At 37.6% G+C, this 72,089-nt stretch overlaps 1 protein-coding gene across 1 annotated transcript; it reads right to left on the bottom strand.

Annotated features, from left to right (window-relative positions):
- Window positions 1–39,027: 39,027 nt before the first annotated feature.
- GABRA6 (gamma-aminobutyric acid type A receptor subunit alpha6) lies at window positions 39,028–64,071 on the bottom strand. Its single transcript, XM_075057059.1, has 10 exons — window positions 64,034–64,071; window positions 63,600–63,718; window positions 63,193–63,260; window positions 61,643–61,863; window positions 61,454–61,536; window positions 60,702–60,845; window positions 60,118–60,270; window positions 55,449–55,708; window positions 43,987–44,247; window positions 39,028–39,078 (listed from the first exon to the last, which is right to left on the bottom strand). The coding sequence occupies exons 1-10, from the start codon at window positions 64,069–64,071 to the stop codon at window positions 39,028–39,030; spliced, it is 1,398 nt and encodes a 465-aa protein (XP_074913160.1).
- Between the last annotated feature and the right edge of the window lie 8,018 nt (window positions 64,072–72,089).

Genomic DNA, 72,089 nt, shown 5'->3' with positions numbered 1-72,089 from the left:
GCAGGTCTAGGTGTGATTGTGTAAACTGAATACCAAAAGTTGCTTATGGTCACGCTTTAAACAGGCTATAAAGATTGTTTCCTTATTTAGCCTGTGTGCCACGTTAGACATGGCAAACTCGAATAAGATTTGAATGCATATTTTTGATAGAGTAAACCTTTAAATGTGTCACGTTTTCCATTATTGTTAAAGTTACATTTAGCATAATAAAACGGCAATCTTGCATGTATCCTTATAGAGTACAAGCCCTGCTCTTTTTTTTTTTTTAAACTTATAATTGAATGTTCTTTTACATAAACGTGTCTTTACAGCACAAGAGCGTAACAACATTAAGTGGAAAAACACCCTCTAAGATAGTCAAACCCACACATTTGCTAATGTATTCTCTTTGTAGGAAAAATTGGCTAAGTTAAGATTTGCTTCTGAGACGTTTTAACAACACTTGGCATTTAGCTTAAAACAATTCTCCATTATCTCTGAATTACCTTAATTAACCTTTTCTCAGAATTAGTAAAATGTCATTATATTATATGTTAACTACCCAACTCTTTATGTAATATTCCTCATGTTAAAAATTACGAGCGGGGATTCTGACATCAAAGTGATTTCTAGCTCTCTATATCTTACAAGGACTTGCAGGTTTCATGGCAGGCTATTTACTCCAGGGATGGTGGCATAATAGATTCACTGGAGTCCCAGGTAAGAGTTCATGGGTTGTAGTAGAAATATGTACTTTTTTAAATCACAATGAGGGACAGTCAAGGAAGGAAATATTTTATCTTTCTTGGATTTTTACTTAAATTTGTGTACTGAAAACATTCTTAAAATACAGTAAAGTGTGAATAAGTATTTTCAGAACGGCTCTGTTCTGGTACCAGAGTAATGTTATTCAAAATAAAAGAAACAGTCTTTCCAATATTAGTGTCATTGGTCTAATCACACAATTAAAGATGCTGAAATGCATATGTATTTTTCAGGATGAGATGCAAATGACATAATAAGTAGATTGAAATTGGGCTGTCTATAATTAAAATAAAACAGAAGTCTTTAAGTGCTTCCCAATTTTAGTCAATGGCCAGGTAGAAGTGTTCAATTTGGATATGAAATGCTTATTGCTTGATTCTGTGATTATAGAGTATGATAATTAAAGGCTGATGAATGATTTATTAGTCCTCTTAAAATATATACCATCAGTTTCATTTCAGCTTCTACTCCTGTTCACTTGCTGAGCTAACTATAGATTTGAAGGTTTGGCGGCTTTGCCAGAGATTGTATTGTCTATATTTATAACACTTTAAAAAAGGAGATCAGTCAGTACTTTAAAAGGTAGTTTTCATTAAGCTTCTATTCTTTGCTAGTCTCATTCCCATTCTGTGCTCAGCATAATCAAGTATAAGCCCCTATGAGTAGTGAGGTAGGAGACACCTACGGTGTCTCGATGTTTTCTGTCTGCTGCTCCTGTAACTCAAGCTGTGCTGGCTGGGACAGCTAAGCAGGGCCTGGAGGGGGGCAAAACCTTGTTCTGCTCCTGTGCTTCTCGGTGGCCGAGTTGCATTCATGTCTGTGCAGTCACCTTGGAGATCCACATCCTCTGGGCTTACGAAGCCCACTCACCTACCTCAAGCCTGAGCTGGGGCCAAAAGCGGGCATGCAAGCGAAGTCTCTCCAAACTAATCATCAGCGTGGCCATGTTCTTCTGTGGCCTTCGGCCTGAAGCATGTAACTTATTTAAAGTATATAAATAGTTCCAGTGTACGCAAAGGAGCTGACGCTTAAGTATTTTACTAAACTGAAGTGTCAACCTGGATATTCTTTCTCTTTGCTTGTGTTCTGTTGTTTCTGTTTAGGTAATGTATTTTTTTTAATTGGTTAGATCCTCTGTGCAATGTGAATGTGAGAGATAAATGGCAAGTATAAAACGCGTAGAAATTGTGTAAAGGATTTTAAATATTTCAGGTTGTAGTTAAGATCTAACAGTATATAATCCATACCATATGACAATGTGAGAAACGGTTATTTCTGCTGGGATGAAATTTTAGTAGCTCAAATCCAGTTGCATCATTAAATGAAATTGTAGATTCTGTTGTACCATTGTGCATAAAAGAAATTATATTCAGGATAGTCTTGGTCAGTATCTGTTCTTTGAAGTAGATGTGGACTTGCAGGATGTGTGTACACATGCGTCTATGTATGTATATTTAGTGACATATATGCATATATGTTGGTCTCGTTTTATATCTTTGATTAATTCAAAGCAAACTGATATAACTGACCTGTAGCCATGAATACCGAATAATAATTATTATTATAAATTTATATTATTTAATATTCATAGCTACAGGTCAGAGTGGTTTATTTATCTTTAACCACAAGGAAAGCCTTGGCTGCGGAGCCTTTGGTCCTAATTGTAAAGAAAGTCTCTTAGTGCAAGAAAGGGGAGCCACTATAATAACCTTTGATATGTTAGTAAAGTGAGCTGTGGTTTTGTACCCTTCCAGAAACCATAGTTTGTATGGAGAAATCTGAAAGGATTTGGCAAATTATTTTGGCACGTTAACATTGCTAATTAGCAGGTAAAACTAAACAGAGCCAATAGGTTTCCTCCCACTGTTTCTTCCAAGTAAAATGTAACATGCGACAGGAATACCAAAGCCTAATCCAATGTCATGTGTAACCATCAGATCACCGATATCTTCTGTACTGATTTTGAAATAATGGCATCCATCTGCTTCCCAAGATTTACCTTTGCCTACAGAGTACAGAGCCCATCTGAAGTGGAGGGAGCTAGTTCTGCAGCGATGCACTGCTAGCGCATCAGCAAAGTGCAGGCAGAGGGAAGTCACCTTAGGCTGTAATAAGATCTTCCCTCCATAAAAAGATGGAGGGGCTGGGTGCAAACTCACAGGAGTTAATGGAGAGGGTCTAAAAATGCCCTGGCTCTGAATACATTCCACAGGGAAAGGAATAACAGGGAATCTATTTTGCTGAGAACTGCTTTATTTTAAGCATATCTTAAGGAGAAGGCAAAGCCACTTAGCAGACAAACTTGCACGGAGTGCCCTTGCTGGAAATGTTTATGCTTTTTCATAAAGGGATGCTGTGCATGCTAATATGCCGGTGCAGTGCTCAGCTGGTGGAGCTGGGTAAAGCAAAAGAGTAAAGACCTTGTAGGGAGGTTATCCTCCTTTGGGAACATCTCCTTTGAAAATACCTGCCATTTTGGGCAGCCTCATACATTCTGAAAGCAAAAGATTTTCTCTTCAGAAGTCTCTCCATAAGCCCCAGGGAGAAGTTATTTCTGGCAGGGATGATTAAGCAGTATCCAGAAAGGGGTACGCTCCATCAGAGACAGGGAAAACAATCCTACCTTCAGTTTGGTGGTGGTATTTTAACAAAGGGCTTGTAAGAGCCCCTGCGAGAGCCCTCTGGCAGAGGCAGTGTTCATGCGCAGTGTCTGTAAGGGCTGGACTAGAGGATACTCATGTAGCTACTGCCTGCTCACACCAGTACAGGAAATTTCTGTTTCTCTCACTGTTAGGAAGGTATTTAAATTCACTTGACAGTCTAAGCATATGAGTTCTTTCTGAAAGAGGTTTACTGCTGAAGGTTATGCTGTGCTTTTCATTAAGTCATAGTGTTTTAAGTGTTAAAGAATTCTGGATAATAAAACTACAAGTAATTTCTACTGACCATGGCCCACTAGAAAATGTAAACTGGATTCTTCTCTTTAGACAAGGATAGCTTACAGCAATTCTGTTAATCTGTTCTGGAGGGGGCAAAATACTGCAGCGCTCTAATTTCTTTGCTACGTATCAAATATTTTCTACCTCACCTATTCTTTTTTTTTTTTTCTTTAATACTAGAATGGAAGCAAAACCTTTACTCTCCAATCTCAGTTCTCAAATATTTCTGCATAGTATAAGAGACAGTAGAGGAAACTATGAATGGCATTATGGCAAATGGTTTGCTATGGGTATCGTTTTAAGATGGAAGCCATTTTGACAAGTAAGAATATATGTTTGTACAGTGTTTATAATTAATGAATTTCATCCATTTCTGAACAGTATTAATCCTGTACAGTAACAGCTTAATCTCTCTTGAAATACATAAAGCAAGGGAAGCAACAAATAATCTGCACATTAACCTCTGGAAAGCAAGTGTTATTGTTAAAATGCATTTGGGTTTTATTTGAGAGTTATGAATTTTGGGGAAGAACTTTTCTGTTTGCTCTGAAAGGATATTAAAGCAAATAAGGAAGACAGAATCTTGAATTGGAAAATTAGTCACCTCTAAGAATAAAACTTCCTTTTGAAAATGGGAATGTTAATTATTAATCACCTCCAGACACTGTCTCCCGGAGTTTCTACGAGTTTTTCTTTATTTGATTATATACATTTTTGACTGATTAACCAATTCTTTGTATTCTTCTCAGTCATAAATAGAGAGAGACACCTGCTGATTAAAGTGGAATTTATCAAGTGTAGGACAACCTCTTTTGACAAAGCAGTTTAAAGAGCAGAGAAATAACAGGAACTTGCATTTAAAGATGTTCAAAACATAGTTCAGGGGATTTTTTTTTTCCTCAGTCTCTCACGTGCACATTCATTAAAGCCTGAAAATTTCCAGGCAGAGTCAGATTCCCTTTTCTCAGTTTTCCTGGTTTTGTGTAAAGAAACTGAAGATAAATAAAGGGAAGAATTCTTTACACTCCATCCCAAGTTGTTTGAGGGACTCTTATTTTTATATTTGATAACATTGTCCTGCCCAGCAAGCAATACCCTTCCTTCCAGCCCAAAATGACAGAACTGTTTTTTTCATTGCTGCACTAAGCACCACAATGGGCTATGTATGACCATGCGAGCTGTCTCCAGGTAACTAAAGCTAGTGCCGGAGGAATGCTGATGAAAATGGACTCACTCAGCTCCCTCTTTCCTTTGTATATCAAGCTTCTATGGCTTATGCTCTAAGTCTGGCTCACAACTTAAGCAATAGGGTTGTCAAATACTGAAAATATTAAGTGCACTGATCTGTGGGCTGGTGCTTGACCAGTCTTTGAGGGTTTTTCAGTAGGAACCCAATAGAGCCCGTATAGCAGAAGACCTACATGTTTTTATTTCTATTTCTTACATTTTCACATATAATATGATTTAGTCTTGGTGTGAGAGGGGAGATTTCTTCAGGTCTGTTGTTAATTCAGTAGCTGATGGCTGTCAAGGAAGAGTGCTTGTAAAAAAGGAAAAGATATGAGATTGCTTTTGGAAGCAATCACCCTCCATTAATTACTCTGTGCCTTCAGTTTGTGAAATTCTGTCTTAGGACTGTTGGTTTATTCCACTATGATTTTCAGGGTCAACTGGCTGGCCCTGTCATTTCCAGAAAGGATCGCTGTTAAGAGATTTGGTGAAAGATTTAGTTGTTACTTGGTTTATAACAGCTATCAGGACCATATCAGTCAAGGTTGCCTCAAATACACTGTGGAAGCTGGAGTAAGGTCTGACACTACAGTGTCCCAAACTTACCTTATGGATTTGGAAATCATAAGGAAAGGATTCTCACTAAAGACAGATTCTTAGAAAAGAATAGCTTTTAACTGGGAAATGTATTTACCTCCTTAATTGGACATAGGATTTTGGCTTTTTATTGTGTTATGAGTCTAAGGTCAGATAAATTGATCTGACTTCTACAAAAAAGCTAGGAAATGAGACATTAAAAATACCACAACTCTGTTAGTTATATCAGCGTTACAAGCAGTAGCGGTCAGCACTAAACATATTAGAAAAATGACTACTGTTGCAATCATTCTTGATATAATTCTGTTATACTGTCTGCTCTGTATTTATTACATGCAGTGGCTCAGAGTGGCACAGCAAGAAGTTGCCTTTTTACTGCAGCAGACCTTCATTTGCTTTGAATGTTAAATCATTTCAGAATAAACAGCAACTGAAATGACTGAAGTGAATGTAGTCTGCTAAAGAATTTTGCACTAATGATTTCTACAAAGGGAATTCAGCCTTGTTAAAAAGTATGTAAACAGTAAGAAGCAATTCTAAAGCCCTCTGATGTCAATTGAAGCCTTTCTATCTCAGAAACTCATATATGTTTGCTTTAGAAAAGCAGCTTCTCTACAGTGGAATGCTCACAGCAATTTCAAAAACAGCAAAGCAATTAGTTTTCCTAGTCTGGGTTGCTGAGGCTGTGTAAGAAGAAAAAATACAAGACATACCTAAGCAATGGGTTGGGAGTAGGAATGAATAAGCGTCTTTCACATCAGAAAATCAGCTTTAGCTTTCAAATCTCTCAATGGATGTTAGTAACCTATAGTCTAACAGCAAAGTCATAAAAAGAATACTAAATTTGCCATGTCATCACAATGATCTATATAGTCTTTTATCTAACTCATCATAATAGTTCACTTTAATTGCTACAAGAAATGAAAAATGAACAAATATTTACATAAATATAGCCTATCATGCTGAACCTTTTGTGTGAAGATAGGGTTATCTTTCCTCACTCTTGCAAGGGACCATTTTATAACTTTATGCGTAGACTTGTAGGATTTTCATGATTTTTATATTCTGTTTCTAGGAATGATACTGAAGATAAAATTGGGTATCCATAGTGTACAATGCACAATATAAAAGACCTGAGGCCAGTACTTTAATAGCCAAACTCATTTAGTTCTTTCTAACTGCCCTAGATGAGCACAGTGTTGCCCAGGCAGGGAACAGGTACTCTTCTGAAAGGAACAGGGAGTAATTTTCTTTACTCTTCACTCGGAGAACACTATTAATTCTTTAAGTGGAAGGGGACTCTTTGGTTATAAGACTCCATACAACAGGATATTCCTTCCCTTCCCTTTTTGTTTGGTGACCCATCTGATGGACCCATTAGTGAAAGGCCCTATTTTGTGACGGACTTTGAAGCATGTCATACCTAAAAGGCACAAAAAGGCTTCAGAGCACTGTGCTTATTCCTGGGAGAAACAAATTATCAGAAATATATTAATGGTGTAAGCTATAATGGAAGAGGCAATTCTTGAGGCAGAACGAAGCCTTCTTCACTGATATTGGGAATAAACAGAGGAAGAATGAAGGAAGCTGTCTGGTAAGCCTCAGTCTTCAAATATAGTTATTAAAAAAGTCATTCTCCATCTGTCTGATAACTTTCTGCATAGGCTGTGGCTGCAGATATGCACAAGACTAAGACTGAAGACTGGATGGTTGGGGTTTTTTCCTCATCTAACTTTAACTCCCTACCAAACATCTGAGCTGGTCAGCTAGACTCCTTCACAGACTCATTTCTAGGATGTGATTTTTGTCCACTACTTCAGACATCTGCCCTGGAATGGGACTAGCTGTACCTAGAACAAACCTGCTTCTGCCCAGTGTCTTTAAAAGGAGTCTAAACTCCCGGTTGAGATAGAGCTGGTTACAGCACGTCTAACATGAGGTGACATGAACCTTGCAAAAAAGAGCAGACATGCCAAGTAAGAGTGTTCACCCCAAGTGCAGTACTGCAGCTCTTCTGCCATAGGAACAAATGTTCTTGTGAATAAAGTTGGATGAAGATTTTTGTAATGCCCAGAGATGATGGAAATAGAAATAGAATTTCTTAAATAAAAGAAGTTGTTGCCCAAGGCAAGCTTCTATTAGCATTGTGTCTCCTCTTAGTTCAGTTCAGTGAGTAAATTCATTGCTAATGGTTCACAAAGAAGTTACTGCAATACATGTTACCCCACTCCCTAAGCTACCTATACAAAAGGCTTGTATGGTGCTCATTGTCATGTCTTTCAAAACACCCACCTTCCATAGTTGAGACAGAAGAAGGTTAAGTTAGTGCGCAGTACATTTGCTAAACCATAGTGGCTTAGAGCAGTTGAGGATGGGAGTATCTGAATTGTGAATTTGTTTCCATTGTATGCTACCTAACATAATAATTGAAATCTAGATTATCCTCTTCACAACAAATGTCACTTTTCTGCTGATACACCATTTTTAGTTGGAGAGTCTAGAAGGTCCCAAATGTTATGCTTTCCACTTTAATGTAAGATATTACATAATGTATTTGCCTGTCACGCCCTTGGAAGAGGACTTCTTGTTCATTGATTGTTTACACAAAACAGAAATGCACAATTCTCTGACAATGAGAATCTGACTAATCAGTATGACATTTGCAAAAGTAATCACTGATTACAGAAGGGCATGCAGAGATTGAGCTCAAACTCCACAGTTGTTATACAATATCAACACACCCAGCAGAAGCATAGAACTATAATTTGTAGGGAGATTTTCCAAATAGTCCAGCTTCTTTTTAGTCTCTGAAGATCTCTATGGACTTGTGACTCTTCAGCCCATAGTTAACTTTGACAGGGTTAGCTTTTTTCCTTAGTTTTTCTTCACCTCAGTCATTTTAGTCATTTCTCTGGATGTGACCTGGAGTTGCCACTGAGTCCAGCTGAAAACTAAAGATTTCCCCTAAGCTGATCAGTGCTGTAGCAATATGCAAAATGTAACCACCTGCAGTGAGACCAGCAGTTCTCACATCTGCTCATGTGTTGCACAGGTTTAAGAGTTATCAGTCGGTCATTGGTGATTATTTCCCCCACCCCCCTTTAAGTAAAATGAGCGAAAGGATAAATTTACTTATGTTTGTCATACAAAACTTCTCAGGGAGCTGAAAGTTTGGCTTTAAATAATGCTTTTTCTGGATTAAGGGAAGGTTGTTCAGATTTGCAGCTCTAGAAACGTGCTTATGGATATGATCTCAAACTATCAGTGGCCTATTTTCTTGCTCCAGACTGAACACAAAATCTCTCAGTAGAGTAATTAATCTTTATGCACTTGTATTAACTTCATGGGATTTTTTGGAAGCAGAAAGAAAAGTCCTGACTGAGTATCCAACTATAGGTCTGACTTACTGAGAAGCTCAAACACTGAAATCTTGCTTAAACTAGACTGAAATATGATCAGAACTCAACCAATATCTACTTCTAAATGGCAGTGATAGCATGAGGTTAGTTCCCCAACTGCCACTCTTGGCAGAACCAGATGGGTTATATAATATGCTTTTGCATAAAAGCATAGTAGCAGATAATGGAAATTCAACACCTTCAGGAGGTGACCTGGGAAAGACGATCAGTACAATATATTTCATTATTACAGAAAGCATTGAGTGTTGGAAATTTGGGAGTTCAGGATTATTTTATTCCTAGTTCTCCTGTGCAATTCTAACACAGTTAATTTAACCGAGTCATGGCTTGATTTATCTATCTGTACAATGAATGCAAAATTGACCCAAACTTCACAAAGATATTAACAGACTTAATGCTAGATGGGAGTTCTGCTTTTTCCTCATTTTTCCCTCAAGAGTCTGGCACTGCCACTAGACAGGAATAGCATTTTTCCCTTTACAAAGGACTGAGCCCTCTGCAGTAATGAAAGTGTAGAGAAAAGGACAATTTCAACTCTGTTTGGTTGCTCTCTTGTGCAATACTGGGAATATTAGAAACCCTAATTTTTCTGTGTGTTATTAAGAAAGTATTAAGAATTCACTGCTGAAGAGCAGTAGGGAAGGGCAAGTGATTCTGTTGATATAGCTGTCAACTTTCAACACATTAAAAGGTTAAGAACTTGAGGTGTTTTACAGCAAAGATTTTTAAGACTCTGATATCCCAAATCTCTATCCAGCATCAATTGCAGCAGAAACTCTCTCTCTGAATAATTTGCATAGCAACTGTTGCTAAGAAAAAAACCTGCAGCCTAAACCAAAATTCTGATAAATTCAAATCCTATCAGCATTTCCAGCAGCTGGAGAAGACTAAATATACATAGTTCAAATGGCTGGCTTCCTCCAGCAATGGTATTTTTAGATGTTTCAAAGAAAAATAATGATTCAGAACACACAAATATTCTTGCTATATATAAGCTGGGGCGGGGTGTGGGGGGGTAATGGCCATATCAAGGCAACAGAGCATCTAGGTTTCAGATGTGTTATCTGACCATGGGCATAATTCATGTCTGAAATCAGATGCACCTGCTGAAACTGATGCTCAGAGGAAGCTTCTGCCTCCCCCAGGCTCAAGCACCCTTCAAAGTGGTGAAATGGGTATTTTCACAAAGGCCTCTGAATCAAAACGTAAACTATCCTGAATTTATGAAGCTTCCCTTGTTAAGAAGTGATCCCAAGTCACAGTGGAAGGCAATGGAGAACCTCAGTTTGCTCCCCACACACCACTCCCAGTTGAGTTTTGTTCACAAGTCCTTGAAGCAGTAGCGTGTCTCCCTAAAGATTTCCTCTGGTGGCATGTTTTTGGGAAAGTGCACCTCCATACCATCTCAAATAAAATAATGAAAGGTTAAAGAGAAATGCAGGGGCTATTTCCTTTAGGAAAAGGAAAAAAACTCCCAAACAACCTATAAATGAACACAGCATACAATACATTGATAAAATCACGTGTTGACTCAAAGAAAAGACTAGAGTGGTGTAACGTGCCAACAACACTACTGAATGAGTCCAAACCAAATAAATCTGAAATTATCATCTATTTCAGCAAAGACTCTCTTAAGTCTCTGGCCCTTTGGTGTGACAAACCAATCATAGGCAAGGTCTAGGATTAGCCTGTAGACTGGACTTGGTAAATTGATGACTGGATTGCCCAGCAGAAGGAACTAAATATCTGCACAGTAAAATAAGGCTGTTCATATTTTGTTCTCTAAAACAAACTCCTGTCAAGCAGACTCCTTCATCTGCTGCTGAAGGAAAGACACGTTCTTTTTGTCAATATCAGGCACAACTATGCTGTTTGCAGAAAACAGGTGAAATAGAAAGAAATGAGTGATAGGTTGTTTTTCTAACAGAAAATAGTAATCTCTCCTAAATGCATGAAATTATATTTTTTGCATAAAGCTAAATCTACATATGTGTATGTATGTGTGAACTCAAAGTGCTTACCAGTACATAATAGACTCATGTGGCTGAAAACTTTCTAATTATTTTTGTAGTTCTTTGGAAGTTATGGTTTCAGTATTATACTTTTTGAATTACGAATAAAAAGTTGTGGGGTGTTTTTTGTTTTTTTAAAAAAGTTCCCGGGCTTTGCCTGGAACATTACTAAACCAAGCATGCTAGCCATACCTGCTAACCAAACACAAACTGCTTCAGGGCATATCTGCCCTCATAGCCCATCTAGTTTGTCCCATTTTCATGTGAAGTGGGGATAATGCTTTCAACAGTGCTGAAGGAAGCGGCAGCCATTACTCCATTTTCGGGTCACTGATAAAAGAGTGTAACACTGCACCCTGCTCAAGGTATCTTTTCAAAGTCAGAGTGTATTTTTCTCTGAAAGTAGCTGCATCAATAGTCTGCAAGACCCCAGAGGCTTTATGAAGTATCCAAATCTTGGAAATTTACTCAGTGAACTTTCTGTAGTTTATCTGCAAATTTTCTAGTTCTCCTTTAAATTATCATTTGGCTAAATTTTCTCTAGTTGCTCCTTTTCAGGTTGAACTGTATTCCTGCATCAAAAATAACAAAAAAGGTCTTGCTGACTCTTATCCTTCAGAGGTTGCAGCAAAAGTCAGAAGCAACATGTGTGTTACTAGTCCCCTTTTCAGTATCACTCTAAATACTGCAGCAGTTGAATCGCATCAGCTTAGATGGGTCAGGCAGACTATGCCTGAACTGCAAGACGCAACACAACTATTTATCTGGGCATAGGTGTCCCCAGGTCATGGCAAAAATTGACATGAGAATCCCTCCTAGCCAACCCTCCAGTCCCTTGTGCCGCAAGGAAGCAGGCTGCACAAGGATGGAGATGAAGCCTGAAGTTTTCCTGAGATGATGGGGGAAGACCAGCACTTTCAGCTATGCACCTCCTGTTCTGTTCAGATACAGCCCGGTGTCTCCAGCATTTGCTTACTCCCTCTATGCAGCCAGCAGTCCTCAAAGGTAGTGTCTGTATGCTGTGAAGTGGTGTGTTTGGGATTTATCACGCTTTTTACGTAACCTCAGATCTGCTGGCACAAGCTGTCAGCCAGTGCAGACAACTTCTGCAAAAATTTCAGAACTTGTCTCTGTGCCCATAAAGAATAGAAAGGATTTTTTTTCCTCTGAATGAAAGCTTAATGTCCTACATGTAACTTATGATTGTGTGGTATTGGCAATGTCTTATAAAAATGAACTCGCTTAAGAATATTTTTTTTTTTTACATTTTGCAGCCAATTATCACATGATGGTGTCTCTAAGGTAAGGATCCGAGGAAATAGTCTAGGCTCTGTACTTCCTCAGAGAAGAGGAAATATCACAGTCAAATAGGTATGACACTTGGCAGTTTGGACAAAGGTCTAAACAGTCTAGAAAGCAGCAAAGGCAAGGAGCACAGGGAAAGAACAACATAGCAGGAATGAAAAGGGAAAGTAACTACAGCAGAAAGTGAGACTGGTGATCTCTGCACTCCCCTGCAGGTCTGTCACCAGCATGACTACAGGGAGGACTCCCGTCCTCCCATCCCATCACCAGACATGTACTGCTTTCTGAGAAGAGCTTTAGGTTTTTCCTCCAATTTCTGTCCTCTGCATTTCTGAATGAAATGCCCATCCCCTTCCCTGAAGACAGCTAATATTTGTTTTACAGATGAAATAATTGCATAGCCAGAGAATCTCATGGGATAGAAGTTGGATACATAACTAAGTTTGACGTCAAATACTGTAGACTCCCTTAGCGTGCCACATGTCTGAACGGCGTGTGAATCCCACTTAGAAGGGCTAGGGCTGAGCCTGCCCCTGGGACTGGGCTATGTGCGCTCATGGGCCTGCCAGGGACTCTGCTTCCCCTTTAATTCAAGGGCTGTGAATGACCCAGCTGATTTGTGGCTACACTTGTCTCTGCTCTCACAGATATACTTCTGGGAATATTTTCATTAAGAGCAGCATGGTAACGTCTTGGAGAGAATACAAGCAAAAGAATAAGTAGAAAAATAAGAACATTATGACCAGCTATTGGAAGATTCTGCATCTCGAAGTTCTTGAAAAGATCAAGCTGTGATTTAATAAGTACCATTTTCCAGCAAACAAGAGTTGCTCTTGGATGCTTTTTGAAAGAGTAGATAGCTCTGTATGAAAATAGGAGTTTTTAGCTGTCGACTGCCATTAGATAATCTTTTTCCTGCCTTAAGGATATTTATGTCCCTTTTTGGAGTACAGTTTGGAGGGCTTAACCTAAGCACAAAAATAGAATTTTTTCTTGGTGTGTTGTGAATGAATGCTTTCCAAACAGCCAGTCTAGAAGCTGGGCATTTAGGGATAATGTGCTGCATCCTGAACCTCATGATGAATTCCCACATGCAGATACCAGCAGTTATATATTCATATGCAATGACATGATTTATAGGGTTGAAGAATTTATGACACTGTTTCAAAACACTTCTGGATCTTAGTTTCCATTAGTAAAAAAAGACCTTGGTGCATCAAAATATCATTTACCCTAAACAGCAAATGTGATTGTGCATCTGCTGTCTCTTTCTTTGCTTTCCCGTTGGCGGTCAGGTTTGTCAGCATCTTATGCAGGATGGGGCGCGCGCTGAACGGATCCATTTGAGAATGTTGTCAGCTGCTGCCATCGTTAGGAGCTGGGAGCAGCTCAGCCTTTTCTTGGCCACAGACTTCTCTCTCACTGCTCTCGATTGAGCACCTCTAGTCCTGATTGCCTTAAGTCAGCAGTCGGGAAGGGGAGGGCAGCAGGACAGCCCAGGCTCTGGTCCTGACCCCTGCAAGCCAAAGCAAGTAGTAGTGAAGGGTTAGAGCTTTGCTCCTAGTTTATTTTTTTCCTTTTAGTTGTCTTTGAGGGTAATAAACTATTACGGCTTACATAAAGCTGTAGGTGCTGAAGATTTTGTGCTGTTGAATGAAAACAAGTGTATTCCTGCCTTATTTCATTACATTAATTCATTAATGAATATAATAACAACAACAATATTCAGCTTTTTATAAAGCAGGAAATGAAGGTAATAATTTTGTCCCGAACAATATAAATTTTTAGAGGAAACGAGAGCGTATTACTCTAAAATGTAGTGCAATATTAACAGGAAGGACTGACAGTAGATTAATACTGTTCTCTTACTACATGTTAACATTGTTCTCCTGGATATTTAAAGAAAACCTACCCATTCTCCCATAATAAGAAATTCTTTTCTTTTATATTACACCCATCTGGAAAATATTGGGGAAGCTGAAATATAACTAATAACCTATTAAGATCTCAGCACTGCATTTCCTGGGTATTCAAAATGTCAGTGTTTTCTAAAAGGAATATTTTAATATTCTGCAATGCAAACAAGGTCATAATGTCATGCAAATTAACTTCCAGATTGGAGAGGTCTCCCATTCACACATTCGTTATGCTCCATTTTCATGGATGCTGATGACATCAAAGCATTTAGTTAAACTCAACGTTTTATTGCAATAGCAATGCAGTGAAATGATAGATGGGTAATATACCCCCATAATAGCATTGCTTGCTGGCACATCAGCAAAATATGTTTCTTAATATAAATTTGATAGCTTATGCTTATTGAAATTAATGGTGAAACTTTTGGTGGCTTCCTAGTCTGCAAGAAGTTTTCAACAGTAGATGTTACACTGACTGAAATGTCTTTCTGAAATTAAACAATGCAGCATTGTTGTAATATTGAGCAATGGAGCAGAAAATGTCTTTAATAGTGAACTTTGTTGATCAAAGCTGCAGGGAAAAAATCGAATACCAAATAAATTATGGGCTTTTTTTTTTTTTTGCATTTTTTCCCCCTAATGCTGTATATGACAGTGACTTCAAGAATAGAAGAGTAGCTGTTGGTGAGGCTTCTTCAGAGGCTTTGGTGAAGAGTTTTGTGATTTCCCCAAATCACCTGTTTACCAGAAGTCATACAAATCACACTGCCACTATGAAGTGTAAATGAAACTTCATATATATATGTGAGATGCCAGTGAGTTTTGCGAATCTGTGTAGGTCTCCTGTAAATGAAGCAGAAAATTGCTTAATGAACAAATAAAAAATGGCGATAATACTCTGTAAAAATTTCTGCTTGGGAAAGTAATTTTAGAACATTCTTCTCACTTGTTACCTGAGCGTCGTGGACTTGGTGTGTAGGGAGGTACTTTAAAAGATGAGTATGTTATTTGAATAGGTCTCATAATTGTTGTGTGCTTCTCTATTCCCTGATTTCTACCCTAACTCTGCCTGCTTAAACACATTTGAATGTGGAAGAGGTACTATTAATTGCTAAAAGAAATGTCATTAGAGCCCTTCTCAGTCAAAGAGCTTATGATAGGTTAAGTCTGATTTAAGTGTTTGAAGAATGTCTGCACAAATGAACAAATCTGGAGTTCTTCATCCTAATTAATGATTTCTGCTCTGTTTTCCCAAACCCTGTAGGTGACCACGTAGATTTCGAGAAAACAGAAGAATAATTGCTTTGGAAAATAATTATTCTTATGGGAAAGCATCCCACAGTTCCAACACTGAATTAAAAAAATAAAATAAAATCAGGTTTATGTACCGCAAGAAGCTGCTGTGTAATTATTTCTTGAAAGGATATTTTTAAACTGATCGAATGCTTTTAATATCAGGATACAATTCCTAAATTTTAGTGACCAAATGCAAATATTGCACAACTACATATATGTACACTTCCTGCTTACTATATTAAAAGTTTGGAAAATCAAATTATTTACACTCAGAGGTGCTATAAGTATTTGTGTAGAACTGGGCATTGATTCTGCTAATTTCATTAGAGAAAAGGTTTCAAAATGGCGTGTTTATTCCTCTGAGTTCCAAGTCTAAGCACTTGTTTAAAAATTCTGACTAGGACTGGACAATACGAGCTTTGGGAAAAAAAGCAGTATGAAGTCCTTACTGTACAGAACAGAATGACTGCCTAATTTCACCACAAAGAGCAAGAACTGTGTTGTTCCAATGAAAGAAATGGAACTTCTGAACAAATTCTTTGTCTGCTAACTTCATCATATAGTGTCATTAAACAAACCCAAACAGTTTATATTTCTGATGGTATGCACAAACTCTCAGGTTTTTCTTAACAAATAAGATCTTCATAGAAATTGTAATTGTCTAGTGTTAGACAAATGCTTTATTCCCTCTGTACTAGATACAGGATGGCAATGAAAGTTTAAAGTAGCTTACTTTAGAAAAGTTATAATGAATGTTTCTGACATCAGGGGAATGAATCACTGATGATTCCACAGCTGACCCAGTGGCAGGATACAAATTTTTTTCAAGCTCCAATCATAGAAGTCTTAAAATTTGGAGGCTAGCAAAATGGCTACCTACTTTGTATGAAATGGAGCTATGAACGCGGAAGATTTTGTAACATCAAAAGAGGGAAAATACGAAGAATGCATAGAATTTATGAAAAGTTACAAGTTTGAAAAAAGCAAAATAAAAGAAAATAAGATTGAATAAACAAAAGAAGGAAGAAAGTAATGCCATTGAACCTCTCTGGTTTTAATATGGAATTATTGCAAGATTTCTCTTTCTTTGCCAATCTCTTTCCTGTTGTTGTCTTGACTCAGACTTTTAAAGGGACAGTTAGGGCATAAACCTATCTGTTCTGATGGAAACAGAAGTTGTGTTAGTCATGCCAGTCCCACGTCTGAGTGGTCCAAAGCCCGGTGGAAAAGAGCTTATAAATTGCCTATTGATGAAGCTTTGGAGCAGATAAAACTATTTTTGAACACAGATGAAAAAGATCTAGAATACAGATGAAATCGTTTTGCAACAGATTACCCTAGTGCTGAAGTTCTGAAGGTGGAAGCGCTGCCTGCACGGTGGCAGCAGGGTCCTTCCACTGCTGGGCGCTGCAGCTGGGGGCGGCGCAGGAGGTGGCTGAGGCCGCTGCGCCGCACAGGGACACCCACGGCGTCCGCAAGGCACAGACCTTGCAGATGGCCTCGAGGGACGGCAGCCTCCCTGGGGAAGCACAATTACACCCCTCTTGTCAGCAGAGGAGCTACCTCCAAGGCAGCACTCTGGGAATCTCTTCAGAGGCGCCAAACTCGAAAATAATTTGCAGGAGAGTGCTCCAGCACCATCCCTTAGGTGCTTCATCTGGTCTGTGAATTAAATGCTTGATGCCAGACTCTCAAGAGCGAAACCTGTTTGTTTTGGTAAGTGGCAGAGATGAGAAGCTGCTGAGCAATACATGCTCCACTCCTTCATTTCCAGCTCCAGCAGGTCACCAAAACCCCTTCAGGGTTTTGCAGGTTATTAATTTCTAGACACTTGTCCCAAGGAGCTTGAGTGGTGGCTTAGGCTCACCACAGCAGTCAGCCACAGGCTCCGAGAGAAGGAAAGTTTCTAAAACTTCTTCGGTGTGACAAATAGAGCACGTTGTACTCTTCACAGCAAGTATGATGAGTCTTTGCCTCCCAAAGTTTCTCTGCCAGCCGTAGTTTGCTCTTCTAGTTTCTAAATCCCGTCCCCTTTTGATATCCTTGTTCCTTCCAAAACTTAATTCAGGATCTAAACAAAGCAGGTGACTCATTTTACACTTACAAGGCAAGAAATTCTTGACATTGAACCTATAACGTGTGTGCTGTGAATAGATCCCCAGCATGTATGCAGTTGCATGGGAATTGTACTTAGTCAGCAGTCTTCAGGGAAGGTTTCTACAGCAGTGAGCACCAAGAAAACAATCAGCAGACCCCGAAACTTGCTGATGGAGTATTATTTCAGAATAAGCAGGGCTGGGTGTGAGATGATAAGGTTAAATGAAGGTGGAGGGGGCAGGGGAGTTGCACTGCAACCTGGTGCTCAGACTGGAGTATTAATGTGAGCCAGCACGGGAGGATGTATTTAACAGAGGGTTCGGAATGTTATGAGTAGTGTATTGTCTTTGGGTCTTACTTTTTGTCCTTCTGGATAACGCAACTCAATTCCCCTTTCCCCAAGTCTCTTTCATTATCTGAATTGAATCCTAAGTGTTATATTCAGAGGCTCTTTGCCTTTACTTAGAATTCCTGAGAGGGAAGCATCTCTTGCCAGGCAATTTTCAACTCCTGCTAGAGTAGGCCGAGTTGTTTATCTGGTTTTTACTTTTCAAATGGTTAATGATAATGAACTGTAATTGAGAATTGCTTTGGGCTCATTAATATGCATGTTGTCATCCATTTATCTCCCTGTTTCCTTTGAAATCACCTTCTCAAGGCTTTGGAATGATGTTTGGTATTCTTTTTTTTTTTTTTCTTCCTGCCTTCCTGTTAATATTTGCAGGTTTTTATTTTTGTCCTTTTTTAGAACTTAATTCTTCTAATGCTTTTTCTGAGTAAGTTTTTGATTCTTTCTTAAAATTTTCCTGGTACTGTAGGCTTCTTGATTTCTCATCACTCTATTCTAGGTTTTTAAATGTATTTCCACTGTATGAATAGGAATAGAAAAAGCTTCTTAACCTAAAACTTTGAATTATAGCTTGCATAGGCTCTTCTTATTAATACATCTACTCTTTCTGTCTTAAGACACTACTGAAAACAAGATGTCATATTTCAAACTTCCATTTTGTCTTGACCAAAAACCTATTATGGAATAATAAAGTATCCGCTGTTTTGGTTTTTGGTTTTGGTTTGGTTTTGAGCAAGAGTACCTTGTTGTTGCTGTGTACAGGTGAACTCCTGTAGACTCTCTCTTGCCCATTCATAGTGTCTCCCTGCTTCTCAGCCTGTTGGAAGTGCTGGGTTCACAGCTGAATTACTTAAGTGTAGCATGGACTGGTATTGCTCATCACCTCCCTGATTCTGTATAAATTAAGGAGTGCTATACACCTTTGAAAAACTAATCATTAGGTACTGCTGGGATGTTGTTGGGTGCAGGTAGCTCAGACTCATTCCACTATCATCCCACCCTAGCCTCCTTGCTTTATGAGGCAGCGGTCCATCCTGAGGATCATCCCTTGGACCTGCCCTGGGTTCATATCTAAAGCATCTTCCTCTTCTCTGCTTCCACAAATAGCAAATCTGCTCTCTGAAGTAATGCTCAAAGAAAGTGGGAAATGGGAGCTCGGCTCTGAAAGCCTCATTAGTGTGTTTCAATTTGAGCGATCCCACATGAAAGAGTAAGAGGACTGTATCATTATTAAGAGAAACAAATTTTGTTCATGATCATTCACAGTTAAATGGAGAGCTGGAAATAATAACTGATGAAAACTAATATGAAATTGTGTTTATTCTAGTTCTATTCATTCTAATTTTAGTCAGCCTTGTGAGGACACTTTTCGAACATCAGTTTTGGAAGAGATATTCCCATCTTTAAGGAAACCAACAAAATAAACATAAAGCAACAACAAAACAATCCTGAATATCTGTAACTATTTTTATATGTTACATTGCTTGTTGTTTCCTGAAAGAAAAGTTTAGTATCGTGGTCTTAATGACAGTGCTTCATTGTCAGCTGTCCTCCCTTGGATATACAGCTCCAAACATCAACAGTGAGAGCCTGAAAATATGCTTCTGAGAGCTTTTGACAAGCTCAGCTCCAAAGATGGATTTGACTGTGGATACCCCCTGATTCAAAGGGGGGGGGAGGTGTCATTCAGAAATATGAAGTCCTTACCTAATGATTTCTATCTCACTTTTTTTAACATGGATCCTTGCACTTTCTGTACATGTGCACATTGCTCAGGCTTTTGACCTACCAGCTATGATCAGGACACTGGCAGAAAGAGCTACGTCCTTTTGTATTTTATTTGTCCAAGTTTCTGTCTCAAAGGTTTTTCTTTCCTTGAAAAGTATCACTTATTAGAACCTGTTTTTTTAAATACTAGCAGGATGAAGGAGGTAATTTGTTATGTGACTGTTCCTAATATGGCATTTTATTTCATATGAAGGCTTTTAGGAATGACCAACTGAAAATTTTAGGACAGTGACTCTGAATGCAGTATTATAATTGAGAAGGCTTGCTGACGTTGCTCAGAATTTGTTGTCACACCTTTCTTCTTTATATTTCATATAGAATAGTTTTTCAGGGTCCAAAACTGCAATAAGGGGTTCTCAATGCCCTATATTTTGGTGGTGAATACCCCTGCTGCAAGGACCAAAACCAGCTGTTACATGTTCTACTTTGAGTACCTATTTGTGTACCTAGCCAGTGTCATCACGCAGAAGTCAACCTGTCAAGGATTTAAGAGTAGAACTGTGCAGAGCACCGTGAAACTTCTATCCAGATTTTTTTGTGGCCAATGAAGGCAACAAACAGGGGTGTACATCCCAGGGCTGCTCTGGTCTACCTCCAATAAATGAATAAATAAATAAATAAAGCTACCATCAGTTCCCTAATTCATGAACTATCACTTCTGTGAAGTGTCTCAAAGACAAATCATGTCACTTCTGACTGCTGTGACTTATAAAAGGAAAAATCTTTATGTATCATAGAGTCTAGCCTTTGGCTTTAAATACTTTTTCATGTCGTCTCTTCTCTGTCACAGCACTATTAAGTTACTTTGCATCAAATTACTAGACATCATAGCTCTTGTCATTACAGTGAGTAGAGGTTGAGAATTGTTTTGACTATTGTTTCTGTTCTGCAATGCAGACTCCAGTTTGATCCATGTGTGCATTAGGGAAGCAAAACTTCTAGTTGTGCCAATTTGCTCTGCTTTCCCAAATGGAAAATAGGCAGGAGAGTGCAATTGCATAATTAGAAAATATACATTTGTATCTTTCCCCCACTGCTCTGAAAGCAGCTTGCCACCATGACTCTTGCAGGTGGAAGAACAGATGTTTCGCAGTTGACATCCATGCTGCCCCTCGGCCAGCTGGCAGGAGAGGTCTGTCATTGCCTCCCACTTGAGTTCACAGATGTCCCTTCTGAGACGTGTCTTTACACAGAGGGTGATCAAACTGTGCCAAACTTGGCACTGCTGTTCAATACAGCGGGGGAGTTACGCATCTGTGAGCTTGTGTTGATAAAAAAAAGCCACAGAGCTGTGTCTGGGGAGTCACATATAATGTGACAGAGACTCAAACAAGCAGTTATATGGATTGTGATTTATGGTGTAATTCCCATGGGGACTGTTTCTCTCTCACAGAACACAGAGAAGACGGTGCTTATGCCAACTCTCGTGCTGCTGCTGCCCGAGTGCTCCTCCTCAGCTTCTAGCAGCCTTGCGCAGGCCAATATCCCGTAGGAAGCGGATCCCTGCCATCTCAACCAACTCAGTTACACACCCTGTCCAGCTTTGGAGGTGGAGTGGAAAGGGAGAGCAAAAGGTTGATGAGAAAGTTCAGGGGCACAAAAGATAATTTGTAAGTACTTGTGATTCGAGGAGGCTGTGCATCCTCCCGCATATATTTTTCAGAAAGAACCAATGTTCAGAAGAGGATCAGGTGGGAAATAGCTGTTCTCAGACATTTACTGCATCACTCTGTGTGAGCTGTAGATCAACAGTGTTGTAAGGAACAATGGTTTCATTTTTCCAAGCATGAACACTTGTAATGCTACTTTTCCTAGACTTCCTATATAATGCTCCGTTTCTTACGATTGCCTAGTCTTCTGCTTGTACAAAAACTGCACTGAATGGGGTTTGTAAATTGATAATACATCAGCCTTCTGCGAAACATGAAATATTTGTAAGCCAAGGAAATTTTCCATGGAAAATATTCTATATGCTTACCTTGCCTATGGGCATACAAACTAGAAAATGCCAGACACTTCCCTTCTGCAGTCCTTGACTGCAAAGCAGTGTGAAATCAGGCTAATTTATCAAGAATTATCATAAAGTGTGAGCTCATTGATTGCCAGAAATACTGGAAGTATTTCAAGGATAGAACTTAAGAAGAAAAGAACTCCATTTAAGAATAGAAATTTTATATATAATCCTGCACTATTTACTCCAACTGACCAAGTGAACAGCAATTCAGGATAGATGTTGCTTACCAAAGACACCCTCCTGACTAAAAGATCCTACTGTAGCCCCTCTTTATCTGCCAGGAAAGCCTACAGCCAGATTCCCCAATCCTCATCTTTCTGATTTGTCTTGCTCTTTTCTCTTATTGCACAGAGGCCACAATGAAGAAAACCTTTCTTGTTTACAGCAAACATGTTGACTTCAAATAGCACAAAGGGACTAGTCTAAAACAACTCCAGGTCATTTTTAAAAATAGCTGGGGAAAATTTTGTTTTCTTTTAGTTATAGAAGGGGGAAGGGCTTCTAATAAAGCCAGATATGGTCAATGTAGAAAAAGAAACATTGCAGTGATCTCTTTCCTCTTTCTCTCTGGAAAAAGGTTTTTAAACAAGCAATTTTTTCAATAGTTTGGACAGTATAACAAAGAGACACTAATTTTAAAACCTCTTGATGTATCAGGTTAATAATCTGTTGTTTATTAGCACTGAGACACTTCAGAGTGTGTGTTAATAAGCTATTGATTTTTTTTTTTTTTTTCAGGTTGTCAAAAGCATTGCCATTCTGGCCTCATCTCCCACCTTAGGTGTACTCCAGTAGTGTACTACAGCAGCCGACCACTTTAGGGCTGAAAGCGGGCTGGCTCGGTATGACTTTGCTTCGTGGGACTTTAAAGGTAATCCTTCCCAGAGTGCTGTTAAAGGAAACCAGCCACCAAATGTTTGGAGGAAATGTGGGTTAATCAAAAATTATACTATCGTATCAAGCAAATCAAGTGGTTCAATAATCACACTTTCCTTTTCAAGATGAAAGGATATTTTTTCTTAATTTTTTTTTTTTATACTAAAGTAAAGGAAAAGTATCTGCCATTCAGCAGAACAGTCAGTTGTCCAATTGAGATAGGGCTGAGAGGAAGGCAGGCAGTCTTGGAAAGATTTCTTCCAGTACAGGGCGTAAAACTTAACACAGCAAGGAAATTATGTCACTTGTATGCCTATTCAAATCTAAAGCAGCCAGGTCATATACACAAAATCTTGCCTTTGAGAACTACTTCCTGTTTTCCACAGTATTGCTGTAAAGAGGCCCAACCCTGATCAGTTGAGGCAGAAAGGGGTGCAAGAGAAAGAGTGAGCCTTTGCTTTGGCTGAGCAGCTATTACATCTCCTGCATTGCCAGGAGCAATACCAAATATTGCACTGTTTCAACATGGCACTGTTCAGTAGTTTCTCATACCTCTTCTAAAACGAAAGCTGCATTTATGTGGCTAGGAACAGAAAGGATTCTAAAAAAATATCCCTTCACCAACTACTACAGGGTGGAGGAATCCCAAAGCAACTCATTCTCCTTTCTTTTATCCACTCCCGAGCTACTAAGCACTGCAATGATGTTTATCTAATAACTCCATTCTCCTTGAGGCATATTTTCTATTAATAGTAATTATCTATGACTTATAATTTGTCTTGAATTCTCCTTACTAGTGCAGCACTTGAACTGATTATGTACTCCCACTATTAGAATAAAAAATGATGTGACTGCATTCTTAATAACAGCTGCATATAAGTGTGTGCATAAAAATATCATATCTTCTGAAAGTGAGAGGTGTTTCTACCCACAGTGAGGTGGATGAATGTTCACCAATTGCAGGATAAGTGGGATGAAGAGGTTCCTGACATTCTCTTTAACGAGATAGAATGTCTCCTGACATTGACTTGCATGGTTTGGAATACTCAAATTATTCTTAGTGTATTTATATATTGTGGAAACTCAGAGAACAATGATGGTTTTAGTACTTAATTGGCAATTTTTGCTGTAATACGCATGTCATAAGGCAGACTGTGATTTGAAGAGTTTACAATATACGTAGAAAAGACAGAAACCATTATTGTGTGGAGTCCCCAGATGTAAATTCCAGAGAGATCACGAACTTCCCAAGGTCATATATAAGACTTTTGACAGCATCAGGAAACAAATCTAAATACCCTCAATCCTAGTTTAGTGCATGTACTATATGTCCTATATCTTACTGGTTTTCTTTTGGTAACCGAAAATTGGGTCCAGAGTGCTATACAGTATCTGCATTGTGGTTGAAAACTGTATGTTAGCTCTTCACTACTTCAAATGTTTGAGCAAATCCTCCTACCGGGAAGGTGAGTGCTATCCTTTGCCTCTTTAAAATAGGAATTCAGGTTTTGCTGAATACACAAAAGTAGGTTGGAAAATTCCAGCTAAAAGAAGAGCAGGTGGACTTTATCCTTCAGCAAAATGTAGTCTTTTGCAATTGTACAGCACTTAAAGTTCCTTGTATGGTTATTGCTAGTCTATCGGTTATTATAAAACATGCCACAGAGGAGGAAACTTATGAATTCTCATTTTTGTTCTGTCTTGACTCATCTGACCTTGGAAAGTTGCATTGAGATCTTTAAAAGTAGTCTGTAATTTTGAATGGCTTATGTCAGCTGAGTTGTACATACAACCTTAATAGAAATTAATGAGAATTAGAATTTTCCAGTGCATCTGGTGCTGAATGTCATATTGAGCTGGTGACCCTGCCATCTTAGGTTTCTCAGCAGTTAAAAAAAAACCCAACAACAAAACAAAAAACCCCAACACATCTGCAGTCACCTCACGGGAATGATGTAAAATTAAGTAGTTTACCTTGAAAAGTCTTCTGAAAAAACTATTACTAAAAAAAATTACTGTTGTAAAAAAGGACACAACCAAAAAGACTTAATGTTTTAAAATGATTGCTCTAATTTTAAGCATTCTTTAAAGATACATATTAGGAAAAAGTGGCAGGCACTTTGGACCTAAATCTTTCAAGTTTTATGTTTCTAAAGCCCCTTGTTTCCAAAATGGATACTAATTTGCATTCCTACATCTGATTTATAGGGATAATCAATGTCATTTTTACAAAAGGCATTGCTTATTCTCATTCATTGCAGCTACAGGTGTGGTAGTGGTTGAAGAAAACTCAATATTTGGATATGCTGAATGGGGTGCTGGGTGAACAATGCAAGCCTATTTGAATATCAATAGGTACAGTATTCCCATGGGGAAAAGAAATCAGTGATGTTGAGCCCACCCAGCAAATTAAACAAGAAACGTGAATTTGCATAAAACTGTCTTGAACAGATGTTCATCAACAGAATGCAGGCATAGCTTTTTTCTTTTAATCAAGAAGTATAGTACAAACATTAGTTTATTGGCTTGGGGGTGGGGGGAAGAGGTGTGTAACTCCATACCAAGACTATACCCACTAAAAAGGTAGAGACAAAAAATCAGAGAACACTTCCATTTTCTTTTGAAACAAGTGACCAGTAGAATCTGGACTGCAAAACAAACAATTACATTTTTATTTTGTAAAAGTAAATAGATTATTCATAACCGAAAATGAACTAGTAATACTACCTAGAACTGCACCATCTGGTGCTACCTGTCATTACAATATGTTCAAATTACTACTATTATATTTAATACATGTATAATCTTGCATAGAACATTGTATTCTCATTGATAGTCTCATCTTAAAAAAGGTTTAACAGAAATGCAAGTTTTCAGAATTACATAAAAGCTACATCAGGTGGAGAAAGAAACAGAAAGACTAGAGCTGATTATGAGATTATAATTACTTAAAAGTAATTCAATAGCATGCTGAATTTATGTTTGAAAACTTTCACAATTTTCTCTGTGCCATTGGAAACAAGATGTTGAACTATACAGCCAGCCTTCTCCAACTCAATATGGAGTTCTCCCACTCTACAGAAATAAGTGAATGGGATATGAGGTTGCTGAAGCCTTTGGAAAATCCCTTGTTTTAAGGATACAGTGAAAGTGGCCTATATTATATTAGAATTTATTGATGAATATACAAAATAAATTTGCTGCTTCTAATCCTTGAAAAATTTGGCAGTTAAATCTCAGAACTGCTGAATGGAACTAGCAGTTAGGTGCTCACCCACCCCTCAGTCTTTGCACCCCTTTACTAGTAATAGTAGTACCTAACATTGTTTTAATAAGGCCACAAAGTAAAAATTTGTCTGAAAGATATGTTTATATATGAGTTTCCATAATTGTCTTCTTGTGTTAACAAGCACCTTTTTTATATTTAGCAAAATGAGTGACACCCCCTGAGCTCTGTGAACATTGTTTTCTGTTAAATTAAAGTAGGACTTTCATACCAGCTTTTAGCTTCTAGTAGGCAACTGCAAATTTTGCACATCTTGCAAGGAAGTAATGGGATAGAAATATAAGACCAACAAGCCTAAAGCAGGAACACTGTTCTCTCCACAAAACTCAGTGTAAAGTTTAGTAACCTGAATTGCTTAAAATGCTTCAGAATTGCTTGAGAATTATTTTCACAAATAGTCTTTGTTTGGCTTGGAAATTTTGAATACAGGCTGATTTGCTTACAATCATAGACTCCTAGAATGGTTTGGGTTGGAAGGGACCTTAAAGCTCATCTAGTTCCAACCCCCCTGCCATGGGCAGGGACACCTTCCACCAGACCAGGTTGCTCAAAGCCCCATCCAACCTGGCCTGCGACACCGCCAGGGACGGGGCATCCACAGCTTCCCTGGGCAACTTGCTCCAGTGCCTCATCACCCTCACAGTAAAGAATTTCTTCCTTACAGCTAATCTAATAGAATCAGAAATACTGGATTTTGTACTCCCTTTCTTTGTCTCGTTCCAAATGGCAGAACAATACTGCCATGGGGGTCTTCACAGTTAGTTTAGGATTATCATACAGCTCATTGCCTGCTCTATTCCTACAACAGTAGGGAAAGTCACCCTTCAGAAGCATTATGTGAGATGGTAAAATAAGAATTTATTCCACAATGGTATTAATCCCCAGATCAGGCTTTTATGAACTTGGTCTGTTTGGTTTTGGTGTTTGGTTGGTTTTGTTTTTGTTTTTTTTTTTTTATTTTGTGTGTATGATATACTCACATCCTCCCCCCATTTCCTGTCATGTTGTTGTCTGTGTCCCCCCTGCTCCCACCTCCATTATACTCAAGTAAGACTTTAGGAATTAACTTGAAAATACTCTATTTTCACTGTCCTTATGTCCCCAAACTGGGAATGAAATGTCCCATGTTTAACTTCTGCTTAAAGACGTAGAAGATGGTGGCTGCAGAAAATTAATTTTCTGCCGGTTTGTTAGCACTATGGAGACATTTTAGGTGTACCTCAACAGAAGCAGGAAAAATGTGTGTCCAGTAAGTTTTGCAGTTCAAGTGAATTGACTATAAATATGCCTAGGTTTAGAAAGTATCCCATCACCACAAAGGCTATAGCAGTTTAACTTAAGTTTAGAAAGGAAAAGAAATACCTGATATTTTTATTAAATTAGACAGGTTTACTTGATAGAACTGGTTTTGGTTAGTAATGAACTGCAGGGTTAAGCTGTTATGGTACTAATAATTTAACTAGGATAATAAGTTCAACTTAAAAAGTGCTGATAAACTGTAGATACAAAAATGCTTTCTCTAGAATGACAATTACACCTAAAGTATCACGCAGTTTGGTTAAGAAATTTGCAGAATGGATGCCAAGCAGATCAAAATAAGGTATAAAAGACACATTTAAGGAAATGTTTCCTTAGGCCTTCCTCAGAGTGACATTTGCAGCCAGTAAGTTACCCAAGGCTCTTTCTGAAGTAAGCCACTTTGCTCTTAGCAACAGAAAATGACAATTCCATTTTGAAATTTTTCTAAATATTTCCAGTGAGAAAATACTGGTCATAAAGAGACCAAGTAGAGTTAATCATGTTATTTAGACCAAATTTATCTCGATCCAATGTGATGACTGACTGGGAGCTCAACAAGACTGAAAATCAGATTATATCTTAGTGCTGAACTTTTGATTCATCAATACTTCATGATGTACTTGAACACACTTTTATATCCTGCATTGTATAACATACAATCACAGTAGTAAAACTAGATAGCCTTGGTATATTTAAAATTTACAAACATGTTTCTGACGATCTTGTAAGCAGTTATTTTTTACAAAAAATATGCATTTAAATTTTTGCTTTTTGTTGAAAAGTACCCTTTTTTCTTTCAGCTCTCTTCTCCTCAACCTGTTCACCACAGATTAGTCCACACTTTTCATATATACAATACGTAGATAAACAGTATTGGAGAGTTTAATTACAATTGTTAATCCAGCTGTAGCGTGATGAGGTGTTTTAGAGGCTTCTCGGCATATTTGCCTGTGCAACTGTTCTGACTGGAAACATCTCCTTTAAATACTACATTTTCTGCATAATTACTTTGTCATGAGGTTAATTAATCTGTGTGTTCACCTGGCACATCCAGTACGGAAAACAACTCTAGCGTCATTTTATTACTTAAGTGCACCAACTCTCTTATTGACCTGAAAGACTGTCTGGGTTCCAGCAGACAACTGGCATTTTACTCAATAAACCATGCATTACAGGTGCTTAATTGTGTACACTGAAAAAACAGATGAACACAAGTGTGTCTGTAAGGTAAATGAAAGTTCTATAAATTACAGGGACATCAGAAGCATGTTAATCAAAACATTTAAAAGTGAAAAGCTAGAAATGAACTCCTGTAGAAACTGTTGTGGAAAAGTACCTTTGAGCCACTGGTACTGTATTGTAAGACAAAGTGACAACATCCACTTGATCTGAGATATGTATAAGGTTACATAATAATGAATTAATATGTTTTACTATAAAAGTCTGTATTTGGATCTGATCATTATGTGACTTTCACAGACTTCTTTTCTGTGAATAGATATGCACTGGATTGGCACTTGTTCAGAATCTTGGGATTTAGAAGTGGCCTCTTCCTACTTTCTGAAAACTTGAAATGCCTTTACCTATTATCCTCTTTTAAGTTGCCTATCTCCTGTTTAGAACTTGCTTTGAGATAGAGTAAAGGTAAGGACTGAAACAGTATGAAAACTGAGGATGTGTGGTGCTAATGGAGAAAAGTTAATTGGCAGTATCATGGGTCTATATGATACAGTTTCTGGTAGCAGATAATGCATGTTTTTACAGTTAAGATTGTGACAGAGATTAAAATAAATGATGCTAATTTTTTTTTTTCCATACTGTATGTGCCATAAAAAGTTAAGGACTCATCTCACTCTCCCCAAGGAAAATAGTACTGTATTTAAATAATACCAAAGAGGTAAATTGTCTTTCCTAAGCTGTGCATTCTAAGGTGGACATGAAATACTGTTTATGTGACAAATATGTACTATTAAAACCATGCTAATAGCCTTGAATGCAAAATGGGTTTAAACTAGTATTAAGATTATGAAAGGCCTGTTTAAGATCTCAAAGTAATTATTGTTAACTTAGCTTATCCTGCAAAAACATGTGTCCATAGCACTTATAGTAAAATAATGGTTTGACTGAATTGCGTGCCCACAAAGGACCATGGGATTTAGGCGTGTGGTGATCACTTGCCTGCCCTTAGCTACATGGATGGCATCATATTCTGGAATACTTTCTTTCTACCTTTAGAGTAGCCATCAGGAGATATGCTAGTATTCAGCAGTTGACAAAAATGTCATAAAGTAGCAATTTGTGTTGCTCAGCCACTGTAGAAAGACATTTAATGTGAAAAAACAGAGGAAGTAATTGTACAAAGCAAGTTTGGGTTTTTGGCACTATGAAAGAAAATAGCCCTGATGTTTTGGAAGAAAATTAGTGAGTCCTGTTTGAAATAATGAAAATGAGATTGTGGGAACCACACTTTATACAAATGAGAAAGAAATGTTGAGACTGACTGCCATGGGCTTGAGTGGATGATAGCAGGTGATGGCAACAGTCTTGTCATAAAAGCCACAGCAATGTGTATCCCATAGAACTGAATGAGTTACAAGTGGAGTTTGCTATTCTTTTTATCATTTTTATTTCAATGAACCAGAAAACCAAAAAATAACTAACTTCTGTGATCTCCAGCAACCAAAGAATCTGTGAACCAGTCAGTTCCACAGGACTGGGATGTTCCTGGACACCTTCTAAGACAAGAAGAAACTTTTAGGCAGACTCACACAGATAATTTAATGGCTGAAATAGTCGAGGCTGCTTTCTTTCACAGTTGTGAGAGAGTCACAGATGCATGCCCCTCTTGTCCCAACTAGCAGCAGCTCATCACCAATAATGGAGCATTCACTCCCTTCCAGGGAGTGTCTGGAACAGAAGACCTTTGGCTGTATAAGTCAGGTTATAACCATTCTCTGCAATTAGGTCATAATTCCTTACTGTTGTGTGTGAATATCTGCACTGCCTCATGTTATCCTTAGATCAGCCAGGTTACATTCCTGGCACATTCATGGTACTTTTTTCACTCAGTTTGTGCCCTTTCTGAAAGTCTCTTAACAATCTTGAACGTATTTTGTACCTGTACTCGGGCAGTATCTGGGATGGCTGTCATGGTCCTCTAAGTGTGCCACGTCCATTTTTGCATTGCAGTTGGTACACTAAGTCTCGTATGTGGGGACTGTATTGAATGTTGAGAGTGCTGTCAATTTTCTGTTTCATCTTCAGATTTACAGCAGCAACTGTTGCATTCTCACAAGAGAGAGTGAAAGCATCTCCTCTCAAAGTAAAGGAGTTCCTACTCTCTGAAGTTCTTCATAATAAAAGGTGTGCCATCCTAGGGATACTATTCTGGATGCGTGTCCTGCGTTTTACCACTAACTCCTCTGCGAACTGATCTTTGTACAATCATTAGGAAAGAAGTAACTTCCTTGAATGTCACCACTTTTACTTTTCCAACTCTTCTATCTGGGATACATTACAGGTAACTAAATTCTGATGAATTTCTGTTGAAACTGTTTTTCAATGGAAAATTGGTCTCTTCAACAAATAAAATTTTTGTGCACTGGAGAGTCTTTTGGGGATTTTTTCAGAGGAAAAATCATCTAACTTCTTTAGGAAAGGTGTGGTGGGGATGGGGATACAGTTTAGACCCAAACCTAAAACAGTTTAGCCAGAAGGATTAAAATGAAGAAAAAAAGATGATTTGGAAAACTAATGTTTTGGTTTTAATAAAATCACAAAATAACTTATATGAATGCCCTGGTTTAATCTATGATGATCAAAACCTCACAGGGAGGGAATGCAGGATCATTTTTCTGGCCAGTTCTACATTTAAGCTTTCTAGTGCAAGAACCAGTTTTGCTATGAGTCTGATCCACAGCCCCCCCTTTTTTTTTCTACTGGAGAACTTTGTGCAGTCCCTTCATTCAGATGTAAACTGAGCTGCACTTCATGGAAATAAAAACCTTACTCAGAATTTCTCCTAGACAGAAGAACCTGTGTTCCATCTAAGGAAAGCATCTGTATTAATAATAGCTGAAGTGAGGATGACACATCAATGGTGTCACTACTGGTGACCACATATTGACTTAACCTATCGAGTTTTTATTTAACTATCTAGAAATGTATGCAGAATAATATGAGAACTGACAGAGGAAAACTTTTCCCTGACAATTTCTGATGAAATTTTTTACTCTCTCTAGAATGAAACTTTTTTTTTTTCCTGAAAACAATGTAAAGCAGAGTTGTGCTGACTTGAATGCTGTTTGCTTACCGATTTTGTTGATGCTAATTTTCATGTGACACTTTGGCTTTCACGAATGCCAGCTAAAGTACATTCAGCAGCAAATGTTCGGATTGCACTCAAGTCCAAGTATCACTCAATTTTTGCTGTTCCAGTAATGGGAAGGAACTAGAAGGCCCACTGTCCTTCAACACCATAAATAAAAATTGCTCTTTGATCCATATTTTCTCTGTAATCATGCCAACACTTTTACCATCTCTTCAGCCTTTAAGGCAATACGAGTAGCGTGGCCAGTAAGGAATATGGTTCAGATGGTGAATGTGGATCTTAGTTTGTCTGTTATTGTCAGCATGCCTTCTCAGAGACTATTACAAATTACATTTATTTGAATAATCTTAATGGCCAAACTGTCCCTTGCAGAAACATGTAACAAAATCCAGTTTTGCCTTCTCCTTTTAGTACTAAAATCAGAACAGTTTCCAATTACTTTATTCAGTTTAGTGTCTCCAGGAATTATTTTTTCCTTGGGAGGGTATCATGGGAGATGTTTTGAGATTACTGCACCTCTAAATGGAACTTGTAGAGAGAAAAAGTGTTAGCTTGCACATCACTGACCTGAATATTTTCCTGATGATTTCAGAAAATTAAGGTGCTCACTAATAAAAGTCATGACTCCTTGATCAGCCCCCAGTGAAACAATACCTTGTGAGTGAATAAATTACTTTCCAATCTTAAAATAAAGGTAGGATGTTGGAGTCATGTGGATCTTAACTTCTAGTACGGCTGGAATTAGAGTTTTAAACTCACTTTGTTTGCTGCTTATTGGTCCTGAATAGAGCACACTTACCCGGTGGTTTTAATTTATTTCAAGCACACAATAATACTCCTGTGACTGCTCTGTAAAGAGCTGTTAATGAATAGATCTCAAACATAGAAAGTGATTTTCTGATACAGAATTTTTGTATGCCTGCAGAATAGAAGTGCAAATAGGTACACTGTATCTAGAGCTTCTTATAAAGACATCTGTGGTCTTTCTGGCTTCTAAGTTCCTGCACCCCTGAGGGTTTTGTCCTTTATTCGCTGTTATAATCTCCTCATGTTGCCTTCATAGGGCACATAAATGATGGATTGGTTTTTGTTTTCATTCTTTAAAAGAAGTACTATTATAGGTATTCCTAAGTATAGCATTTAAGGATACATTTGCCTTAATTCATGTAATTACTGAAAGTTGTAGACACTCTACTTTTCTTTAGCTAGTCTTTTTAAGGCATCTCAATCTAGGGTAAATGGATTTATGTAATTTTTTGTTGGTCCATATTAAATTTAGGTAATATAGTACTATTACAACTGAGCAATCACATAGGCTGGTATTTAAAACAGTTTCTTAGATACAGCACAAGTTAGTCTGTTATTTCCTTTCACTTTGGTCTTATTCAATCTGTTTCAGTAGAATTACTCCACTTTTATGGTGTTGGAAGTAACATCAGAATAAAGCCCTTAAAGTACTAAGGGCAAAACTTACTGCTTTGTCATATTGATTTTAAAACCTACCTGAAAAAACTTTAGTTACTATTAAAAGCATGCAGCTGTCGGATACATACACTGACTTCTGTCAGCAAAGGCTCTGTCCATCTTACCAGAAAAGGACTTTTTTGGGGGGATACAGATGTAGTATAATCTGTAGACAGATTATACTTGAAGTATAAATGTCTGGATGATTTCAAACCCAAGACTATACAGGTGATGTGCTCATTATTTCTTAAACTGGGAATTAGTAATCTGAGAACAGGAATTCTATGGTTGCTGCACTGTGAAATGCTTTGAGTTATTTTACAGAGACCATGATCAGTGTTATTAAGGTCTACTTGTGAGTGATTCAGCAGTTTACTCCTTAAAAAAAAAAACCTACCTAGAAATGTAACTAAATGAAGTAAGATTCAGAAAAATCCAAAGGTAATGTTAAATGTACTGCTTCTCCATGCTAGATCTGCATTTTACAGATACAAAGATAAGGTAATTTCTTGCCCTTAGTCCATGTTCTGAGCCCTGGCTGCCATTAGTGGAATCTGTTTCATTCATGGAAGACACCATACACTGATCACATACCACTCTGCTCACAAGCTTTTGCTTGCATTGAGAGATTTAATGCAATTTTTTTTTTCTGCTTTACTGTTGTTATAATGTTTTCTTTTTTTCTGTTTTGAATTAAATTACTTAACAAAAGTGAAATACTGCTCTTGGCAGCATGTAGTACAGGAATCAATTCAATAGATCAGTAGGTAATTCAGAGGCTGCACTCTGGGTTTCTCATGTATGTATTCATAACACTAAAACTACTCTTTATTAATACTTATTCAGCTATTCCTTCAGGGTGTGTAGCTGATCTGGTGTCACTCAGTAACACCTTATAAACTTTAGTTATTCAGATAGTTGTTTGCTGCTCAGTTCTAGAAGGCCCCTCTCCAAGTAGATTCATTTAGTTCACAAAAATCTGTAGGAAAACAAGTAAGAAGGCTAAGGAGTGTTTCAAAATAAGTATACATGGGTAAAACTTAAAACTGATGAAGCTTAAGAAGAAAACTTATTTTTACTTTTGAATAGGTTTGAGATGCAAGCAGACATCTCATACCAAGCAATTAATGTTGTTTTTTATGTGAAGACTGGATCAGAAAGGAAACAAGCTTTTACTCATGTAAGGAGGGCGGGGGCAGAAGTACACCAAGTTTTAGTCCATAAGGAATGTATAGCTTACTAAAACTTGAGAATGCATATTGATTACATTTATTGACCAAAACCCATCTTTTTGTTCATACAAAGATATTTCTGCCTTTTAAAATAAGTTCAATCCAGTGAAATTCAAATCTTTGGATAGAAGAACTAGTCTATTTCTGATCAGTTCTAATCTGTCTCACCATCACAATCCAACCTTTCCCATAGAGTCATCTCTGGAACTAGCAATTCTTTAATATAATTTCTTAATGAGATTGCAAATGTTATGCATTGACTTAACTAATAGTTGAGTCAGATCACTTGGTAGACATGAAAATGATGAAAGCAGACAATAAAGAGCATAGTTTGAGCTTTAGTATTTGTCTTTTACTATGATTTGTTTCACATGCAGACAGAACCTGTGACTTCTTTGCTGAGAACCCACTTTTAAATCTTCTAACTATTCCCCACATCTCTATTTGGAACACCATGTCTCCATGTACTTTAAATCAGCACGCCGAATTTACAGTCCTTAGAAAAGTCAACTTCTAACAGTTGATATTTCCTAACTTTACCCAAAGCAAAGCTGGCGGTTTAGTAATGAAGCTTTTTTAATGTACAGGAATAGCAGACAAAAGTATTCCAGTAAAGAGTTTTAGATTGTTAGTTTTATTTAGTTTTAAATTACGAAATATTTCTATCTGGTCTATGAAAACACTATCATAAACAAAGCAGGTGTGAGGTGGGGAGAAAAACCTTTGCAGCAGTGCTTGAATGTGTAACTATATATGGCCTAAAGAAGGCTTATTTGCTCCTTAAGGTGTGTAAAGAATTTAGTACCTTAAAACTATTAGAGATTACTCTTCTTTATGGAGTGAAAAATAGTCTACTCATAATTGAGGTCAGATCATGTTTTCAAGAACTAATGATCTCTTTGGTAACAACTCAAATGTGTTGCAAAGTGATTTAGCAAAAATGTATGTTATGTGGTTTATGAAGTTCTGCAATCACTTGTTGTCTTTTATATAACTACATTAAATAAACAAGTTAGTTTTTTTTTTCCTCATCTGTGTTTGAAAGATTGCATATATTTTGGTTTTGGACAAGATTACGAATAGGTTTTTTGCTGGTTTTTCTGCATCTCAGAAAGCATGGCTGAGTCTCATTCGTGCTGTGTCACTAACTTCTACTTCCAATATACTTTGCTGACACTCAATTGCTATCACTTGCTTCAAACTGCTGTCTGGAAATGAACCATGGATCTTTATTTTTTGTACGCAAGCACCACTCCAGCCATGGCTGAGTGATGATTTTGTTGAAGTAGTGATGCAGAACAGAATACTTAACTCTCAAAGTCTCTACCCATTCTGCCTGTGGATAAGGACTTTTTTCTTCAGAGGTTTGTCCATAAAGCCAGGTGACAGACAGCATTTATGTGGAGAGTTGAAAGACTTTGATTGCTTACTGATTAGAGGAAAATCCTGCAAGAATGACTTCTATAAAGAAGGCAGATGAGGAATGCTCTTCTTGTCATGAACTGGAAGAGAAACAAGAATGTAATGAACTAAGCAATGACAAAGTCACCTCTGAATTTTGTTTGCATATGTATAAGAGAAAGGCCTTGAGTTAGTAACATGACAGGATGCATCAAAACACTGGACAGTATGCTATATCAAGAGAGTGCTGAGGACTTTCATATTCACATTTCTGGGGTTAATCCAACTCTTGCTTTAGCTTCTGGTGAGGACTATCCTTTGAACACAGTAGTGGATGATCTCAGGGCTAACCTAGTGTGCCATTGCATAGTCTCTATACCTTAAAACTGCTGGATTTTTATTTGGTTCAGAAATTATGAAAAAATAATTGGGGTGAGGGGGAGAAAAACCCAGATCAATAATAATAAAGACTCATATGTAACTGAGGTTTCTACTGTACTATGACATAATTCTGTAACTGTGTTCTTAGTTCTTCTATTTCTTGCACTTCTGATCAAGCAGAACAGGCTAAAGATGAATTTAAGCTACACTCTGTCCCTTTGAGGGGTTTGCAGGCTAAAACCAGAGCATTCTTTCTACTGGGATACATAGAAAGTTAGGTCAATGTTGAATAATGTATTACCAGAGTGTGATAGCTCAAGGTAACTGCCCATCTTCTCCCCCGCAGTGTCGTGTTTTGCACATACAAATTTCCGTCTTACAGCAACTTTACCTCCTGCTCTTCCTATTGCAATATAGTCAAAAATACTGGAAGAAACCCATTTCCCCTAATTTCCTTTAAATTTGTATTAAATAGACAAATATGTATTATTTATATATTCTACAGAAATATGTGTGTGTATATGCATATATAAATATATACATATATATATAGAAACATTTTCTATTTATGTGCTCTTTTTACTGTATTGCTTGTTTGGTTAGTGTTTGACCATAACCAGGACTGTTAAGAACTGACATTAATTGTAAGTAATTACATTTATTCTAAGATATAACTTGACATTATTAACATTATTATTGATTATACCTGTGTCTCTACAAAGCATTTAATAGGAAAAATACATATTCCCTTCCTACCGTTGAAACAGATGTGGAGAACCATTCGTTCTCTATCTTTTCCACATGAAAACCTCCTTTGAAAAAGATAAGCAGTCTGTGGTCATGTTGAAATATGCTGTTAAATACCAAGAGCTGCTAATACATTTTTAAGTGGCTGATATAGCTTCCTAATCAGGAAGTTTCCCCTATTTTGTACACTGAAATACTACACTCCAAGGAAATAGTGACTATTTAGTAACTCTCTGCATTTGCTGTAAAATTCATACTTAGATTTCTTTCAAACAAAGATCAGATATAAAATTTGACTCCTTCAGTGTCACTTGTGTTCCCATAGCTTTTAAACATTTTCATTTTGTGCATAAACCAATTTTAAAGTACTCTGAAAACTCTTACAGATATTAATGTACTCAAAATAGAAAACTAGTCAGTGAAGAACAAAGGAGTATAGTTATACTGAAAAATAACCTCTAGATCCCTACAGCACAATTTGCTTTTTGCAAAATAAGATGTATTTACAAATTATAAAATACTTGCCCAGTGTCCATATTTTAATTTTTTAAAAAAATAGTATATAAAGGCTGAAAATGGGAAAAACTGTCACAATTTTAGTTTCAAAGCAAAATGAAGAAAGAACTCAGTGCACTTACATATACATCCAAGTGTGTCAGCCTGCAGCCAGTCAGGAAAAGCAAATTGCAGACATGACATCTCTGTGCAAACAGTAGTTACTGTTGACTCAAATTTACTTAACTAAGCTCTTCAGAGTTAAAGATCAGTGAGTACAAAGATCAGTGGTCTCTTATGTTCAGCCCAGTTATCACACTAGTAAAAGCTATATACTCCTCTTGAAATAGGAGGAGGAAAACAGCTGGAGCTAGGTTATCAGACAGTTAATACTGCTCCAGTGCCAATAAAGCAGTTGTCAACCTACTGGAGTCAATTAATCAGCCCAAAAATATTTTCTCACAGTGACTTTAAGATGTTTGTTTAGACAAAGCAAAAGACCCTGAATTTCCTGAACCAATGCAGCATTTCACATTTCTGTTAAAATTAATTTAATTTCAATGTACTGAAATTAATTTCAAGATAGGAGTCCTTAATTTTTATTTGGCTGCATGTAGAACTTCTGTGTATGCTTTTGACTTCCACCAGTGTCCATTACACCTGCAACAAAGCTGGCTTGGGTTTGATTTGATTAGGCATATCTTTCCTAATTACATTCTTAAGAAGGATTATGGAGATGAAGAGTGAATATACAATAAAATAATAGATCACTATGAAACACGAGAAAGAAATCCTGTGACTGTGTTGACAGTGACAAATAAATTAAAATATTATTACCTTTAAACTCTGAATATGCTGGCAGTACTTTGCGTCTGGAAAAAAGTTCTAGTGAGTATGCTACAGGCAGTTCAGTAGAATCAGCTGATAAAATGCAGCTTGTTCCCTAGCTAGGTATTCAAGACTTGCTTCCAGGAAGTTCCCTAGAGCTGGAGGCTTACATTGAGCTTGATGGGTAGCTGCATCTCTCTGTCTATTCAGCTTTAGACCTTGGAAACTCCCTCATATCTCAGTCCTGCATTTCTAGATCCTGCCAAGAAATTGCTTGTAATTAGTCTGGTTGTACTTTCATGGTCATTCTCAACCAAAAGAATTACAGTATCATAACTAACCAGCTAAAGTATGTAAAAAATAGTTTCTATTTCCTTTTTTCTTGTATCTTGTTCTTTATAAATATTATCTCAAATTAAAGGGGATGCAAATGAAATTAAAGAAAATCAGAATACATAATTCATCTTTTCTATGAAAGGGTTATGAAAACATGATGGGATTGCACCTCCCTTTCATAGGATTTCTTAACATTGTTTTGGGTCAATTTCAAGCGCTCCAAACCAGTGCAGCTCCTAACCTTTCACTGAAACCATGCCAAGTTTATACCAGTTCAGAATCAGGCTTATTTTAGCAATCCTCATTGTATTTTAAAAAAATAATCCTGTTATTGATGTTTTATATCAATGTAAACATTCAGTTGTTTATATCAGAATTAGAACAAATGCACATTCTTTGACAATTGAACAAAATAATTTAACAAGAACTTTTATAGTAGAATAAATGTAAGAAATCTTAAGAAAGTATTGTTAGAACCCTGTGCAGTTTCTATCTTTTTGATTTGTCCAGACTTTGTTTCCAGGTGATGTCCAATATAAATATTCCCTGTTTGAAAATTGAGAGCACCTGTGGATAGACAAATCCTTTGAAGTCACTTCAACCCTACACGACCTTCAGTGATTTCTTTGAAACCTTGAGCTGTTCTTCAGTTGGACTGATGGTCATTTCGAAGATGCATTGCAGTAGGTTCAAAAAACTGGAAGAAAAGTTTAGAGAGAAGTTTAAGCTATGGGTTGTTAACAACTAAGTTAACGAACAAAACCCACCTGATTTCTAACTGTCTCAGCAGACTCAAAATAGAACTGCACTACAAGGGAGAATCCTCTTAGAATTTGATGTTCATTACCTGGATCATCAAAGCTCAACTGTAAGTATGTATGGCAATGACTGTTTTCTCCTGAACTTTATTTTTCCAGTGTCTAAACTGAAACATGATGTTAACAATACACACTGCAAGTTTTATGAATATTAACATACTGAAGCTAAATAATTTTCCAGTTTTTATTTCTTTCTGTTATTGTTTCTTCCTATGTGACATCGTTAACATCTCATCTTCTCCTTCAACTTGTTACGTAACTCTTTTTCTCCTATCATATTATGTTCTCTGTGTCCAAGTAATATCCAGGATTCAGCACATTCAGTGGCTTTGTACCTTCCTCTGCTCCCAAATGTAAAAGCTGGCCTCTGCTTCTTTTTCTGCAGTTTATCATCAAAACTTTTAACATCATATCCTTCTTTAGTTTGATTCATTCCATCATTCTGTGTTTCATTACATTAAAAACTGTAATACAATGTTACATATAAAAACTAAGACAGGTTACTTTAGAAAGAAGATGTATAAGAACATGTGAGAACAGCATATGCTTGTGAATGATATGGCAAAGGTAGGCTAAGTACTTGTATTCTTCTCATTAAAAGGGCACTCTTTGCATTTTAAATCAAGCAAATTTTAAAATAAACTAAGCATGCAATTCACCTACCAAGGTCACTGTCATAAATTAGTATTCAGCTCAAGGACTTAGCAAGATTTAAAATGAAAAACAAAGCCAAAAAATGCTGTATGACAAAATAAAAAGCTAGGACAACTTCTTCTCATTTGTCAGATAGGTTTGTTCTCCTTTCAAGAACTTCTCTATTTGGCTAATCTAGACAAATGTGTATTGTTTGTTACTGTATAGAGCTTTTTGTGGATGGCAGATATTACTGTATTCAACAGAAGAACATGCACCATAGAAACATGCTTGTTCCATTTTGCATGTATAAATCATGGGGATGTCACATCTTCAAACCTTCCATCTAAATTAATTACAAACTGACCTTACGTAGTGAGAGAGTAAGTCCTCGTAGAGTAAATTTAATGCTTTATTTTTTTCATATTATAAATGGCACAGTGATATGGCTATAGTTAAGCATCTGTCAGCATTACAGTTATAAAACCTTTTGAGAGAAAGAGGGGCTTATCATACAAGTATCAGTATTTTCTGTGGTCCAAAAACTGGGATCTGTTATTTCAGCTGGGGATTCTTTCATATACATATTTTCAAGCACCTCCTTTTTTCTACTTTGATGTTGTCCTTTGGTTATATTAGGTTCTAACAACATGCTGTCTAGCAAAATGCAGGCAGAGAACTACATTAGCTTCACTTCTATACTTCTACCAATATAACTGTTGTCCTGCAATGCTATTGCTACTCCACAATGCAAACCAGTTTACACTGAAATATCTTTTATGTATCAGGTTGCATGGTGGATGGCGGCTACTGAATAAGAATGTTTTCCCACTTGTTCCAATAGAGGACAGAATCATTTATTTAAATATTAAGGCCAGAAGATAATTTTATCCCGATCCACGTATAGAAATCACTCAGTTGAAGCACTTAATTTCAACTTGGAATTTTTTTTTCCTTTTTTTTTTTTCATTTTTTCATTCAGAGAATGCTGCCATTTTGCTTAGATACGTAGCAAAAGATTAATTTTACAATTAAAGTTTGCTACTAAACTTCCTAGTTTGCTGAGCTGGACTTGATTCTTTATAAATGGAAGTACAAGTACAGAGTTCAGTCTAAGATACTCTTGCTATCTGCCCAATCCTGGCTGCTCTGAAAAAGAATATTCAAATGTTTAAAGGCATACATTTTATTAGAAACACCTTCTTCATTATACAAACTTCCAAATCCTAAAATTTCTCTGTAATTAATATACTCTTAGTTTACATGTATAGTAAAAGAAAGGGTGATTAACCTGAAGTCTTCCAAAAAGAAAATGACTAAATGGACAGGAAAGAAAAAGGTACTCCAAGGAGCACTTTGGAAAGTACTCAGGCCCCAAGGTTCTTTTAAGTATTATCAGATACAATACACAAGAATGACTTCTTCATTTCTGTAACATATGGCCCATTACTTAAGAAAACTGCTTAGTAGTGCACAGAAATACTACCAAACAGCTTAGGAGAGCGCTCCTCATTTCATGCAACTCTATGTCATTACATTAACAAGGCTGCTCATTCTAGCCGATGCTCTGAATCCAGAACATGAAGTAAAAAACAATTCTTGCACTTCCTTCCAAGTCAAAGGAAGAGTCTGGCCAGTAGAAAAATACCTTTGATTCCAGTGCTAATAGCCTGCCTTTACAAACAGATTCATGAAATGCTTCTTGATTTATTCCATATGCACCATCCAAAGACAGTACATAGCTGTTCGGTTTAGGAATCTCCACAATGACAAACCTTGGTGAATAATGTTCTGCACTTCAAACTACACTAATCAAAACCCTAGAAAGCTGCACTACAAGAACTTGTGCACAGGAAAATTGGTTATTTCAATGAACTGATTAGTTGGGGTTTTTTTCCCATTTTGTTTTTTAAACAAAAGCCAAATGAACTCAGAGTAACAACTCAAAAAACAGAAGCTAATATACCTGAAATACTGCACAATGTGTACTTCTAAAAGAAATTAAATTTCTTAACTGAATAATACTGTACCAATATTTAATCTTTTGGGCCGGAGCCTGTGATTGAGTTGAACTGGCCTTGAAGCATTGCCATGCTTTGCTCACCTAACTTTTGTATCTCCTCTGCTTGAACGGAAAGGCTTATATATTTTTAACATATTTTTAAAGCAAAAACAATCCTGGATTTCATTGAAAGTAATAACTGGTAAAGTGATAAAACATATCGAATGAGAAACCTAGCAATGTATATCACAATCATTATTATTTACAACTGAGTACACAAAGAGGAAAATGTAAATTAAGAAGAAGAGCTTGATCAACATTTTACGTAACTGTTTACCAGCTGTCAATACTGTTCTGTTTTATAAAACTTGCTGTTGGATTTCTGTCATTCTATAAGGCTACTACAGAATAATTTCTGAGTTTGTGAGTTTGCAAAAGTGGCATTTAAAAAATATTTATAGTCAGCATGATGTCCTAGACTTTAGAAGTATTTTAAAAGCCTAGTTCTAATATAACTATTAATATGCAAGGTTCAGTGTAAATATTTCATCACTACCAAGGGAAATGGCAACTATGTTCCAAATATTTCTAGATCCAAAATGTGAATAGTTGAATGAAATCATTGGAGTTATGGCAAGCTACACAAGCTGAGGAACTGGCCTCTAAACAGAAGCTGTAATGATTATACATGAGCTTTTTTGATACTTCCCTTCTCTGATTGAGACAAGTAATTTGCACACATAGTCAATATTTTAATAGCAGGATCAGTAACTCTGGCACAAATGTTAAATTTAGCATTGGGCAGATTTTGAGTGGCCAGGAGTTAGCAGCTGTGACCTCTTGAGAGAGACATCTGCAGGAACATTTGTAAGAGATAGTGCCTCCTATCTTCCTGCCCTCCTGATTTCATATAAGCTGCTTGGCAGCACACTCCGTCTTTGAGAGACAGCATTTTCCAGATCATACTAGTAGTAAAAATTCAGCAAAATTAGGGGCTAGTAGCCTCTGCTTCAAGCAGAGGCAAGATGCCACCAATCAGCTGATCAGCACTGTCTTGTTACTTTGAACTGCAACATCTCTTGGCTGTCCATGAGATTTCCTTTGGCCGGCTTTACCTCTAATCTAGGAAATAAAGGTAAAATCTGCTCACCACTCATACCAGATTGCCAGCCTCTGTTTTTATTGATGTAGGGACTTTGTGCATTCAGTACTATCTAAATACCATCATTATCTCTCTAGCTGTCCTAAATAAAGCTAAATGTACCAATCATAGTGACTGCAATATACAGTGAGATTCAAAAACGCTATGGCAACAAGGCAAATGAATATATTTTTTACTGAGGAAATGGGACACCATTAGCTGTATTTAGGCAAAAGGGAAAAATTAGAGAATTAAAGCATTAAAGACTTAAAGTTTAATGACTAATCACTGACTGATTATTCTAGACATGCTCAATTTGCAGGGCACACATCTCTTCTGGACCTCATGGATATCTAGAGACATGATCAGTCTCTGCCTGATTCAAACAAACGTAAGCAAAGAATTTAGCAGCTTTATCTGCATAAAACAGTTCAGCTATGTGAAAAAACAGGAAAAACCAGTGTTAAAATGTATAAAAACAGGGACTCCTGATTCACAAACTGTATACTGCAGTTGTCAATTCTTCACACTACGGATAAATGTTTAGAATGAATAAGAAAGTTTTTTTGGGGAGACTGTTATCTTATTACCTCACTGAGCAAACCTTAGGAGATATTACAGTTCTTATCTCCTTCAGTGCATTGCTTCAACAGATAATTCTACCATTCCTTACTGCAGATAGGAAGATTAAGAAATGGAAGATTTAAGATTAGTTTGTTTGCTGAGAATGGCGTCATACGTTGTCTTACACAATGTGTTCTGCACAGTGCAACAAGGCATAGAGATAAGTGTTTACATTTCTCATCTTCAAATAGCCTTTCTGCCTTGTACTGAGTGCCACTACTACTGGAAGCCACAGCTGATTATTTTTAGAGAAAGCTATTACCAGTAACTTTCCTCAGAAAGGGCTGATTAACTGGAGTTGCAAGAGTAAATGAACAATTAAAATAATATTGGTCAAGTAAACATATTACATATTATAAGCAAGTATTCAGAAATTCTACCACTCACTTCCATAGTGTCTTTTGAAAGATAAACGACCCAGTATACCAGGTTGAATCCTGCAAATGCCACTGGGAAGAGGATCCTAGAATACTGGTCTATTTTACTTGTGCCTCCAATAGGTGGTAGTGGCGGTGGGGCTGGTGGAGGAACAGATGCTGTTTGACACTGAGATGCACTATTTGATATTATGCTGGCTTCAGGAGACTGATCTGCCTGAGATGTTACGGAGTTTACTCGCTTCTTCAGGTTACAGTTGGAGTCAGAATGCTGTGAAGGAAAAAAGAAAAAAGGAGAAAAAAAAAAGGGTGATTTTTGGATACAGAACCCTAGGTTTTGTGATCATTAGGCTTCTCTCCACCTTTTTACTCAACTTTCTGATTTTATTGCTGCTTCTCTGCTATAGAGCAACCTAAGGAAATCACAGAAATAATGCAAATATACAGAGGCACATTTGTGGCCTTAAAGCTTTGCTGCAAAGACATAAAAGTGTATGTGCTTTCCATATTTTTAACATGCTAATAAACAGAAGCTAAAAGAGAGAAAGAAAAAGAAAAGATTGAGCTAAAAAGAAAATAAAATAAGTTAATGGTGTATCTAAATTGCAATATATTGGTATGACTGAAGTTTATGTAGATACGAATCAAGTTTAAGCAAAATAGCACATACGGGCTGACTCAAGTGCAGTCTTCACTGTGTGAACCCATTGATGAGTTCTGGTAAACACTCACTGAATGGAGTCAAGCTGTCACACTCTTATTAGTCCCCAAACTAGCTGCTGATGAACTAGAAAAGTGCTGCACAAAAAGAAATAGACTAACTTTACAGGTGCTGAAGACAGGAATGCTAAATTTTCCTGTAGTTTTTTCTAGGATGAAATTTCATTCTCAAATATCTCTCATGATTCCCACAGCAGTTTCATGTATACTACTGAAGACAAATACTTATCCTAACTGTAATGGGACTATTTTTACTTTCATTTATGGTAAAATGAAACCACATTATTCCTCTATTTTGTGCAATCTTCATAGCCAGGTCCAATTACTCTTCAGAAAGCTGTATGAAAACTCTTAAAATTTAGCCAGACCTCAGGAACATTTAGAGTTTACCTCTTAGTTGCTAGGCTGTCATGTATATTCATTATGTACACCTGTTTTATTTGTGGCCAAGTTGCCATTTTTTTACTTTTGTAAGAGTAGAAGTAATAGATTTCTTCCTTGCAGCAATGGCTTAGGAATAGGACCTACCACAGGCTCTAAGCCTGCTCTAATGGATATCAGATACCCACTTTCACAGTAGTATCAAATGGGAGGAAATTTTCAAAAATCTTGCTGCTACTGCCACTACCCAGGACTACCATTAGTAATGTCAATGCATGGCAGCAGCCATAAGATTCGTCTGATAGCTGAGAAAATACAGAATAGTGCCTAGAGTGTCAAGTTGGTTTTTATTTTTTTGATATGAAGTACTCAAGTTTTCTGTTAATAGGGAGCAATAGAAATACCTTTGACTCTAAAAAGCAATGCTAACATACAACATTTTAGTTGAGTCTAAAGCTTTATCAGTAAAGGACTGCAAAACTTATTTCCAGATTATGGATGAAAAATCTTGTGCACAAAATTGCACAACATACGCAGCTATGCTTGGGTTTGAATAAGCAACTTTTTTGGTCAGCAGAACTAGATGGCTGAATGCCTGAAGCTGATGAGGAAGTTAGACAATGTAAACAACTTACAATACAACAGCATATATATCTATTGTAAAACAGAACAGTAACATTTGAATGGTTTTAAGGTAGCTAAATTCTGTTAGATATGCAATTTCCAAAGTCATTCTTTGGGAATGATTTAGTGACAATCATTCACTTAAATGTAGCACACTGTCAGCATTTTGGGGATTTATCTTGCGGGATTTCTATGTATGGAAACAGATTTTAGTCAATTAGATAAATGACTGGGTCGTTAAAAGGAAAAGAAGCATTTGCTGAAATACACTGCCTATATTTGTACTTGGTACACAATTTCTAGATAAAAGACTAGCCTAACACCTGGTATCTCATGTATAACTTCAAACAGAGTTATAACAGGAATTATGCTTTTAGTGGTCAGTGTCACTGCCAGAGTATCAGAACAAGTGACATTGCTACAACATGATGCCAGGTTCTGCTCATGGATGAACGGACTGGTATCCAGCTGAAATTAGGGAGAGATGGAGTCCTCACAGCTGATTTTAGTCTAAGTAAAAGGTAGAGAGAACAACATCTTATTGGCAAAAAAAAAAAAAAGGAAGAAAAAAAGTTCTTTTCCTGTATATGTACCTCTTTTATCTATTGCTCTTTTTCTTTCCCTCCAACCCATCAACACTTCCAACTTGTCATGTTTTGAATGGTTATTAAATGGCATTCATGTTCTGGGGCTGTGCGTATCTGGAACGTAGATGTTTGTTTTTGTATTTTCCAGTAACACAGCAAGCAAAAGATTTAAATGGAGGGTGATCTACAGATGTGTCACAGAAACAGAAAGAGGGTTATCCATGTCTACTTGCACTAATCATAATAATAATAATCCCACTCTATAAACAGACTGACTGACAGAGCCTGGGCTACTGCTTTGATTCAAGTTGCTCTTCAGTTTTGCTTGTATGCCCTGCTTTGAACTGAATTGTAGAAGTCGTAAGCTAGCTTGTTTTTCACTTTACTGCAAGATAGCTTAACCTTTTGTTGAGAATGAGTGGCTCCTAAATATATAAGTGCTAAGATGAATCTTAGCCCTTTTTATATGCAGTGTTCTGGTATAAGGTGGGTCAAATTCTGCTCTGGATCATTCAAGCATGAATCGGGAGTTATTGTACTGAGGTGATGGAGTTAATAGTAGGCAGAACAGATGTAGCATAATGTCTGTGGCTGATGTTCAGTACTGAACATATTTAGAATGTAGAGGTATTAAAATCATTGTGATCATCTGAATAGGCACTTGGAAAAGTGTAATCCTGGTTGTTATTTTATTTATAATATTTATTAAATCTCATTCCTATAGAAGGAGAATTGCTATAGAAGGAGGATTATCTCAATGTGATTTCATCTGAAGTTGGGGACAGGAAGATCTGGAGTCAGTATGTATCCTCAGAACTTGAGGAATACACTAACTAACTTGATTATGCTCCCATTTTGGGGCCAGTTTAGGTCCATTTCTATCAATGGAGTGATATTAATAACTTCTCATGACCTAAAATAGCCTATTCCAATATTCAGGAAGGACCAGTGCATTTTACTGTTTCAGTAAAGCCACAGTTTTTTTGTCATGCTCTTTACCTGCTGAGGAGGTGGTTTAGAGTTGATATAAATCATTAAGAAATTCCCCAAGTAGTTCTTTACACTGTCTTTAACACCCTCGTGTGCCCATACAGCAAGTCGGGGTGAGGACTATTTTCTTGTATAGCACTAGCCAGGATATGGAATTCTAAGTCCAGATTTATCTCAGATGTGTAATGAAGATGTTTCTCAGTGTGGTAGCTGACTGTAGACCAGACTTGCTGCCCCAGAACCACAACTCATGTTTTTCATTGGAATTCATTGCTAAACTAAAAGGAGGAGGCGGTGAGAGGAAACCATATAGTTTCTTATTACAGTTGAGTTCTGAACAGCAGCTTACAGTCATTTGTCTACTATATTTAGATTTAACTTTTCCTTTTGACAGATTACCTACAATGACATCATCGTGAAACTTTAGCAAAACACGGACAGAAAACAGGGATGAATAGCCTATTTTGCGTAGTTCACACAGCCAATCACTCAAATAGTAAGGATTGTTTTACAAGTAGCAAGAGCAACAAGAAGAAGCCTGAGGCATGGCACACTGTGTCATAATGAAATTAAGATTTCTGTTAAGTTACTGAATCCTGATTCAGAGGAGTCCTCTTGCACTCATGTGGAATGTTAGTCCCATCAGGCAATTAAACTTGTCACTACGTATGACTACCCAGTGACACAGAAGAGATTGCAAGATCACTTTTTAACGTGAGATACCATAGAACTGGACTAGACATTGACTGGTATGTCTATGAGCTATTAAAGTACAGTCTGGCTTCTGCAGCTCAGCTCTCTGATCCCCCAGAAAGCTCACAAAGCAGACTCGTCTATAAAGGTGCTGCTCTCACAACTCTCATCAGCAGCATTAGAATTTGCTTATGCTCAGAATATCTCAGGAGGCTCTCAGCCAATTGCTTGCCTTCCAGATTTAAAAAAATACAGCACATATAACCTTAGAGTAAACAGAATTCTTTGTATGCTTTTTCTGATTTTTATATGGATGCTAACTGTGATTTATGAATGTGCTTTGGTTTTATGTTTCTTTTCCTCAAGAGATTTCTGCAATTCGTATCTGTAAAATTCTCTACTGTTCTCTGTTCCTTTGTACTGCAAATACATACTCTCACTATCAGTTTTGTTTATGACCAAGCAGTAATATGGGTATCTTATGTATGCACTCCGATTCTGGCTAACTTTAAACGAGTTCATATCTGTATGGCCTTACTTCTCTCTCTTTTACTCACTTATGTCCATTCTTCCTGCAGGCAATGCAGAGGTTCATGAGAATAAACTCTAAATGTTTAGACAAAAAATGTGTTATTCCTCCTTTTCTTTATAATTTATTGGATTAAAGATATTGAACTTTGTTGAGATCACAAAACACACAAAAAAAACCCAGAAACAACAAAAAAAACTAGGACCAAAACTCAATGTCTGTACAAGGCAGAATACTAAATTAAATATATAACATTTTCCCTGCCCATCTCATTAGTAGATACAGTTTGAGTAATTTCTATCATTCATATTATACACATAAAATCACATGCTAGTGACTTAGCTCCCAAAGAGGGAGTTAAGCATAGTTTAGTGCCTACATTCGACACTATGATCTGTAAAAACTCTGCTTAGCTACTGAACAACCCATATGCAGCACCTTGGAGCAGGAAAAGTTCACCACATTATGTAAGACCTCCTGGTGGGGATGCACTAAGGTACCTCAGTCTTTACAGTCCTGGCAGTTTAAGTATCCATCTCTTGCCAGAGGTTCATTATAACCTACAATTTAGACATTTCTTTGCATATCTCATCTGTGGGATCTGATTCAAAAAATGTTTATTGCTAACATCTATAAACAGTGTTCTGCATAATTAAAAGCTGAATATAGTTTGGAAGTCATTAACAGTCCTAACTTCAGGCATCTCTTTAGGAATTCTAAGTTTCCTTTCCTAGAAATATTATGAGGAATAACATGCAAATTTGTTTTCTTTGTGCTTTATCCTAGTAAAAGGGTTAAATCACTTGGGTTAAATGACTCACTTGGAGCATGGGAAAGCCATGTTCAAATTCTTTCTTGACCTTCAGGGATTGAAATTTACCTCTCTCAAAATACAGCCTAACCATCAGGTGAAGGTGGTTAGGGGGAGAGGCTGTTACCTTATTACTTCAAAGCTGTTTTACTTTGCATGGAACATCTAAAGAGCCATTAGAGGCAGAAAGCATAACTTTGAAAAATATACCATGCCCATTGTATTAAAATTGCTGTCATATAAAACAGGTAAGCACTAAGAAGAGCAGAGACTGGAACCCTAGTCATTCTCTTTTCAATGTGAATGTACTGTAGTAGAGTCTCTTCCTAACATTTATATGTAGCATATCAGAAAAATCATGTAATTAGCACAGAGCCTCTGTCAAAATACGTGTTTATGTTAAACAGATTAAAATGTTCAAAGTCACATTCAGTGTCAGTCCAGAACAATCCCTGTCTCTACATTTACTTTGCTACATTTTTGCAGTGTATAGAAACTACTTCTTTGAGTGTCTAAATGAGACAGAATTACACAAACAGCACTAGAGAGGCTTGTTAAGGTTTTTTTTCTAAAATTTAACTTGATTTTGTTCTCACTGCCCCCCTGCAAAAAAGTTACTGGGATTAGACTTCAATGTTGAACAAAAAAATGTCTAACTCCAATTCATCTTGAATTTTTCTATTTTGGTGTATGACATCAGCTACATCTAAACCTTCCTTACTGCCCTTCATTGGCTTTGTCAGTCAAATATTTAACTCAGGCAGAACCAAATAATCAGCATCTACTTTCCTTGCTGAGATAACAAAAAGTCAATATAGTTGAAAGTTGTCTGTTTTTAATAGTCTACTTGATAATTTGCAATTGTGGAGGAGCAGGGAGGTCTCCCTAATTCGACTGAAAGTGCTGTGTTCTCAGTCAAGACTTTAATGCATGTAGCTGTTTCCAGGATGATCTCATGAAGGGTTGTTGATAATCCAAATAGAAGTGCTCTCCTTTCAGTTACACTAGGATACTCATTAAACATACCAAATATATTCTGACATAATTACAGAAAACTAAATCTTCTATACTGAAGTGACATATGGCTGCTCTGCAGTTGGGCAGGGTTGTTAAAGAGAATGAGAATCCTTTTCTGCCCAAACCATGTTATTTTGAAACACAGGGACAAGGTTATTTGTAGGGAGAAGGAAGGTCTCCCAGTTGTATTTCACTGCTCTGTGCTGTTTTCTGTTAAAAAAACAGGTCTTTTAGAACATAACTGTAATCAAGCTACCACCCTGTAACAATCTTTTGTATTCTACATGTAGTCTCACATGGAAAGGATGTCTTTTGACCCATGGCATGTATTCCCTATCTCACAGAGCATTAGTTCAACTGGTGCACTCCAGACAGTGTCACCAATTTCCCTTCCCCTGCAAATTCCAGTATTGGGATATTCCTGGATAAAGGAAGCCATAATGATGAAACAATATGTTTGATATAGAAAATACACATTTGAAATGGATTAAAAAGCTAACTGCCATAATATTTTTTTATATATATGTATATATATAGCATTTGGTTTTGACATGCTAGAACAAGCTTGGTCACCATGTGAATAAAAACAGGTTTCTGTCAGGGTCCAGATGACTACTCAGCTTGTTGCCATTGTATTTTGGAGTGGAACACCCATACTTCTGTATTTCACACAGGGATTGCCTGCAGCTGACAAAGAGAGCAAGCCAAATTCTGCTCTCAGTTAACTGAGGTAAATAGAGTGGCTTTCCTGGAACCAGAACAGGCATGCTGGGCTGTCATCAGTTAACTGAGCACACAGTCAGACCATTGTCTCTCTTACTGAAACCAGTGTAGTCCAATGACTTGAGCAGAGTTTTTCCTACTTTTATTAGTAAGTAGAGCAGAATTTGGTCTTCTGCCATCTTTCTTTTCCGAGTGTACAGGTTTTTCGGCTACAATATAAAAAACCATGAGAAAAAGATTTGTTCATTTGAATAAAGCAAGATTTTAAATAACATTAACTACACTGAAGGGAGAAGAAGGCTTTTTGATAGGATTTTGAAGATTTTTGATTTTCTTTTTTTAAGGAAACACAGTTAATTTGGAATTAAAAAAAGGAATATATTCTGTAAATACATTTATCTTGATGAGTTTAGGCCCTCACTCAAGCAGCAAAAGCTTCTAACTGGCTGTTTTATAACTCCTTTGAATTTTCATTTACACCAAAACTGTCTCCCAGGGCTTCTCCTATGCAAAGCAGGAGAATGTATCTCCTGTCATACAGAAAGTACTAGTTCAGCCAGCCTAAGGGTATTCCCACCACAATGTTCTTTAGCCACTCTTCAGGCAATTTAAGATAATAGATTATTAAAAACATATAGTCTATGTTGTTACTCTTAATGTTGCTACTGGTAGCAGAGTTCCATTGCCAGTTGTATAGCCATGAAAATTTTCAAGGAAGTACATCTCACTTCTTCACTTTTATTTTTATAAATGGACTCCAAAAAATAAGTAAACCTTTACAATCTTCAGAAATTTTCTCAATGTAAAAACACCATCTGACTTCTATAAATGCAGAAGACAGTAAGCATTTTTGACACACTGTTCCACTACTCTTCGTCCTATACCTGCTCTTTCCTATAGCTAAAATTCTGACAACTTTCCTGCACTTAAACATCACAAATAAAAATACGAGCATTACAAGTGGATGAAAAACTTTACTATCCTCTAAAAGAGCAAAAAGAAATAAAAAAAATAATCACAGATTAGAAAAGACAAGGTACCAAAGCCCAGGGTATGACAGAAGGGAAAGATTTTAATTATTTTTTTAAAATCAAATAAACTATACAGTTAAAAAACATTTTAATGTATAAGACGTGGATTCTAATACTAGTGAATTAGAAAACATTTTAAGAAGATAGATGGACTAAATGGGGAGAAAAGGCAAAAAGAAGAGCAGGAGAGGTAAGATAAATTACGCAAGGGGTAAAGAATAAGAATTGGGCATTGTAACAACCAAAAAAGAAAAATCTGGGAAGAAAAGTGATGAAAGAATTTAGAGGCAAACAAATGGAACAAGTTGGGGGGTATGGGGCAACAAAGGGGAAATCAGGATCTCAGAAACAGCTCCTAAATCTACATTGAGTGTTATGCTGTGTGCCTTATTTAAACATAACTGCCCTAAGACCATTAATGTAGCTGTAGAAGTACAAAGCTCAGTAGAGGATGATAATCCTGAGGAAATGGTCATATACTCACGCAATCAGCCTGTGCTAACTACACTGTTAGCATTCAAATTAGCTAGTTCAGGTCTGTTTCAGCTGAAATTATATCACTGACTGCAGTACATCCATCTATGTGACAGCACACAAAAGTTCTTTCCCTCTTACCTTCACCACACAAAAAAAAGAAAGAAAAGAAAAAAGAAAAAGAAAAGCTTCTTAAAATCTGTTATCCTGTAATTACTGCTTTTTCCCAGCATGCCTTTCTGGAATGGGACCTTTTAAATCCAACAGTTAATTTTTCTAGAAGCCATTTTGACTACATCATCTTTCCTTCAACTGTAAAGTACCCTTCATTTTTATGATCTCATTGATTTTGCTTTTTCTATTACTGCAGAGGTGCGTTCTCATAGAGAACTGGTCCTGTGAGAAAAAAGTAGTGGACTTACAGGACATGTTACTGTCTTGGATAATATGAGCTTTGAACAAGATCAGGACTACTGAATTTTGTGGACACTGTGGGCTGTTTTAGAGACCGAGTTTACCTTGGGACCTTGAAATTATGGGGTTTACTACTCTTCTAAATCTGGATATTGTTAGCTAGTTGTAAACAATTGTCTTGAGGAAGTGACTGCTGTGTGCTTCCCAGATGGTAATTTTATTCCTAGATGCTTATTTTTTGCTCATTTTTCCTTGGAAAAGCAAACAAGTAAATATTTACAAAATGAGGAAGGTGTGTCTTCAGTTTGGCTCTGTGCTTGTTTGTGGCTGAAGCCATTGATAAGAAATTTGAAGTCTTTTAATTTCTTTTTCTTTTATTAATTTTTACAACAGCAATTTTGTAGTTTGTGTTTAGCTTGGTCTGCAATGATACAGGCACCATGTAAATCTCACCCACGAGTACTGGAGGAGCCACAATCATCAGGAATATGTTCTAGTATATCTGGGCATATGCAGAGGGTTATTCTTTGAAACAGTTGTCTTCTAGAGATTGGGGAAGGGAGGGTGATGGAGGTGGCTTTGTAGCACCTGCTGTGAATTCACCAGCAGTAGCACGTGCAGAGTAGGCCAAACTGTTTTCATATCACTCAGCAGGGACTTCAATGAAAAAAAGGTAGCTTTTTTTTTTTTTTTTCTCCTTCTTGGAAACCTCCCTATGATTAACTCAAACTTGAATAAGGAAGTGCATGTGTAGGAAAGATCAGAGCTGTTGTTCCTCTTCGTTATATAGCAGCTATCAATATTTTCTTAATGCTACAGAAAGCCAAGTGATCTCTTTGGCTTTTTTTCTGACAGCTTGCCCTCAAAAAAAAAGCCAACAAAAGAATAAAAATGAAGCTTTAGTACATTTTAAAGTTCCTTCAGTCTTAACAGTATTTTTCTTATTTTATGCTATTTTACTGTTTCAATGTTCTGGTCATTCAGTCCAGAGTACATCTCAGTCAAATACCATGATATTGGGAAAGGGGGAAGTATGCCCTAAATATTGGCAAATGCATGCTTTTTTTCCCTCTCACTGTTTTTTGTAAGGTTTAAATATAATTATAAAAGTTTACTAGTTAAAATAAATGTAGATATGAACATTGCAAATATTGCCAAAACTAAATCAGCCTTTCTGCTGTCATGTCAAAATCAGTGCGAGATTCTGCAAACATTTGCTTCCAAGCTCCTTTTAATTTTTTTGCACTTTCTTTTGTATTTTCTTTATATAACTGTGGTTTAAAAAAAAAAAGGCTAGTTCTGAGTGGTTCTGAGTGGAAATGTATAAAGATCTGCTTCTTTTTGCGTTTATATATTTAGTGAAAATAAAATGCATTTCTTCATTTTATTATATCTTGCAGTGTCTTCAGTTTTTTTCAATATTAATAAAAATTATAAGCAAAATACAATATAGCTTACAAGCACAATGCTTCCTAATTGAAGTGAAGAACATTTGTTGATTAGTTCCAATGAGCACCAGTAACAAGATGCTGTGGAGCTTTGGTTCACTATTACATGGAACTTATCAATTATGAACTTAACGTTTTTAATGTACCTAAATGTTGTAATTTTAACTGCTGTTTACAAATAAATGTGGAAAAATTACTATATGGTGGGTAAGATGTTGCCCTGATATTCAAAAGCTCTTAGATTGACTTCCTTATTCAACTACAGACTCAAAGGTTTTGCAGAAGATCATTCAAATTCTGTTATTCCTCTCAAAATGGGAAATGTGGTGGTAGTAAAACTGATCTTGAAAACAGGAGGGCTATAGTGATAAATATATTAACATATGCTGTGAGACAGTATTCATTACTTAGCCCGAGATGTAAGGAATAATATTTACAGGCAATTCTGACATAGTTTTTTGATACTAGAAAGCCTTCCTGTCTTTCACATGTACCAAAATCTATCCTTAATCTTTACACTTTTTCCCCAAGCTTCCACCAACACAGATTTTTATGAAAGTAACAGATGCCAAGTTTATGTAAAGGCTAATTCCTCATCTTCCAGATGACCCACTTATGGTATGTACCAGTGTACTACAGTGATCCCATAATCATCTGGCCAATGCACATGTTCATTCCGTTGTACAGTGCCCTACAAATTCTGCAGACTTACTGAGAGAACCACAGCTGCCTGACCACACTGCCTACAGCATTGCTCAAGAGAAGTACTATGGGTAACAGTCTAATGGCTTTCCTTAAATATCTTACCAAATAAACATCTCTCTAGTAAATCATACCTCAAATTTAAGTAAACAGTATGAATAAATGAAGTCTTTTCATTTTCTGAAATAAGAACAATGTCTTCGATAAATAGGCATGATCTGGTTACATAATCTGTTTCAGGTTAAGATCACTTTAATATTGTTTTTCATTCACTACTTCAGCTGCCTCTTCCTATATGATGCTTATTATCAGAAAAGCAAGCAATTACCGAGACAATCTCGTCCTCTGCCGGTACAGTTGCTGCTGATAGTGCTGCTGCCAGTGCTGCTGCCCTGGCTGCCTTCCTCATTGCTCTCTGAGTCTGAAGATTGGTAAAGTAGTTGACAGCTGCAAATTCAATAAGTGCAGAGAAGACAAAGGCAAAGCACACAGCTATGAACCAATCCATGGCGGTAGCATAGGACACCTTGGGCAAAGAATGGCGTGCACTGATGCTTAAAGTGGTCATTGTTAGAACTGTAGTGATTCCTTGAAAATAAAAGAAAGAAAATGGGGGTATTAGAATTTTGCTTCAACCCTGCTACTCTTAAATTCATATATTAAAAATAAAACAACTCCTTTTTGGTTTTAGCTGTCATCCTGTGTACCAGCTAACCAACAAGACCGCTGAGTCATTTGTATTCTTAAATAATTCATGTATACTGGCTTCAGTATCTAAAAGCTCTGAACAAACTTCCTTAACACATTGAGCAGAGTGAAAGTTAAGATAACTATATACCACATGGTGCAGCTTCTTAGAATTGTGATAAACATGGGTAAAACAAAATTCAGGCTGAAACCATGAGAGACACTTTACTTGAGGGGTTAGTATGTAGAATGTTTGGCAGAAATCTAGATTAACATACTGTCATTTCCAAACAGTGATCCTCTCTTTCTCCTGTTGTTGCACAAGTCAGATCATGGCTCACAGAACCCTCACTGAATCAATGGAATTGTGCATTAAAATCAGTGGTAGGCTATAATCCAAATATTTCAAGTAATAAGAGTTTGGTCCTCTGTGCTGTTGACTTTAATCACTGGATACAGTCTTTAAGATTCACTAACAGTATCTTGACTTGAAAGGGCTCATAGTTACAAATATGGAAGGACAGAAAAGCTACTTCTCGAGAGCTGGTTATGTATTTTCACATAACAAATCTGGTCATGTAGCTTATGGGCTCCATAGTGTTCTTCATGTGAATTCATTAATTTATTCTTTCTGGTTTGGACTGTACAGCGTTAATAATGTAGGAAACATACTTACTTCCCACTGCTGCCTGATACAAGCAAAAAGTGCAAGCACAAACTCATTCATTAACATACAAGCCTCTGTGACTCATGTTTACTTATAACTATGCCTGCTAGAATGTGAAAACTGCAGGTATTTAAAGACAGGAAGGTGGAGAATACCCTTTTCTGCTTTTTTCTGCAGTTAGGAAAGGGTAGGTGGGAAAGTAAAAGATGTTATAATGACATGATGATGAATCAATATGCTATGAATGATGCTCAGTGGAAAGGATGCAGTGTCATTGCATACTGCAGCACCAAGACAGGGTGACTTGATTATTTTCAGAGTTTTTTTGCAACTCTTTCACATGATGTAGCTTGCCAGCTGTCTGAGGTTAACTACATCCCAATGTCATTACTTAACATGTTTTAATGAAATGCAAATAGGAGATGGTATAAAAGTATGTAGGATCTCTACTTCTCCCAAACATGCCAGACTCATTTTATAATATGAATACAAATATGCTGAGATATATTTCAATTTCAAAGGTCCAGAATGAACTTTTCAATATGATGTGTGATTACATTAGAATCTGTCCATGTGCTAGTTAGTAATAAAAATGATATATTCTGTGTCTGAATAAAAACTTACTGCAGCAGGAATTTAAACTTAGGAATAGGACTCCTGTTCTATTACAGATATAGATAAGACTTCTCTCAATGTGGAGTGAATATTGATGAAATGCTCTGCACTGTGGAAAACTACTTTATCAAACTGAATGCCAAATTACAGTTGGTAAACTGTGTAACTGATGATTGTTTACCCTTGTCTTTCTACTTTGAACACTTCTTGATAAGTTTTGAAGAATCTGTTACATAATGGAAAGACTGAAATATGTTATCTTTTCTTATTAAAAATGAAACAACAAAAAAACCCAAACACCTTTCCCTATCTGAGATTTTTATTATAAATAAAGTTTAATGACTAGATATTAATTTAAAATTTCCAGGGTGACCTGCTAGGAAGGTAGAAGCTGACTACTATCTTTCTGCAAAATAACTGATAAACATTTTGCCAAAAATAAAAGATTAGATAAAGGCACATAAAAATGTGAAATAATAGCCATTGCTATATGGATTCAGAGCATACTTAAAATTAGGCCTCCAATAACCATATTTCTTATTCTAAGTAATTTCTGATAATGCCATCCTTCAGAAAACTTCACACATATATACATATATACGTATATGCATATCTACGTACACAGCTCCACATAAAATAACGAATTCATAGTAGCAATCTGCTGTTCTTTCCAATGACACAATTATAAAGAACGCCAAGAGCGCCTCTTCAAGTATTTCTGTCTCCCCTTTTTCACTTGCAGGTCTGTAAAGAATAGGTGCTTATGACCATTAATTTATCTTCGCAAAATGTTCAGACTATTTATTGTATTATTACCTGCAAAGGATAACTGGCATCCATATTGGAGGTAGAGTTGCTAAATGAATTTGTTCTGAGAAGCTGTTTTGGGCACACCATTGTTATTCTTCCACTATTAATTTCTCTTCTCTCAAACTTACAGTTTGGGAACTTCAAAGTATAAGTAAAAATTTATAATTCAAGTATTTGCATTATGATGCAGAAAGGAGACTAACTTCTCTGTTTTAAACCTTCTCCATTTTAAAACTTTTCTTTTTTATTGGGGCCTGAAAGGTTTTTTTTGTCATAAGGACTTTGCCCTCTTTTCCTTAGATGAAGGTATTCAGAATCCATGGGAATTTGAATTAGTAAGGACTATAAATTGAGGCTGCGCCTGGGAGAAGTAAGAATAGAATAAGGATTTAAATATTCTTTTAAAACACCAACATGACTAATTTTCCACAATACTGAGAAAAGTGTCTATTTTACTATTTTCATAAAATATTTTCTGTTTCTAATTCTATATTTACTCCAGGGTTTGGATCTCTATGTATTTATTACTGAATCAGCTAAAGACTTATTTGCACATTACTTCAAGCATATAGAATTGACTTCCACTGCCCACTAGGTAGCAAATATGTTTTACTCCAAATGTAGAAGATATAACTGTATAGTCCAGAGATGCAACATAAAGCCAAATCAGGTAGCATCATATTTGGTATACAAACCTCCTATATATATTTTATGCTTCAATTGCAATAAGCATCCTTGAAAATCTATTGCCTGATATTTTAATATTTTTAAACACTTAAATAAATCCCTATTGCCAGAAAATAATACTTGTAAGTGTTTAATGATGCCAAACTGTATCCCAATTCCCAATGGGGATTTCAAGAACAAAAGTGGCAATCTTCCTTCAGAGGCACTTGAGGAAGTTGTGTTCACTTAGCACTCCTAAAAGTTTGCAATGCTTTTATGAATACCATTCCATGCAGGTAGGAAATGTCAATTGACTGAAATCAAATCATACAAATTCTGTACCCTCCTAACTACAATTATAGACTCAGTTTGAATTATAAGACTTGCAGCATTTATGCTTAGGGAACATATAACTGCCTTTCTGTTACTGAAGACAAGTCTCACAAAGGGAATTTTTTTATAGAAATACTGGGATAAGAGAAGATAGATAGGGTTGCAAAACATGTATGTATGGGTAGTGGATTCATGAAGTTTTTGACAAGTTTTATTATTTTCACTTAGTATTTTTATGATTGTTTTTCCAGAAACAACAATTCAGTGCAAATTTACCCCTTAACAATGAGTGCAGTTTCAGAGCTTATCAATATTGAAGCAGGAGGTGTGTGTCAATTTTAATAGCAGAGCACACACTAAAAATTAAGGAGACAAAACTCACAGCTTTGGGAGCATTAATACAAACCACTGGAAAGAAAAAAGGGCCCTGCCGTGCCATATGGACACACGTTTCACATTACAGCTCTGACCTGTGCTAGGGACAGGATTCATCTCACCTAACTTTATCCATCTAAAGTCCTTGCTAGTTGTTTAGGTACCTTTGTAGACAAGGGGAAGAGAGCACTTCAGAATGAGTGCTAGGTGAGGTACCTTATGTCAGATGAGATTAATTCCATCCCATATGATTTTTTTTTTAAAGCTTTAACGCAGATTGGTTTCACAAAAGAATAAATCAATAGAAAAATTCCTCTTTAAAAAATGGAGAGGTTGACATTTACTCTGAAACTGTCCCTTCCTGCACACAACAAAATACTCAGGGGAGTAAAAACATCACAAACAAGTCTGCTTAACCAAACATTCTGAGTAAAGAATTTCAATTCTCATGGGCAGATTGAATATTACTTCCTTTAATTTTAGTATTTACATTTGTTCACTGAAACCTACTAGCTGTCTTTTCCAATCCCCACTGGATTACAGTAGCTGTTTGATGCAATGGATTCAATACAGTGAATGAAGTAAATGATAAAAGAACAAAACATGAATACCAGCCACGGTTCTTGCTGGAACAGATTCTTTGTTGATCCAAAACACAACTTGAGACAGGACTACAGTCATGATGCATGGAATGTATGTCTGAATGAGATAGTAGCCTATTTTCCTTTGAAGATGGAAATAGAGCAGCTGAAGTGAATATTCGCCTAAAACAAACAAGCAATGAAAGTAATGAATGAATGGTATATGTGATGCTGAGCTGTTCAAAGACCATAATGCGGCATACCAAAAACTGTTCTGGCTGGAACAGACTCCTTGTTAATCCAGAAAGACACCTGAGAAAGAATGACTGTCATAATGCATGGAGTATATATCTGTATCATGAAGTAGCCCATCTTCCTTTGCAAGTGGAAATAAACTGTCATGATTACATATTCACCTGTTAAGAGACAAGTACGTCAGCATTATTTTGGCAACATACGAGTAAACATATTCACTTAAACCCAACTTACTCTGTTCTGACGAAAGCACTTACAGGCCTCCTAGTGCGTAGTAAAAATAAGCTGATTAAAAATAGGTAAAGTGACCTTATGGAAACAGAGGAGAATAATATTCATTTTATGTATTGTTTTTACTGGGGCAGGGAGACGGGGAATTCTCAAGAATTGCATGAAAAATTGTATGCTTAAAGGGACTGTATTGAAAAGCTATCTTTCAAGAGACAATGGTTAGATTCTTTCCAAGGATTTTAGATTTTAAAATGGCAAAAGATAATTAAACTAATTTGATTCTATATGAAAAAAACCTGTAATTTATTTTAAAGATGTGTTTGATAATGTCAATAGTTCCCACATGGCTACCACATCTTACCTGTGTTAGATTTAATTGTTTCACTAGATACAGTTTGTCCTATGAGGTCATACTGGAGGAGACTGGAAGACTCCTGTGGTACTTCTACTGAATGCAGGGGTCCTTTTTTCCATGTATAAATTATTTCACTTTTTGGATAAGCATCTGAGTTACAGAGGGAAAAATTACTATTATTAATTATGTAATTTATAAGCAATTGAAAAAATAAGTAGCATGATCCCTTTTGTGGTGCAAATACCCACAGAAACATGCATTCTGCTCCAGCAAGTTCCTAAGCTCATTAATGACAAAATGCAAAAAACCCCAATAAAAGAATGGTTGAGTTGGGACCTGTTAGGCACTAGCTTTTGTTTCTGAACTTGCTATAAAACACCTACATTGATTACCACACATCAACTAAATATTTTCAAAATGGATTACCACAGATCAACTAAATATTTGCAAAACTAGAAGTAATATAGTAAATGTACCACAGCTTTTATAACTTGTTGAAGGACCCACTTTGACTACTAGATGTGTAAGAATAATAAACAATAAAATATGCTTCAACTGTCACCCTTCAGTGAATAAATCCGTGTCCTTATGAATGGTCTGAGTCTCAGAGGAGAAAGTAAGATTCTAGTATAAAAAATATAATAAAAAATTTCAGCTATGTCATTAAGTAGTGTCCTAGGATCTCACTTCTGATCTTCTCACATACATGTAGACCAAATGTATTACTATAAAAAACTGAAAGATACAGAAAAACTTACAGCTTCCAAACTTCAATGGACAAGCATGTCCATCCATAGGGAAGTTCACCAACCGCATAGGACAATCAGCATTAATGGTTAGTCTAGAATACATTATAGTAGATGACAATGAAAAAAAATGATATGCAGGAACACTGCTGAAAGAATCAAAAATAAAGGTCAGCCAAAAGCAGAAGAATAGGCTCTCACCTCATTGTGTAAAGAATAGTTCCATTCTGCATAATTCTGAAAAGTTTGTTAGGAGTTGTCATATTATGAGCAATCGATTTTTTCCCATTTCTAAAAAATGTATCTGGTGTCCAAATTTTACTGACCATTAAATTGTTCAATCTCAAAATTTCAGTTGGCCCACTAAACTTCAACCTCTCATCAGTCCACGTCTGCCGAAAGAAGACATCCATTGTGTACTCCTATGGAAAATAAATAGGTGGTTGATTTATGGGGAGGGCAGCAGTCCCAAGTTGCTGTATAAACAGTAACTCCATGAAAGTACCTAACGCACACGTCAATGGCATTTCATTTACTGCTTAAACACTTAATCCTATTACCATTAAGTAGTTACTAAAAAAAAAAGTAGTCTATGAAAACATATCCTATTTTCTTATTATTTAAAGAATAGTTACAAATTAATCAGTGAACACAGAATTTGACACAAGTAAGGCAAAAAACCTCATTGCCCTGTCAGAGATAATAATTTAATTCAAAGTGACTGAGGTCTAAGGAAATACAAATGTCTAATTTAGCATCCTTTCAAAGTGCAAAAACAAACTATCAATGTTTAATTGCCAGGAACAAAAAGACATGCTCAGTGCCTCTTTTGCAGCTTACTTTGGATATTCACAAAGAAAGGACTGATGTGGGTGAGTCACATCACAGTAGGATTACGGTGTCAAGTTAATATTAATGTAAGTTATTTTTCTTAAGGATTCTTAGTAATATTCTCACAAATCTTCAGAATGATTTCTCTACACAAGTTGCTTAGGAAATGGAGATAAACCTTGACCGGAGGCAAATTCTGTAAGAAGGCAAGGTTATGCCTTATCTTAGATTGACTGATGAAGAGAGGCAGAAAAACTTTTGGTTGTATCTTGGGGCGCACAGTTCCTTGCCTGCAAACTGGACTGCAGGCTCAGGTGAGCAGGTATTGGAGGAAGTGTACCAGGGCAAAAATAGTGATCAAAGTCAATTTCCAGAATGAGAACAGCAATGGTATCCTCACCCTGATGGCTTAACATCTTCCTGGGGCTGCTGCTGTAATTGATGGAGCTCACCCAAGTCCGCAGCTACCCGAATTTGGGGGCACCCAGCACGACAAGCGGTAGCTGTCTCATAAATGGCACAGTTCCCCTGCAGCTGCCCATTAGGTTGTCTCCTACCACGCAGCCTTCCTGCAAACCTATGTGTTGGGCCACTGATGCTTACAATCCTCTTAACGAAGTTAAAGAGGCATCTTTAACCTCCCATCCGTGCCCTCACCCCAGGCTAGCATTGCCCTCTGTGCCCAGCCTAGGGCTTGGGCCAGGAGCAGCCCTGGGCCAGGGGCAGCCCTGGGCCAGGGGCTGCCCCGGCTGACTCTGCTGGGGAAATAGCTATATGCAGCTCCAGCCAAACAGCTCTGCTGGGCCCTAGAGATTGTCAAAAAGATTAAGCCTCGTAATCTGCTTTAATGACGGTCAACTCGGATGCCACCGTAATGAATCCCAGGAAAGGAGAGCAAGGGTGGCAAGCTGGGCCCTTACCATCTCCACGTCGGACACCGGCCCAAAGCTGGTCACGTAGATGTCCGTTTTGACTTCTGTCACGGCCCCTGCGGGACACGGAGACGAGCTGGGAGCGGAGCGGGCTCAGGGCCGGCGGGGCGCGGCTCCCCGCGGCGGGTTCCCTCGGGGCCGCGGTGCGAGCGCAGCACCGCCACCGCCCCGCAAGAGCCGGCGGGCTGGGGGCCGGCGGGCACGGGAAACTTTCCTCCTCCGCCGTCCGCCTCTCGGGTTTCACCGCCTCCCTCCCGCCGCGTCCGGGGCGGGACCCTCCTCCCCGCGCCCGCTGAGGCGAGCCCCTCCACCGGCAGCCAGAGAGCTCCCGCTCGCCTTCCCTCACCGAGCCGCGTGCTCTCACGCTCCCCGAGGGGACGGGAGTTTCCCTCTACCTCCAAATCCCGGCCGGAGCCTGTTGTCGTAGCCGTCCAACAGCTTGTCGAGGATCCGAGTGATGTTTTCCGAGTAGAGGTCCCCCCCGTCGCCCTGGCCCCCCAGCGCCTTCTCTATGCTGCGAGGAGATGCGGGTCCCGCCGTCAGCCCCCTCGCCTCAGCCCTCGCGCCCCCGTGCCCGCGCCTCAGCCCTCCCGCCGGACTCGCGCCCCCGTCCCCGCGCCTCAGCCCTCGCGCCGGACTCGCGCCCCCGTCCCCTCGCCTCAGCCCTCCCGCCGGACTCCCGCCTGTGGAGGAACCGGCCCCCGGGGGAGAGCGGAGGAGGGAAGAGGGCCCGGCCCCCCCTCGCCGGCTCCTCCGGGCTGCGGCGGGGCTCGAGGGAGCCTTTGGGGGCCGGTGGGGCTAGGGGCCGGCGGGGGGGGAGCTCACTCACCTCACAGCGATGCACGCCCAGGCGATGAGCAGAGCCATGCCTCAGGTACGTGCGAGGACGCGCAGGTGCCCTCAGACCCGTCAACTGGAGCAAGCGTCGGTGCTCATCCTTCCTTCCCCTCTTGGCCAGGGGCTCCGCCGGGTGAGGAGATCGGAGAGTCCGGCCGGCTCACCCCCTTCCCCGTGGTCCTCGGCAGCCCTCTGCCCGCGGTGGGGAGGCGGGGGCTGTCTGTGGCCCTGTGTGTCCTTTGGATTCGCCACCGCCGTTCAGCCTCATCCGACTGTTCCAGGGGAGGAATTAGGGTTTGAAGGGACGGTGCGCGGTCGGAGAGCAGTGACAATAATCGAATAAGGCATTAGGGGAGATTAAAAGGAAGAAATCCACTGCTAGTTTTGGCATGGAATTAGCAGGGACCCGTTAGGAAATCTGGAAAAGCGCTGGCATCTTGCTGATAGAGATTATGTTAGAAATGGCCTCAGCTTTTATTATGTTTATGGTTCACAGGGAGATTATTATGCAGCTTCTGCATCATTAGAACTTTGAAAAAAAACACCCAACCAAAACCAAACAAACCCTACAGTTTTCAATTTTCTGGGTTTTTTGACCTTTCTCAACAGATTTCCTCACGATCAGTCCTTCAAAACTGTATAGAGGGTTTGACTATCTAAACATGTTAATATACGAACATTGAACTGTAAAAGTTGGTACTGGTTCAGGTTTTTGGATTTTTTATTTTTTTTTTTAATACTAAGCTGTTTTGGAGGGTTACATACACAGATTTCACTCGGACTTTAAACCAGGGCATTACTAGGACTTTTGTTAGAATCGGAGCTCCTTACTTTTAAACCACTGGGATTGTATATCGTTACTAATTTTGTCCTGATAAGTACTGACTGGATCATTACTGTCCCCTCCTTCACTAAGTGTGTTAATGTAGTCAGCCTTAAAGGAAAACAAGCTCAGGCTGCTCCAGCTTTTCCTGTGACCTTACTACTTCTTATAAAGCCAATGAATGACATAGGACCTGTGTCATTTAGCAACTCTGTAAATAAAGCAGTTGGGTCAATTTTCTGTCCTCATGGTAATACAGAGGAACAAATAACTAGACCAAAGCAAATTAATTGTTTTCATAAAATTTTGTTGCATAAACCACATTTTCATTACTAGCTTCTAAGCAAATGTATTTAACTATCAAGCAATGGAAAGTAAGTAATTGCATGAAACTAGAACCATGTATTCAACACTAAGGCTAGTTGAAGTCCAACACTGGGGTTCTGTGCTCAAGTTTTGTGTCTAAGAGAGACTGTGATGCTACAAAACCAAAATAATATAAGAATATGATTAAAAATACAGGATATCCTCTGTCATTGAGTCCCTTTTCCTGTTGTCATGGGCAGTAGCATCATATAATCCACATAGATGGGCTGGTTGCACACAGCCAGAGCTCTGGCTCTGTCTTTCAACAGCTGTGAACCCAGATTCCTGAGAGGCTTTGGTGCTCTATGAATACACCAAAGATGTGATCTCTGTGAATTCATCATGAGCTAGTATAGCTCAGTATTTTTGTTGATACTCAGAACCATTTATCTACATGAATTTGTTCACAGACAATAGCTGCATCTATGAAAAAGTCAAAGGCTTGTGTGAACTACTAGGCAGAAAAGAGAAAAGGAGAAAAGGGAAATCAACAAATCAGAACCTTCTGGGGATTATATTCTTCTATCTGGTCCTGATTTAAAAACCTACCAATTTGAAACTTTACCGCACTTTTCAAATATGTTTGATCTTACTGACATGTTTGAGGCTTTTGTGTGCATCACTCAGAACACTAAAACTGCATGTAGCATATAAACGCCACTAATGCCCATTTTTGCAAATATGCTTCCATTCGTAATAAATACATAAACACATTTTAAAGTTTTTTTATTTCTTTTTCTGACTCCATTGGATCACTTTATTCACTGCTAAGAGATCTGTGTTCTGTGGCTTACCTTATGCCTCCTCTTGGAATAATGTCCTTTTCAAATGAAAGGAAAAAGAAGTCTTGGCAAAATATTAGCAAAAGCATTCTAATTTCATTCACAAAATGTGCAAGAGGAGCACACTTTTTAGAATTAAGCACATGCCTTGTCCAATCGGCATCCCCCAGCTTAACTGCACACATCCAATTTGTCTTCTTTAAAAAGGTTTATTTTAGTAGCTTCTTTTAATAAGCATCTCCTGGGCATTAAAAGCCCAGTGCTACATTGGGCCACCAACCACTCCTTACTTCCTGTACTTCACTTCGCTTTGTTGTGAATTAAACAAGAACACATTTTCTGTTAATCATATAATTTACAACTGCCTTTTGTTCAATAGAACCCTGTTCCAAATTAGACTCCTATTGTGTAAAAAGACAACAGTCTGTCTCATTCACTAGGCATAGACTAGGATGTGAGTTAGAGAAATAGAGTATTTGGGGTTTTCCCCTGGAATTTGGGGAGAAGATTAATACATATACTTTTTGGACCAGGTTGGACCTCCAGCGCAGCAGCTGTTCTGGGACATCTGTGATGGTCTTATAGATAAAGCATCTATGTAAGCACAGAATTTAAGAAATTTGGGTTTAGATATATGCCCAGCCATGGAAGCCTACTTCACAACTTATTTAGACTGAAAAATAGGTGCTTTGTGAAGAAAACAGGGAACAGAAACACTATGAATTTAAATGTTCTAGGAGTTCACTGTGCTCTGTTTATGTTTTTCACTTAAGATAAGGCAAGCTAAAGGGGTGATTTGGACAGATAAACAATTCAGTATTTGCCTTCAAAATAAAAATATAGATAATGACACTTGTCCTCAAACAGGACCATTGTGTTGAATCCCAGCCAACAGTTAAATGAGGTCTAGCAGTGACATGTTCGGTTATCCTTAGTATTGCTACTGTAAGGAGCATAGCGCACACCTCTCAATGCCAGCTTGCCCTGCTGAAAAGGATAATTTACAGGAGTAACAAAGGAAATTAGCATTGGATTCTGTGCTACACAGCTATTCCCTTTTCAGTCCCTGAGCTAGCTTTCATACTGCTACACAGCACTGGGCTTTGCTCTGTTGAAATTAATTAATGAATGCTGTAAATAAAGGAGTGCAAGTTGCAAGATGGAGCTGAGTGTGAGTCCAAGTGCAGTGAATCAATGAGAGTTTAGAGCAAAACCAGTTTACTGTAATATGTCTATGGAAGCAGCTAGAGGAAGGCATACATGTGCATCAGTTTGAACACTCTTTGGACTCCCTTGTCTATTATTATCTCACTTCTGAGTCTAGTCTAGCAATTCTTGCATGACAGCATGGATCTCTGATGGCAAGGCAGATAACTTGGGCAAGTGGACTGCAGGGTTTGCATGAGTCATATAATTTCAGTCTGGGATTTCCCTGCAGGAAAATGACATGATAATATTTTTTGTAAAGAATTTGCAGAGAAGAGTCAGAGACAGGCAAAAAGATCTCAAATCCATACAGAATATTCCAGCCTGTCTTCTAAAATGCTAAAATCAGCCTTTGCATGGTAAAGGTGGTAGAAGGGACTTTACTGTCTGTCACAGAGCTAGATGGTATCATGAGCTGAAATAAGCTTTGGGTAGATATTTTAATCTAATCTATCTTGAACTTTCAGTTAATATTTTCTTTTTGTGGAATTCATAGAATCATAGGATGGTTTGGGTTCTTAGAATGGAAGGGACCTTAAAGATCATCTACTTCCAACCCCCGCCCCCCCCCGCCATGGGCAGGGACACCTTCCACTACACCAGATTGCTCAAAATCCCATCCAACCTGGCCTGCAGCACTTCCAGGGATGGGGCATCCACAACCTCCCTGGGCAACCTGTTCTAGTGCCTCATCACCCTCACAGTAAAGAACTTCTTCCTTATATCTAATCTAAATCTAGCCTCTTTTAGTTTAAAACCATTACCCCATGTCCTATCACTATATGCCCTTGTAAAAGGTCCTCTACAGCTTTCTTGTAGGCCCCTTTAGGTACTGGAATTTGGAATTTTCAGGAGTGAAACAGTTATATTCCTTTTCTCAGCAGTTTTGAAATTCTTTGTACCAAGAAGTTGTGTACTCTTGTATTTATTTTCTAATTATGAAGAGAAATGCTCACACTATCAAATGCACATATTCCTTTATCAGACAAGATCAAACCACCAGCAAATTTTAATGAGACTGTGGCTATCAGGCCAGTTTGAGAATAAACATAGCTGAGAAAATTATTTGGAAATCATAATTTTATAAGTGATCTGAGCAAGCTTTACAAGGGAATAGTGATCACAGAGACAAGAAGTTCTTGGGAGACAAAGCTCTCGTGGGAATAATGGAATATTTATCTTATAAAAGGCTTGTCAGCAACATATGCTTTGGGCATTTAAGCAAACAAACAATTTGGAAATTTGTTGAGAAAGTGGCATGAACTAGACAACAGCTTGGAAGAAGTGAATGGCAAATTGAGAAGTGTGGTGGCAAGATTACACTTTCCAGCTGCTAATTTTATCACCTTGTAGGATGTCATTAGCACTGTGATGAAAGATGATATTTCTAATTCATTTGGGAATACTATTGCTGAAAAATAGATGAGTTTTGCAACAGCTGAAAACTTCTTGAGAAATGTGTTTGTTTTCTTGAAACTGAGGAATTTTGAAATGAAAACAGATGTTCTGACTAAAGTTTCTGTGGCAACTAGGAAGTTAAAATATGTCAAATTTCGCACAAAGGCTACAAGACTGCAGTTAAGTCTCCGGTATTTGCAGTTAATCTGATACATGCTAACTGTTCAGCCCCTGAGAGAGATGTGTGTCCCCCCTCCATGTCTTTTTCTTCAGCATATACATACTAGGTAAGAAGAAATAAGCTTTTATGATGTGGATGTGATTACTAAATTAATTGAAGGGACATAGGGAAACTTTCTTTAAAAAGTGCCCTTACTTTGTGGAAAAAATTTGGATTTCAGAGGGTGGGGAGGTGTTGGTTTGTTGTTTCTTTTTTACTAGCTCTATTTATTTCCCAGTGAAGAAATTAATTTTGTAGATGGTATACAGTGGAGATATAGGAAAAATAGTTTTTCTTGTACAATTCTGTGTAAGTGAGATGCATGCCAAATTGCTATTCCTTGATGGTCATCTTTCTGTCACAGGACAGTGTTTATTTACTCTGTTTACTCTTTCAGTATATTTCCTCTGCCTTCAGAAATCTTCAGGGAGAATGTATTCACATATTGCTAACTATGCTGCTTACCCCACCCTGCCACTGATAATATTGAGTGTGGATGAGTCATCTGCTCACAGATTGCCTTATTGGTACCTTGCAACACAGGGAGCTGGCACAGGACAGAGCAGCTTTCAGAACTGAGGGAGCATACTATGGCAAAGGTGCATTTGTCCTACTCATTCTTGGCCTGTACAAAGCTTGACCACAGTGAAAAATTGCTTGCTAATTCATACATACAAATTTGAGTTATGCACCTGCAAACACATATACAAACATACATTCTTATTTTTCCATAATAAATGCTTAAATATTTAGGCCTGCATGCATAGGAGATTGAACTTGAGTTTGCTTTTATGTCCAGGAAAATCAAAGGTCCAAACAGACAGAAACCATAACATATTGTTCCAAATCTCAGGTTGATTCTCAGACATTTTTCAATGTGCAGTCTAGCATAAACACTTAAGTAAAGGAAGGAAGCTTGCTTTTGGCAGATCTACTGGGCAGCAAATTAAACAAATTCTTCATTAAATATTTTTGAAGGACATGGGACAGACTGCTGTTCAGTTGTTAGTACTTGTTCCACCTACCATGCAGGTATATAAATGACATTTCAAAGTACAGATGGAACTAGCTGTGTAGTATATAAATCAATACAAGTATTGTGTGGTTTTGTGTTTTTCTTAGCGATTTCTATCTGTCATAATAATGATTAAAGCTTTCTGGGAAATGCAAAGCATCCATGAATCATTCTATGGAAGCTGATGGCTCTCTCTAGATGTCTCATACACCTGCCATCTACAAATAACCTAAACCAAAGTGAAGCCCATAGGCTCCTTCCCTGCTGTATAGACATGACACACTGCAAAACAGACATGGTAGGAAAGACATAGGAGTAAGCTGTGTAACTCTCCCTTGCCTCAGTATTCGAAAGACCTTTTCTTTTGTTAGCGTTGTTGCCATCTGCCATACCAGCCACCTTTCAATATCGACTGACAAGAGGGCTCTTAGTTAATGGCAGGAACCATTTCCTATTCTTAGTTGCAGAGGGAAAGGAATCAGGGAGTGGTAACAATACTATTTAAGTCTGTGTCATCCTGTGCTTCAGTCACCTGTTTTTTAAGCACCGCCACCAACAGTAGAGCTGATGGCCGAGTGATCTTTCTGTAAGTGGATAAGGGAAAGAATGCCTTACTTTTTGAAACCTTGCTGGTTCTCCAGATGACCTCATCTATGTAGTCAGATTCTCAAATTTCCTATGCTATTTCAGTAGTGTGTGTTTGAAAAACAGACCTGTTTTAAAAGAGGATGTTCTCTTGTACCTCAGAGATACTATATGGAAAGCAAAAATCTGATTCACTAGGTTACATTAACTGTACTTGCTGTTAATCATCCATTATTATTTCAATATAGGTAATCTTTACAGAGCCATTCACAACTAAATAATAAGGCTTAGCATTAATTTATCAGGAAGAGAATAATATCCTTTGTCTCAGGACAGACAGTTATAGTAGGAGAGAAGCAGGTTCTACTGTATATTCTCTGTTTTTCAGAATCTTGCATAAACTTTGCCATCTTGACTGCATTGGCAAGTGTCGCAGTCCTAATCTAGAAGAAGCAAGTTCCCTGTGTGTGACTGTCAACCTAGCACACATTGGTCCTATGATTGTTTGGGTATGTTTCCAGCACAGGTGTAAGGTGCAAGCTCCAGGTGAGAAGGAAACCCTTCTCCAGCAGCAGCACCTGGGGTAGGAGGCCCTGGCAGCTGCAGGTTCACTGCACCTGAATTTGTGTGAAGCTTAGTGAATTCAACAATATTAACTAATTACAGTTACAGTAATCCCTGTGATTATATAATAGTAATGATAGTGGTGATTCTTTCTTCACAGTGAACAGGAACTGTTTGACAAGAGACAGATGATTTCTAGCCTGTCATTCTTCTTCACATTTCAAGAATCAGTGGACACAGATTCTTAAGTCTCAAGATTTCTGCTTTTTTTGGAGGTCAGTCCTTTTCTACATTGTCTAGAGAGAATGCTAAGCCCAAATGCACAGTGAAAAAAGCCCAGTAAATCCTTGCTGGACTTTTATTAGTTGTGTGGTAGCAGATAAATGGGTTTCTATTCCGTCATGTAGATGGTAGACTATCAAGGATTTACAGGCAGAGCATAGTCACGTTAATATCATTGCCTTTGATTTAAAGATAAAGCTGCCTGGATAAAAATATGTAAGAGTGCGCAAGATACAGAAGTTAGACAAGTGATTCAAAAGATTGTGATAGGCTAGTTAATATTCTCTCCTTGAGCATATTCCCTTAGGAGTACACATTTAGAAATCAAACTAAATGAACAAACCCACTTTTCATATGTGTACTTGATTAGTCTTTACCAACTATTACCTAATGAGGTTTATTTTATTGTAGAGATTTAGGGTTAAATTTAATTTAATTTGTTTTCACATTATTTTTGGATAAAGTTAACTTTCTTCTAAACTTACTTCTCAGATTTCTTCTAAACTTACTTCTCAGATATGGATATTTCTATACTTGATTTTTCTTCCAAAAGTATGATTAAAAACCTTCAACTCATTTTAGACCTGAAGGAAGGTGAAATAATGAACTTATTTAATTGGTGGGGTGGGGGGGGCAGGCGGTGTTTGCTTTTACACAAGAGTAAAATACAACAAAAAGAGGAGAGGGGGGGAGAGAGAGAGAGCTTGTTTGCCTCTTACTCAGAGTCACTTAAACCACTATGTTGCCTGGATGGCTTCTTATGAGTCTAGAGAATCCGTATTTTTCTCTCAGAATCCTACAGTTCAC

The sequence above is a fragment of the Buteo buteo genome, chromosome 24 (assembly GCF_964188355.1).
Source record: "Buteo buteo chromosome 24, bButBut1.hap1.1, whole genome shotgun sequence".
NCBI lineage: Eukaryota > Metazoa > Chordata > Aves > Accipitriformes > Accipitridae > Buteo > Buteo buteo.
This window is presented reverse-complemented; position numbering and strand designations above follow the sequence as displayed.

Bases quoted from the DNA above. Each gene is read 5' to 3' on its own strand.
- GABRA6 (XM_075057059.1), bottom strand. From the start codon at position 64,071: ATGGCTCTGCTCATCGCCTGGGCGTGCATCGCTGTGAG. The intron at 61,537-61,642 runs GTGAGAGCCTAT...AATGTATTCTAG, and splicing joins ACTATTCTTTACACAATGAG to ACTAACCATTAATGCTGATT. The intron at 60,271-60,701 runs GTAAGATGTGGT...GTCTCTTAACAG, and splicing joins AACAATTAAATCTAACACAG to GTGAATATGTAATCATGACA.